Consider the following 72,089-nt stretch of genomic DNA (forward strand, 5'->3'; position numbering starts at 1 on the left):
ATTGGTAAAAATTCATAAAAATTACAGAAAATTTCTAAAAAAATACCAAAAAATTTCAAAAGGGGTTTAAATTATGTGTTTAAGGTTTTAAAATTGCTTTGACCCCCTTTGCATCCTAATTTGAGTGTAAGTGTCAACTAATATATAAAAATTGAGCTTTTTTTGACTCTTGATACCTAGTTTTATGTCATTTACTTATTTACAAGTGGTTTGATGATTGAATTGTGTTGAACTATAGTGGCATGATACTTTTTTGATGTTTTTGTAGAGATGGTTTAAATTACCTATGATTATTCGATATAATCTGATTATGTTTTGTTATAATGTGATCATGACTTCTTGTGAAAACCATGATTGAATCTTTGTTTGAATGTTGAACTTATTTAAAAAAAAAATCTGAAAACCCTAAATGCTTAAATGAATTCGATGATAGACTTCAAGGTAGTGTCTTGTGTATATCTTTGAGGATCTTGAGATGAGGGTAATCGCTGTCTTATGCGAGGTTAACCCAATATATTATGAAAGGTACATCAAAGCACATTCGCATATAAAATCCATCTTATGAAGAACCTCAAGAGGATCTCGAGGTGAGAATAATTGTTGTCTTGTGTGAGTTAATCCAATACATTAAAGGTCGGTAACTATAAAATGAAAGGATAATGGTCTTGATGGGTTGAATTCAAAGATAAGCATAAGTTAATTATGTATCATTCATAAAATGGGTGTGTAGGAGTGTTACTACATTCCCTGTACATAACCGCATTTCCAGACTTAGCTTTGGAATGCTAATTAGAAATTATTGATTGCTTAAATCTTAGGATTAGGTAGAGACCAATCAATTGGTAGTAAGTAGGTGGACTTAACCGCACCTAAGTAAAAAAAGGTTGATGGCAACTCTATGAACATTGAACATATTTCTTTAAATACTCATCCTCGTCGAGATATCAGATCCTCATCCGTGCGTATTGACATTATATAAAAATTTACAAACCTTTTTAGTATTATTTAAATATTTTTATATGCAAAATAATTTATATTATTCATATTATTATACCCAACTACTTCACTTCGAAAAATCTTAACAAATTTAATTTACTTACTCTTAAATAATTTATACATAAAATAAAAACTTCTTTAATTACATGGAAAACTTGAACTAATTGCTAAAAGTAAGATATTAGCACACTGTTCAAACCCTAGACTTATTTATTTTATGATCAAAGTTTCATCTATTTTGAAGATTTTTAGGTTTTGGATTTAATTGCTAAAATTAGATATTTTATAGATGAGCTTTTAAAATAGAAATAGATTCTATTTTGAACTTTCAACTATTTATTTTATATTTTCTAACAATTTTAATAGTGAAATTAATTTTAAAAAAATTAATTATTCAATTATTGACTCTGGATTTTGCACCCACAAAAATTATTAGTATAATTAATTAAAAATAAAAATAGAAGTAGATGTTCGGGTTCCATTCTAAAAGGGCGACGCGAAGAGATCAGTGAAGAAATTTCCCTTGTTCTCCAACCACTCGCAGTTGTCCCAGACTGTGTCATGAGGCCAATAAGGCTTCCCGAACCCCCCAGTACTTCTCCCGGAGTGCCGGAGATCTTCGAAGGCGCCATCTATGGCGTTATCCGCCGGGCCGTCGTCATCGGTAATGGCTTTCCGGGCTCCGAGAACCAAAGCATCGGATTGGTTCGAGCTCTTGGCTTCTCCGACAAGCAACCTCTCTATGTGAGCTTTCCCGATTGTCCTTTAATTCTTCAATTTTTATTTTTTATGATTAAACCCTAGAGGCTATTAGGCTAGGACTTATCTTTTCTTTTTCCCTTTTCCCTTGTTAAATTTTTTCTGCTCTGTTACATGCGGTCTCTGTTTCTATTCAAACTGTGTTTGGTTAGACTAATGAGAAACCATGCGAAAGGGGAAGGGAAAAGAAGTTTTCGAGTGCTGTGATTTTGTTCTTTTTGTTTTTAACGAACAGAAAGCTGAACTCGACAATGTTTTTTTCATAGAATATCATTGGGGTCATCGGTTTTTACTAATTTAGGGCAGTTGTTTTTGGCTCACTTGATGGATTTCCCCTCCCTCCTCTACGGTCCCGTGTGATTTTCTTCTTGTTTTGGCTGCTCTTTGTTGAAATATTTTTAAGATTCAAAATTTGGTCACCTTTCTTATGTTTTTCATTCTATCGGCGACCAAACAAAACTTTTGTGGAAAAAATTTGAAAATCATACGAATGCCACATGCTTTTAGCGTCAATGAGAAATCTAGTATTGTGAAACACGATTTTGTTTTGATTAAAGTATCACAAAACGGAGAGAACAGCTCTATGTATAACTTTCTAATGTTATGAGAACTTCTAATTTATTTTTTTGTGTAGTTCTACCTTTACACACTAGTTAGTCAAATAAGACCATGTCATAGATCAAATGACCTTGTCATCAGAAGTGAACAACATATAATGAATGTTGTTTTGTTGTTTGTTGAATGCTTGGCATGATAACACCTGACACACGTAGCCTAATTTCTTTAAAAACATTTCCCTTTTTGCTATATTTGTCATTAGCCCCTAGTTTCTTGACCAAACAAGAGAGTAACACAGGTTCTAAGTTGCATGAACAAAACTTGAGTTCATGACCGATCTCTATTCATCCTTGACTCTCTTCTTTTTGCTTGTGTGATTATCTCCATGCCTTTCTTTACTAGGCAGCACTTAAGCCCTGTTTGGATCAAAGAATTTGCAAGAGGAAAGGGAAAGAATTTAAGAAGGAATATGTTCTTCCATTGTATTTTGTGTCTACATCAAAATCTATTTAGAATAGATTTCATTGACCTGCTGTGTTTATTTTTTTCCCCTTCATCCTTGATATTTTAATGAGAAAAACTGGATTCTTTCATTGTTTTCCTTTCCTTTCCCTTCCTTTCCTTCATGTTTTCCAACTTCCAAAGTAGGGCTTTATGGTTCCAAGGGCTATCCTGTGTGGGAAAAACTCAATACAACAACAACAACAAAACCAAGCCTTAGTCGCACTAGGTGAGGTTGGCTATATGAATCCTTTTCCGTCAATATATGCGATCATGGACCATTTCTTTTGATAGATTCAGGGATATTAAATCCTTACTCACTATCTTCTCCCAAGTTATTTTTGTTCTACCCCTACCTCTTCTACTGCCCCTCACAATAACTAACTCACTCTTCCTCACTGGTGCACTATGTGGCCTATTTTGCAAGTGTTTATACCATCTGAGTCGTCTCTCCCTTATTTTATCTTCTATAGGAGTTATATCTAGCTTATCGTTCATTCCTTATTTTATCTTTCAATGTTATACCACTTATCCATTTAAGCATTCTTATCTCGACAACTTTTACTTTTTTGATATTATGTTTCTTCGTCACCCAACATTCCGAACCATATAACATAGCTGACCTTATAGCTATCTTATAAAACTTCCCTTTCAATTTTAAGGGTATTCTACGATCACAGAGCACACTTGAAGCACTTCTCCATTTTACTCAACCTGCTTTAACTTTATGCCTAACATCATCTTCAATTTCTCTTTCAGCTTGCAGTATCGATCTAAGGTATCGAAATCTACAAGTGCTATTTATTTCTTCATCATCAAATTTAACTTTGTCTCCAATAGTTCTCCTATCATTACTAAAATTACATTTTATATATTCTGTCCTATTTCTCCTTTGTTTTGCAACATTAGTAACTTGAATATCTGCGGCCTTTGAGAAGTTATGACCTTTGCAAGAAAAGTCCCGTTAGAATATGAAAATTTTCATTATCACTTTTTGAGCAATATGCGATTATTGAACGATATGCCAAATGAGTGGAGGATGGAAAAGTACATTTCAATACATTTCAATTCAATCATTTCAGTTTAGATGCTTTTTTGTATTTTTGAATACATGTTTTTCTGTATGCACCTTGGTGTTCTTGAATACAATCAAGCAATGGTGCATTCAGTTTCTCCATCTTTCTCTAGTGCACATCACTAAATGAAACACAATCTTATAATTTTCTATTCTTGTGTTGGGTTTATATAAATAAATATAATATATGTATATATATATATATATATATATATGAATAGAGTTTAGCTGTCAGTGTGTTTCATAACGGTTCCTATATTTCTTGTGTTTTGATTTAGAAATCATATCTTCCAATGTGCATGGGGAAAATTATCTAACATCCCCAATTTAATTCATGTCATCTTATTGCTCACTTGCTAAGTTGCTTTACTTTTTTATCCTGACAAAATATGCAGCGAGTTACAAGGCCGAGAGGAGGAATTAATGAGTGGCTTCACTGGCTCCCTGTTTCTCTTCACAAAAAGTTATATTATGTTATAAGGCAGATCTGTGGTTATTCCCAGACTTTGCTAGCAGTTAGAGGGAAGAAACTTGTGCCTGTAGCTATGGAAAATGGTTGCAGCAAAGGTTTATCTTCTGTTTTAGAAGCTGATGTAAATCATATTGTTTCCATGGCTCGTGAAACTTTTGAAAAGTATGTTCACTTCTCACTCAATTATTTAGTGCATTTAAAAGTTTTCTTTATTCTATATTAATAGTTTGTTTAGAACACTTTTTACTGAATCTTAATAGTTTGTTTAGAACACTTTTTTACCAAGAACAACCTTACTCTATGCCCATTCCCAGCCATCCAAAATAGTGAAAGCAATACAATTTTTGATATAGGGGTAACTTCTTTATTAATTTCTGCATTATAATTATTTTTTTCTGTAAGAGAATCAAAATTTAGCTTGATCGTTATAGGATTTTTCCTTATAGAAGTCCGAAGAACAGAAGTGTTGGTGAAACATAAGGGCGTAAAAAAACTTGGAAACATATAAAATCATTTAGAAAGAAAAATTCAAAGGGTTTTGATGCAAAGATAAGTTTAATAAATGATTAATTAGCGATGTTGAGGCCTTGGAGATGGTGGAGATGAGTCATATCTTCATTTTGGAATTAACTGTTGTGAAATCATATTGAATATGATACAACAGTGAGGATACTTATCTAAGTAATGTATCGACATTCTTCAAGAACTGGAAAATTTTATATCAATGATGAGTTCAAAGTATTCAAGCGTCTCGTATCATGTAGAATTTCTGCTAGTAATGCTTGTATGCACTATACATTCTGAAGTATGTAAACAATTGGCAAAATAAATTTTGAGATGTCAGTTTCTTAGGACTCAGTATAAAAAATTTATCAGTATATATTTTTTTTGTGGGGGGCGGGGTGGGGGGAGATATTATGGTTCTTAAATGCCGAAAAGACAAGGGACCTAACTACAAGTTTATAAAGTGTGTGGGGTCCAAATGCCTCTCCCACCACCTGTCTTTGCCATTGCTTTTAGGTTTGTAGTGTTTTTCAGAAAAAAAAAAAAAAGGGGAATTTTAATATTTTTTTAAAAAAAAATGGACCTGCAGGTGGCATTTGGTTCGTGGCATCTAATATGCCCTCTGGTGTTATGAATCTCGGGAATCTTGGGATAATGGGATTCCCATATTTGGTTTCAAAATATATTATTGATAAATTTTTGGGCATGTGTTATTCGCATGTTTTGGCTTTGGGAATGATGATAAAATAACTTTTAGGTTTGACTAGTGATAATTCACAAAAAAAAGAAGAAGCTTGAACATAGTAATTTACTATTAATTCAACAGATAAAAAAAATTCTAAAAAATTATGCAACTTTTTGAAATTAAGTTTATAAATTGCTACATAGTTCCAATGCTAATTTAATGATGCAACTATTTTTTAAACAAGAACAACAATAAATAAATAAATTTGCAATTCATACATATGTGTCAAGTTATGTTGTTTAATCATGTGCAAGTCACTTCATAACCAGAGCATTTTTGGATTTCAAATATAATTAGGATATTTTTTGACACTTCATAATTTTTTAATGATTTCCCCAGGTTGGGAATCTAGATTCCCTCCTTTTATATGGGAAAAAAGATGCTAGTTTTTGAGAGCTTTGTGGGAATATGTGCTATTTTTGGGAATGAGATGCCCTATTATAAATGCAAATTAAATGTGGGAATACCTTAGAATCAATGGAGGATTCTTGGGAATCGCTGGTTGAATCCACAAACCAATTGCCACAGGACTACTTTCAAAAACATGCTTGCATACTTATATGGCTTGATCTTCTATAATTACATTATGTTATGCCTCTGAGAAACATATAATGATCCTTTAGAGTTACTCTACCTAGAATTCCTGAATTCTAAAGTCTAAACCATTCATCCTTTCTAGTAGTTGAGAGAATTCCGTATTCACCTATGTATTTGTGTGCAGATAGTCTTCATCCTATTAATGACTCAATGCGCATAGATTCTTTTTCGCCTTGATTTTCTGGAATTATGTCATGCCATGTCCTTCTAAGGATGTGTTGCGTATAATTTTTGTTTAAATAAAAGTAGAAATGTTATTAAAAGAAAGGAGTAACAAAAGCAACAAAAAAAAATAACAAAAATTACTAAAACAAGGCAAAGTATCCAATCATGTTGCACATCAACCAACCACGTCCCATTGAAAAAAATTATTGGAATTGGTGTGATCCCAAGAGGGGGGGTGAATTGGGTTTTAAAACAATTTTCGCTAATTTAAACAATTACGCCGATTCACCACGTATCATATTCCATTCAACATATACAAGTGTATGCAAAATGATTTTAACACTCAATTTAAACAATTACGCCGATTCACCACGTATCATATCCCATTCAACATATACACGTGTATGTAAAATGATTTTAACACTGAAAACAAACATACACGTGCATAGTATATCTTATTTAAATTAAATGCTTGTATGCAAATAATTAAGACATTAAGCAACCATTTGTATACATGCTGAAATTTAAGTGCAGAAATTTAAATAAGATAGAGAGAGACACAATATTTGTTATCAAGGTTTGGCCAAACCGGCCTACGTTTCCGCCTTGGGCATACCTCTCAAGGATTCCACTAAACCTGCTCACTTAACCGGGTAAAGTAAAAACCTTTTACATCTTTTCCTTATCGGGCGAGAAAAACCCCAGCTCAATTATTAGGTTGAGTCGAACTAGTCTCACTTACAGGGCTGAGACTCTCCAGTTCAATTTTTGGGTTAAACCAAATCGGTCTCATTTACGGGGCTGTGACTTCCCAATTCAATTAACGGGTTGAACCCAACCAGTACATTAAAACCATTTTTGTACATAAAATTGCTTCTGAAAATATAAGCTGAGATGTACACAATAAGCTCAATAAAAATACGCACTCCAATGATATGAAATAATGCTTAGGAGAGTAAGGGTGCTTAACTATATTTAAACCTTAATAAAAGGTTTTCTCCAAAAGAATATTTCAATAATAATATAGGAGAACCTAGGGTTTTGCTCTTTCAATGATTTTTGCACAAATAGAATGTGTATGAAAAATGAGTATTATGTTCTCCAACAAAGATTTATGCAAATGAGTAATACTTGGAGAATCTAGGAGTTAAGCTCAATAAAATATTTGTGCGATAAATAAATTCTCTCAAAAATATTTATCTTGAAAATAAGGAGGAGAAACCAAAGCTATATTCTCAAAAAGATTTTCAAGAATAAAATATAAGTGAAAGTAAGCATGTAAAAAATAAATGCCCAAAAATAAATATACTCTCTTCAAGAGTAATTTTGAAATGAAAGAGTGGAAGAGAGTTGGAGAGTTTTGTATAAAAATTTGGCCCCAAAAGCATGATTTAAACAATAAAAAATATTTTGGGGGAATTTTGATTAACAATGGATTAGAGAGAAAATTTGGGTTAATCAAAGTTGCTAATATGGAGTAATGAGGGGGTATTTATATAGTTTGTGAAAATTATAACTATTGGGGACGCGGAGGTCATTGTAGAAAAAGATTAATGATGTTTAATTAAAAATAACTTCGTTTTATTGCGGTAAAAAATTCACCAACCCAAGAGGCTCGGTCGATCGGATGTGAGGTTCGGTTGACCAAGTGACTAAGTTCGGTCGACCGGGCGAAGTTTGAACTGAAAGTTCCATCGACCGAACTAGGGTTCCCAAAGGCGATTTTTCACTTAAGCGCGGTTCGGTCGACCATATGATTTTGAACTATGAAGTTCGGTCGACCAGGGCGTTGGATTCTCCCACGTGTGGGTTCGATCGACCAGGGCGCTGCTCGTATAAATCTGGTCGGTCGACCGGGAGGTCAACTTGTTGACCAAAGGAGGTTCGGTCGACCAGGTCTGCCTATATAAATCTGGTCGGTCGACTGAGAGGTCAACTTGTTGACTTGGTGGGAGTTCGGTTGACTGAAGAACTCAGTATAATTGAGTTCAGTCGACCGAACATGCCATCTTTAGGCATTTCGGTCCTTTTTCTCTTATAAAATTTTCCCTATTCATATGATGATTAATGTTAAGAATATAGGGGATATTTTTATGCAATTTTTAGGGTCCTAAGGTCAGTCTAAGGCCTTTGAGAAATAACCCAAAAAATCCGGCGTTGGTCGACCGAAGGGTGCCCTAAGGTCATTCGGTCCCTATGGTCATTCTACGGTCATCTGAGTATTTAAAACATATCATGCAAGATGTACGCATTATTACAGACCAAATATAAAAGTAAATGCATATACAAGTAAACACCCAAATGTCTTCTTCTTTCTTCCTTGCTCTTTAATTCTATGTAATACGTCAGATATGAGCTTTGAGTCGTGTCATGGCTTTCATGTCCTCTTGATCTTATGTGTGACCTGAATTATACCTGTTCATGCACTTAAAAGCACACATAAGAATCGCTTGTGTTTGTCAACATCAAAACGGAGATCGGATTCAAAAAGCCAACAAAAATTACTAAAACAAAGCAAAGCATCCAATCATGTTGCACATCGACCAACCACATCCCATTGAAAAAACCAAACGTCAAGATCTAGAGGGATGCCAATTTTTTTTTTAAAGAATCCTATTCCACACCAGAGCTGAGCCATTTTCCTTCTGTTGGAAATGCTAGAATTGCATTCCAAACAGTTACACCACACCAAGAAAAGGTAGTGTACTTCCGAAATGTTTTCCTCTCCTTCTGACCTTCAGTGCTTTAAATCTCTAAACAAAAACTCCAAAGAAGGGGGGCGCACCAGTGTTCCCTAAAAACATCAAAAGGCCTGCTCCAAATTCCTGATGTAGATGGATGATGCTAAAATAAGTGCACTCATTTTATTGCTTTGGAAACATAGAATACCAGCGTTCAGATACAACGCTTTAATAATCTTCTAATCTGAAGCAACTCATTACTATTAATCATATATAAGAATCAAAGACCAAATAAATTATCCTCCAGGGTTAATCTACCAAGAATTCTTGAATACTAAACTGGTACTCATTTTTCAAATAGTTGAATAAAAAAAAAATGATGTATTCACCTTTATGTGTGTGTGTGTGTGTGTGAGAGAGAGAGAGAGAGAGAGAGAGAGAGTTTCAATTCATTAACAGGAAAGAGAGAAAATTACAAATAATGGAGGATAAGTTATCCTCCTAAAAAATTGGAAAAATGTTACATTAAGGCATCCCTCCAAACCCTCCAAAGATCAGACAACAAAATTCCGTAAAAGAAACCTAAAGAATAAGCCCAAAAGGAAGCAAGGAAACAATCACATCCCATAATAAATGTGAGGGAGTTGTTTAGCCATAAAAAAATCCTTGCATTCCTCTTGATTCGCAAAGTTCAAAGAAGAGCAAAAACAACACATATCCACAATACCATCCTTTACTCCTCCCAAAACCTCTGCACCATACCAACAAAAAGGCGTCAACAATCCATGGCAACACCATTTACTCATTAAAAACTGAGAACAGTTTGGCCCAAAGCTGCTTAGCTACCTGACAATGGAGAAGCAAATCATCACTCGTTTCACTCGATTTAAGGCTTGGTTTGTTGTTGTAATACAAATATCTAGACCAGTAGCCTTATGTGGCACATTCACCTGCAATAAATGACTAGCATCAAGCATATTAAGAGCCAGAGTAAACATGAAAGCCATGATCTTGGAAGGAACCTTGGCCTGCAAAATAAAATTATTCAAGGGGAGAAAAGAAGAGTTCAAAATTTTCAGAAACTGAAAGAAAAAAAGAGTTTGTGGTATAAGAACTAGAACAATCTGATCCTAATCCTCAAATCAGTTCTCACTTGAGGAACAAAGTAATCTGAACAGTCTCAACAAAATTTGAAGGTCATCAATCTCTCTTTTTATGAGATTTCTAAAAAAGAAAAAATCTTGAAGAGCCCCCTCCAAAGAATAAAAAGCCTTAATTGAGGCATTAGGAATGGAAGATAGCATGAAGAGACAAGGGGTCAGAGACTCCAAAGAAGCCCCACCTACCCAATTGTCCTCCCAAAAACAAATGAGATTTCCGTTACCAACTTGGAACTAGGTAACAGGGTAAAAAAATTATCAATGGGTAAGAAACTTTGTTGCAATGCATAAGAAGTATTGCCACTACTCTAGTATCCAACCATTCCAATGTAAACTAAACTTGCTTCTAGTAACCTTGTGTTATAAAGGAGTCAACCTCAAAGCGGAGTTGCTATAACCATTTCCCTGCCAAAGAAGTACTTTTAGACAGCACATTGCTGAGACTCAGACCCTGTACTTGACTACAAAAGTAGACCAATGTAAGTAGTAGGTGGTAGAACATGATCAATCCTATGTATCATGCCATATGTTGATTGTAAGGGCCACCATGTAGAAAGATTGTGCGTAATTCTGGTGCTTGAGCTTGCTCATGCAATGACCATGAAGCATGAAACTATCTTTTAAATACAAAATTGGCAGTAAATGCACCACCTTGGCAGTTAAATTGCACTTGGATACATGACCCTGACTTCTTGAGCATGCCCTTGTTCATCATAATTCAACTAGGTGCTAGGAGTTTGTGAGGATTTTCATATGTTATTTGGTTAGGTTAAGGGACATAGTCAACCTTGTCATTTTAAAGGCAGATCATTACAGTTATTTTTTGGGTGGGGGATAACAAGATATGGGTTTTAACTGATGCATTCGTTTGATTGTGTGAAATAGTTGTAGACCTTGTTCATCTAATAGTTGAACTTAAGAAGTCTTTGGTTTACTTGGCTGGTATATAAAATTATTCAGGATTGACATATTTGTTGAGAAACATGTGTAAATAAAAGATGATAATTTTCATTGCTAGCCTGCCATTATCTCCATTGACACATGTCTCAAGGCTCCTGTGCTCTCTCTCCCTCTCCTGATCAATTGTTTGTGCCCCCTTAGGGCGAGTGAAAATGTAGTTGGTTTCTTTGTAATAGCAAAGAGATGCTAACTTTTTATATTTATGTCATAAGCCACTAACCTTTAAATTTTAATATGTGCACTAAATCATTAAGTTTCTACAACAACAACAATAACAACAAAACCAAGCCTTAAGTCCCACTAGGTGGGGTCGGCTATATGAATCTTTTTCCGCCAATTTATGCGATCATCTACACTTGAATCTTTTGATAGATTCAAGAATATTAAATCCTTACTAACTATCTCTTCCCAAGTTATTTTAAGTCTACGCCTACCCCTTCTACTACCCCCCACAGTAACTAACTCACTCTTCCTCACTGGTGCACTATGTGGCTTACGTTGCAAATGTCCATACCATCTAAGCCTCCCTTATCTTATCTTCTATAGGAGTTACATATAACTTACCGCGAATATGTTCATTCCTTAATTTATCTTTCAATGTTATACCACTCATCCATCTAAGCATTCTCATTTCAGCAACTTTTACTTTTTGGATATTATGTTTCTTCATAGCCCAACATTCCAAACCATATAACATAGCAGGCCTTATAGCTGTCCTATAAAAATTCCCTTTCAATTTTAAGGGTATTCTACGATCACAGAGCATACTTGAAGCAATTCTCCATTTTACCTAACCTGCTTTAACTATATGTATTACATCATCTTCAATTTCTCCTTCAACTTGCATAATAGATTCAAGGTATCGAAATCTACAAGTGCTATTTATTTCTTCATCATGAAGTTTAACTTTGTCTCCAATACCTATCATTACTAAAATTACATTTCATCTATTCTGTCTTATTTCTACTTATCTTAAAGCCTCTAGATTCCAAAGCTTCTCTCTATAATTCTAACTCAGCCTCTACTCCGTCCCAAGTTTCATCAATTAATATAATATCATTTGCAAACAACATACACCATGGAACCTCCTTTTGAATACTCTTAGTCAATTGGTCCTTCACTAAAGCAAAAAGATAAGGATTCAAAGCAGATATTTGATGTACACCTATGGTGATTGGAAATTCTCTAATTTCTCCATCTATAGTTCTTACACTAGTCATTACTCCATCGTATATATTCTTAATGACATCAGTATACCTACTACATGTACCCTTTTTTTTCTAAAACCCACCATAGAACTTCCTAGGTATCCTATCATATGCTTTCTCAAGGTCAATAAATATCATATGCAAATCCCTCTTCTTTTTCCTAAACTTTTCCATTAATCTTTTTAAAAGATATATAGCTTCTGTGGTAGATCTCCCAGGCATAAAATCAAATTGATTTTCTGAGACCTTCGTTTCTAACCTTAATTTTTGTTCAACTACCCTTTCCCATAGTTTCATCGTATGACTCATAAATTTAATTCCACGATAATATCTCCTTTATTTTTGTATATAGGTATTATAGTGCTTTTCCTCCATTTATCTGACATTTTCTTAGTTTTTATAATTGTATTAAATAAATTAGTTAACCATATAATTCCGTTATTACCTAAGCATTTCCAAACTTCAATTGGGATGTTATCTGGTCCCATAGCTTTCCCAGTTTTCATCTTTTTTAGTGCAAACTTAACTTCGTTAACTCTAATGTTGCGAATAAATCTTATATTTTTAATCTTTTTCTCATTTGACAATTCTAAGTTTAAGCTTTTTATTTGGTTTTCATTAAACAACTTACTAGAGTAACTTCGCCATCTTTCTTTAATGTCTTCATCCTTAACCTAGACAATATCATCCTCATTTTTTATACATTTTACATTTCTTAAGTCCTTAACATTCCTTTCTCTAACTTTAGGAAGTTTAAATATATCTCTTTTCCGTTCTTTTGTATCTAATCTATCATATAAACTATTAAATGATCTGTATTTAGCTTCACTAACGGCTTTTTTTGCAACTTTTCTTGTCTCCTACTTTTCAAAGTTATCCCTGTTTTTACATTTTTGCCACTTTTTATACCAAATTCTTTTTGTCTTTATGGCTTTTTGTACCTCTTTATCCCACCACCAACTTTCTTTACTATTTGAGAATCTTCCCCTTGATTCACCTAAAATATCTTTTGCTACCTTTTTAATAGAGCTAGTTAATCTACTTCAAAGAGTATTTGTATCTATCCCATCCTCTATAATCCAATCCCCATCTTTGATCATTTTATCTTTAAATTTTATTATATTTTCTCTTTTTAGGTTCAATCACCTAGTTCTCTTACACTGGTTTATTTTATCCTTTTTCTTCCATTTTTTAATACATATATCTAACACGAAGACTTTATGTTGTCTGGTTAGACTTTCACCTGGAATAACTTTACAATCCTTGCATGATAAACAATCTACCCTTCTAGTTAAAAAAAAATCTATTTGACTTATATTTTGTCCACTTTTAAAGGTTATTTAGTGTATTCATTATACTAAAATCATATGACATAGGGAAGTCTAAAATCATCTCCCTAGGATCATTTTTGTCTCCATATCCATATCCTCTATGTATCCTCTCATAATTTTTATTATCCCTTCCAACGTGTCCATTCAGATCTCCTCCAATAAATATTTTCTCAATCCCTGGTATGCCTTGTATAATACTATCCATATCTTCCCAAAATTGTCTCTTAAGGTTTTTTGCTAAGCTGACTTGGGGAGCATGAGCACTAATGATATTTATTATCTCTTGTCCTAATACCATCTTGATTTTTACAATTCTAAATCATTAAGTTTCTCTTTGAATGAATTACTAATTGTTACTACACCCTTCATTCTGCTTTAATTTTACCTCTAGACTTTTAATTAATTAATTAATTTTTTAAATTTTCTCATCTGATTTTGATATAAGGCTATGATTTCGTGAAGTAAACTTTATACTTTTAGTCGACAGATTATCCACATACCTCTATCTAAAACTTAAGACATTTCTAGCTGTGTCTGCATATCGTAATATTTGGAATGCTGATCCAACCCTTACAAATACAACATGCTTGCATAGGTGATAGGTCGCACTTGATATTGACGTATGCATGTAATATAGTTCCTGCCTATTTTTTTGAGGCATAATTTGCGAACATTTAACGAGATTTGAATTATGTGTGTTTGGAATCTGACTCATTTCCAATGTTTGTAAATGCTTAGTTCTTTTAGCTGAGGTTATCCATCCAGCTCCTCATTAAAGTGCTATTTAATTTCTTCCAGGGATGGCCCATTATTGGTGGTTGCTTCTGGCAGGGATACTGTTTCTATTGCAAGCTCCATAAAACGATTGGCATCTGAAAAAGTTTTTGTTGTTCAGGTTTGTTAGTTGGACCTTGCTTTTGCCTGATGTGAGTAACTAATTCATTTTTTGAAGATAATTGAAGATGAAACAAGATTATTCTTTGGTTATAAAAGAGAAAATATATCATTCGGAAGCGTTACTGCAACTGCAAAATGATTACATGAACTTTCCTCTCCCTCTGTGTGTGCATGCATGCGTATCACTTTTTTTTGGGTGGGGGTGGGGGGTGAAGGGATAGCCATGTGGGCACTTCATCTAAGTAAGCAAAGGATCAGCTAAAAACTGCATAAAGCTTGGCATATCTCTTTTGCTTCTGTTATCTTTTGGACTCTTAGAAACTAAATTAAGTAGGGTGACATGTCTATAATCCTACTGTAACACATTCCTGGCCCTATGTGAGGTAGATTGCTTGAAAATGTGCAATTCCCCATTTTTATTGCAACATTGCTGATACATATGCATAAACTGTAAATGTTTCTACCTTCCTGTATTGTCAGGCATTGAGATATATCCCAATTATGAGTAATAGGTTGCTGCACCACTGTCTTTGAAAACATTCTTCCTAGTTCTGCTGCTCAATTTAGAATATTTAATTATTTTTGTGGGAAAACCGTGTATAATTAGTTAGCTATATATTCTTTTAATAACATATTGTATCCTTAGAATTAGGCCTATACAACTAAGTTTCCTATTCTATTAGGATGTCCCATAAATCAGCGGATTTCCTATTCTGTTAGGGTGTCCCATAAATCATGGGATTTGATTTATTAATTTACTTTTTAGGAATGCTAGGATTGTTGTATATATTCACATGTAACGTTTAGATCAATAGATAACTCTTTTCAATTTTCGACATGGTATCAGAGCCAAATTAGGCTCCTTAGGGTTTCCGTTTTTTTTTTCAGCCTTCATCGCTGATATTTCCAGCCTTCATTGCTGGTTTCTTCCCATCTTTGCATACTCGTGCACCTCTATTTCTGCCAAACAGGGCTTGTTTCATCAAAGCCTTAAAAACTTTTGTTTGCCTTCATTGCCAATTTTTCTCTTCTGTGGGTTTCACTTTTGCTTAGTCGTCATCATCATTTCCACTTCTGGCTGACATCATCATTGATTAGCTGATTGTTCAAGCCTTCAAGATGTTAGAAATCCTGGAGACTACTACTACAACCCAATCAGAAGAGGTAATCTGACCACAACAAGCAGGAGAATTGCAGAATATTCATGCCTCCTACAGGTTAGATGGAAAGAACTACCATAAGTGGTCTCAACTCATTCGCACAGTGTTGAAAGGCAAGGGAAAGATTAGCCATCTCATGGGTACAGGTCCTAAACCCGGGGATCCTAAGTTTGAAGCATGGGATGAAGACGACTCTTTGATCATGGTGTGGTTGTGGAATTCCATGATTCCAGAAATAAGTGACACATGCATGTTTTTGGCTATTGCAAAGGACATTTGGGATGCGATTCAGCAAACCTATTCCAAAGCTAATGATGTGGCACAAGTGTACGAGGTCAAGGTAAAAACTATGGCTGCAAAGTAAGGGAATAAAATAGTCACTGAATATGCAAATCAACTGAAATCCTTGTGGCAGGAATTGGATTACTACCGAGTGATAAAAACAAAATGCTCCAATGATGCAGCGGTTCTAAAGGCCTTTATTGAACAAGATAGGGTGTATGATTTTCTGGTTGGACTTAATCCAGAATTTGATCAAGTGAGGATACAAATTCTTGGGAAGCTGGGGGTTCCAAGCTTTAACGAAGTAGTGGCTATAATTCGAAGTGAAGAAAGTAGAAGTGGGTTGATGCTTGAACCACAAATCACTGATAGTTCGGCTATGGTGGCTAGTGGTAACAATAAATCAGCCACAAACATGGAGGAGAGGAGCAACACTTGAAGGAGAAAAAGGTGGCCAGCCGAAAACCCAAAATCGTGATGGATTATGGTGCACTTACTACAGGAAGTCTCGTCACACCCGTGAAAAATGTTGGAAACTTCATGAAAAGCCTCCAAGCCGAGAATGGGGCCAAAAAGGAGGACAACCACGGAACAATGGACAAGTCCACATTGCTACAGGACCACAAGGTGAATCGACATCGCAGGAGCTGAGTAGTTTTAACCAAGAAGAGATTGAGGCTGAGATCACTTATCAATAGTCTTGGAAAACCTGAAGGATCTCTAGGTACTTGTTCTTTGACATATTCAAGAGCTTCCATCTTCTAGTGGATTAAATGTCTCAGATATAACCTTTACCAACTCTTGGGTCATGGACTCAGGAGCAACCGATTATATGACCCATTTATCCAATATTTTTTCAACCTATACTCCATGCCCAAGCAGTAGGAAAATAGTCACAACAGATGGATTCTTGACCACTGTAGCTGGTTTTGGGGATGTGAAAATAAGACCATCAGTAACTTTGAAAAATGTCTTTCATGTTCCTAAATTGTCCACAAATCTAGTCTCTATACATAAACTCACTCAAGATTTATGTTGTAATGTGATTTTTTATAGTAGTAATTGTATATTTCAGGACAAGGATTCGGGGAAGATGATTGGACGTGCTAGGGAAAGGAATAGTCTCTATTATCTTGAAACACCGAGCCAGTTGCACATGACCAAGGACAAATTATCTTCTTCTTTTATGTCAGAGTTTGTCTTATCCAATAAAGAAAAAATTTTACTTCATCATTGCTGACTTGGACATCCATCGTTTAGGATTATTAAAGACATGTTTCCTTCCATGTTTAAGGATTTAGATGTTGAAAACTTTCAGTGTGAGGTATGTGAACTTGCTAAACACAAGCGTGTACCTTTTCCAATTAGTTACAAAAGAAGCTCAATTCCTTTCTATCTTATTCACAGTGATATTTGGGGTCCATCTACTGTTTCTAGTGTTTCTGGGGCAAGATGGTTTGTTTCTTTAATTGATGATTGCACTCGTGTTACCTAGATTTTCCTGCTTAAACATAAGTCTGATGTTAGTATTGTGTTCCTAAATTTCTATTTGATGATCAAAAACCAATTTGGGGTCAATATCAAAAGGTTTAGGTCAGATAATGCTAGGGACTATTTCAATCAATTTTTACCCCATCTTTTCAGATAGATGGAATAGTACAGGAGTCATCTTGTGTCAATACCCCACAGCAAAACGGGGTTGCAAAGAGGAAAAATGGCCATCTCTTTGAAAAAACCAGAGCTTTGTTGTTTCAAAAAAATGTGTCTTAAGGTTTTTTGGGGGGAAGCAGTTCTGACAGCCACTCATCTGATAAATCGTTTGCCTTCAAGAGTCTTGGGTTTCAAGAGTCCTATGGACATATTTTCCACATTCTACCCAGACCTAACCACTACAAACAACCTTGTTCCTAGGATTTTTGGGTGTGTCATTTGTCCATGTTCATAGTCAAAACAGGGGGAAATTAGATCCGAGGGCTCTAAAATGTGTCTTTGTGGGCTATTCTTCGACTCAAAAAGGATATAAGTGTTACCACCCTCCGTCAAAGAAATTCTATGTCTCGGTGGATGTTACGTTCAATGAACAAGAGTCTTATTTCACTAATCCTTATCTTCATGGGTGAGAATTCAACTAGGGAAGATAAGGAAGATTCTTTGCTTGATTTTCCATCAATTCCTGTCTAAAACCTTGAACCCTATGCATGTACCTCCTTGTTCATCTTGTTCCAACCATGTACTTGAGAGTTCTTCTGAACCTGTGCTTGAAACACCAATGAACCCAAAGAAAAGACCGATTCTGCTCCTAGAAATACCATATTTGGCAAGGTGTTCTCAATAAAGAAGATGGCTGTTCTTGAACCAATGCAGGTCCAAGAGTCCAACTCAGATCGTTTGAATGAGCTAACAATTGTTAACCATCCATTGCAAGATGAAACTTAATCTCATGTTGATAATGATGACTAGGACCTTCCAATTGTCATTAGGCAAGGAACTCGAAAATGCACAAAGCAACCATTGTACCCTCTTGCACATTTTTTGTCGTTTAAGAATATTTCACCATCCCATAGAGCCTTTTTTGTAAGCCCAAATACCATCACCATTCCTACCACATTATTTGAGGCTTTGTCCAATGGAAAATGAAGACAAGCTATGAATGTGGAGATGGAGGCGTTGGAAAAAAACACGACTTGGGAGTTGGTGAAGTTACTAGCAGGAAAGAAACCAGTGCGTTGTAAGTGGGTATATACGGTGAAGTATAGGGCATATGGGTCGATTGAGAGATACAAAGCACGATTGGTAGCCAAGGGGTATACTCAAACCTATGGGATTGATTATTTAGAGACCTTTGCTCCTGTTGCAAAGATGAACATGGTTAGAGTATTGTTATCACTAGCAGCTAGTTATGGTTGGGAGTTGCAACAATTTGATGTCAAGAATGCTTTCTTACATGGGAAACTAGAGGAAGAGATTATATGCAGGTTCCATCGGGATATAGGAAGAATTTGGCTTCTCACACTGTATGTAAATTGAAAAAGGCACTATATGACCTTAAGCAATCACCACGAGCGTGGTTTGGGAGATTTGCAAGAGTTATGTTGGCTATGGGATACAAACAAAGTCAAGGGGATCACACATTGTTCATTAAACACTCTCCTTCAGGAGGAGTTACAATCCTTCTAGTGTATGTTGATGACATAATAGTGATAGGAGATGATGCTAAGGAGAAACAGGTCTTGAGTCAATATTTTGCTAAAGAATTTGAGATTAAAGCGTTAGGGAGACTGAAGTATTTTCTCAGGATTGAGGTTGCTCACTCTAGGCACAAATTTTTTATCTCTCAACGGAAGTATGTCATAGATCTTCTCAAGGAAATTGGAAAGACAACATGCAAACCTTCAAGTACTCCCATGGATTCTAGTCTTAAACTTGGAAAAGCCAAGGAGGATGTCGCAGTAGATAGAGAAATGTATCAACGCCTGGTTGGAAGACTCATTTATTTGTCTCACACATGACCAGATATAGCATATGCAATGAGTGTGATTAGTCAATTTATGCATAGCCCGAAGGAAGTTCATTTACAAGCAGCCCATAGAGTACTACAGTATCTCAAGGGAACACCAGGGAAAGGTATCATGTTCAGAAGAAATGGAGGATTGGTACTTGAGGCATACACTGATGTTGATTATGCTGGATCAATTGTTGATAGAAAATCAATCTCAGGATATTGCACCTTTCTCGGTGGGAATCTTATGACATGGAGAAGTAAAAAACAAAATGTGGTAGTTCGGTCGAGTGCAGTGGCTGAATTCCGGGCAATGGCTTAAGGTGTGTGTGAACTACTTTGGCTGAAGATCATCCTTGAAGATTTGAAGATTAAGTGGGATGGCCCTATGAGACTTTATTGTGACAACAAATTTTGCAATCAACATAGCTCATAACCCAGTACAACATGACCGAACAAAGCACATTGAAGTTGATAGACACTTTATCAAAGAAAAGTTGGAGAGTGGATTGATTTGTACACCTTACGTGTCTGCACATGGTCAACTTGCTGATGTCCTTACTAAAGGGTTGAGTGGCTCTGTTTTCCAAACTATTGTTTCCAAGCTGGGAATGGAGAATACCTATTCACCAGCTTGAGGGGGAGTGTGGGAAAACTGTGTATAATTAGTTAGCTATTTTAAGATATTCTTTTAATAACAGATTGTATCCTTAGAATTAGGCCTATATAGCTAAGTTTCCTATTCTGTTAGGGTGTCCCATAAATCATGCGATTTGATTTATTAATTTACTTTTTAGGAATGCTAGGATTGTTGTATATATTCACATGTAATGTTCAGATCAATAGATAACTCTTTTCAATTTTCGACAATTTTCAAATCCTAAACCAATTAAAAAAATTCTGTTACAATTTATGAGCAGGTTTTAAAAATCTTTAGAGTAGCTCTTTGTAATGATATTATGAATTACATGCTTGTGTCTCTGATGTTCATTGGAGGGAACTTAGATTCCTTTCTTTAGAGATTGCGCTTATATGTTCTAATAATCTCTAATTCAGTTAAACTTGTGCTTTTTATCTGCTTACTGGTATGATATGGTTTTTGTTGTTGACTACTGGAATATTTGTTCTGTTCATTGCCAAGATTATATTATTTTATGGTTTTTTTTTTTTTCCTGCTGGTTTCAGATACAACATCCAAGGTCACATTTGAATAGGTTTGACATGGTGATAACCCCACGTCACGATTATTACCCTCTGACTCCTCATGCACAGGAGCAGGTTCCTCGTCTTCTCCGCAGATGGATAACTCCACGCGAACCTCCTGATAGGCATGTGGTATGCATTATAACAATTAAAAAAAGGGCATCCATGGGCCACAATACTTGAATGCTTATTTAGATTTGTTCAATCTGAAAAGCTTGAACTTGGTTAACTGTAGTTTCTGCCTATTCTTTATATTGTACATCATACAAAGAATGTTTTGGTCCAGATACTCACAGTAGGAGCTCTACACCCACTTGATTCTGCCGCCTTGAGGGGTGCAGCTGTTGCCTGGCATGATGAGTTTGCATCACTGCCAAAGCCCTTGCTGGTGGTTAACATTGGAGGACCTACAAGTAATTTTCTATTGCAGACTTAAGTTTGTTGTTTTCTTGGATTTGCCTCTTGATAATTGATATTAATTTTGCTTGCATTTTTTCCCTTCTCTTTACTTATTCCATCTCTAGATAAGACTTAATTCGTGGGCTAATCCATTAAGATCTGTTAGATTACCACTTTGCCTAAAAGCTTAAGCTATTAGGTTGTGGGACAACAATGTATATCAAGCCTTAACACTCCCCACATGTACAACCCAATTGCACATGGAGAGATAAACAAAAGATAAATGACCATTACAGGGAATAAGATAGCTTTCAACAACAAAGCAATAAATGCAGGCAACAAGAGTAGAACCCAGGACCTCCTGGCAGCCATGGCTCTAATACCCTATTAGATTACCCCTATACCTAAAGCTTAACCGTTTAGGTTGTGGACCAACAATGTATATCCAGCCTCAACAGTATGCATATTTTTTGGGCTGTAAAATAAGGTCGAAAATCACTTTATCTCAGAGCAGAGTAAGACTCTGCTTAATCAGTAGAGTTGCTTTGTCCCACTAAACAAGGACAGCATATTCCTTTTTAAAAATTTTTGAAAATCCTCACTGGATCTTGAATTGGAAAGGTTAAAATCGAATAGGGCTAGTCATTTACCATCCAGAAGGGAGTGCTGTGCTTAACTGCTTATTTCCTGTCCATTCCCCATTTTTTTTTCTTAGTGTCCATTTTTGGATATTCTTCTTCCTGTTTTCTGTGTTTCGAGGGAGAGAAATGATGAGGTTGTTTTACATGAAAACACGCTGGTACTTTGTTGCATTAAATCAAGTCCTTGAACTTATTGTGGCGCAATTGAATGCAGTAATTAACAGTAGAAGTCAAACGCAAACAGATGGTTGTTTGCAGTCAAAGGTTCATGGCATGTAAAATACAAATTTTGTTCATTAATTATATATTTTTATATATATATATATATATGTGTGTGTGTGTGTGTGTATTTTTTCTTTCTCATTTTCTTTGATTTCCGAGCAAGATTAAGTAGATTACTTCATATTTTTATTTCCTTCATGTTTTCCATGCTCCAAACAAACCCTTGAATTTTCTTCAGCTCTAAACTAGATGACTGTAACCACTTAATAATCTTGATTTGAAGATTTTCTCATTCTCATTCTATTTAAGATCTATATTATATGTAAAATTATGATTAAGTGTAAAATATTATGTTCAACAAAATTACCTTTACTTTTTCCACACACATTGGCAAGCAAAGGAGGAAGGTTGCAGTAGTTAGTTGATAGACAGAGTTAGCACAAAACTTGTCAAATCTCTATGAAATGAATCCTTACTGATCATTTTATGGGGTGTCCCCTACAAGCAACTGCACTTGTACAACTTGAGTTTAGGGAGAAGTGGGCAAGGTTGGGCTAGGTCATTGCCTTGAAGAAACGGGCCGTCTTGGTGCTCAGTTACAGCGTCAGATATATGAAGTTTTCTCCATTATTATGGATGTAGGTCGGTGAAGAAGCTAGTTTGCAGACTAAGGTTAGATTGGCAACTTGGAACAATGGGAGCACTGGTAAAAGGATGGAAATAATAGTTGACATGGTGATGAAAAGAAAAACAGTCTACCTTAAGGAAACTTAGTGGATGGGGGAAAAATTATAGAGATTGAGAAATCATTATTTAAACTATGGTGCACTGCGAAAGAACATAAGAATTGGGTAGGAATTGTTGTAGGCAGATACCTAGAAGATAGTGCTATAGATGTTAAGAATCAAGATGGTCCTAGGCTCTTAGCAAGAGAGATGATAAATGTCATTAGTGCTGATGTTCCTTAAATAGGCTTAGCTGAAAACTTTAAATGGGAAATTTTGGGAAGATATGGATAATTTTATAAAATGGGAGTCCTTATCTTTTTTCTTTAGTGATGGACCAATTGACTAAGAGTATTCAAAAGGAGGTCCCATGGTGTATGTTATTTGCAGATGATATTGTATTAATTGATGAAACTAGGGACGAAGTAGAGGCTGAGTTAGAATTATGGAGAGAAGATTTGGAATGTAGAGACTTTAGAATAAGTAGAAACAAGACATAATATATGAAATGTAATTTTAGTAACTAGAGGCGGAATATTGGAGACAAAGTTAAACTTGATGAAGAAATAAATAGCATTTGTAGATTTCAATACTTTGGATCTATTATGCAAGCTGAAGGAGAAATCGAAGATGATCTAATGCATAGAGTTAAAGCAGGTTGGGTAAAATGGAGAAGTGCTTCAAGTGTGCTTTGTGATCGTAGAATACCCTTAAAATTGAAAGGGAAGTTTTATAGGACATCTATAAGACCAGCTATGTTATATGGATCGAAATGTTGGGCAATGAAGAAACATAATATCCAAAAAGTATAAGTTGCCGGGATGAGAATGCTTAGATGGATGAGTGGTATAACATTGAAAGATAAATTAAGGAATGAACATATTCGTGGTAAGTTAGGTGTAGCTGCTATAGAAGATAAGATAAGGGAGGGACGACTAAGATGGTATGGACACTTGCAATGTAGGTCATATAGTGCACCTGTGAGGAAGAGTGACTTAGTTACTGTGGGGGGTAGTTAGAAGGGATAGGGATAGATCTAAAATAATTTGGGAAGAGATAGTGAGTAAGGGTTTAATGTCCTTGAATCTATCAAAAGAAATGGTCCATGATTGCATAAATTGGAGGGAAAAGATTCATATAGCCGACCCCACCTAGTGGGACTAAGGCTTGGCTTTGTTATTGTTGTTGTTGTTCGTATTAGGGAATGAGAAAATATTCATGGATGCAGATTTGAATGGTTAAATTGGAAAGGAGAATAAAGGTTATGAAGGATGTGGAGACATGGATGTGAGATTAAAAAAAAAAAAAAAAGGTCCGGTGATATGTTCTTAGATTGTTTCATCGTATCAATGAGTGCGCGCCTTAAGAACAGAGAGCACTTAATAACCTTGAAACAAGATATGATTATGATAAATTTTTTTTTATTAAGAGATTAGATCATTTATCATGTCTGGATTGTAAAGTTATTTACTTGAAAGTTTAACTGCACAACATAGATTATTCATTTTAGTTATATGCATTAAAAAATGGAAGAGAAAGGGTAGGATCGATGGTGATTGGACAATAGGAGATGATATAGACACTCATTGAAGTCGGATAGCTAGTTCCATTAAAGAGATAGCAGAAAAGGCATGGGTGAATCTAAAATAGTAAAGAGAGTTGGTGGTTGGATCAGGACACGGCAAAAATGTAGAACATGGAAAATTTTGAAAAGCATAAAAGGGGAAGATAAGATGCAAAACGGTTGTTAGTGAAGCTAAATATAAAAATTATAATAATTTATATTCTAGACTAGATGCAAAGAAGGGCAAGGAGACATTTAAACTTACGAGCTAGAGAAAGAAAGAGAAGAAAGACACGTAATATCAAATTTATAAAAAATGAAGTGATAATATTTTTGTTAAAGAAGAAAGATATAAAAGAAAAAGTGAATTTATTATAATTAACTATTTAATGAAAGCAAAATAAAAGCTTAGAATTGTCAAATGAGGAAAAGACTAAACATTTGAAATTTATCTACAAAATTAGAGTCAACGAAGTTAAAGTTTGTGAAAAATGGAAAAGCTATAAGACCAGATATTATTTCAATTGAAGTTTGGAAATGTCTAACAGATAATGGAATTATATGGGTTATTAATTATTTAAAACAATGATTTTTTTTGTGATTGTAGAATGCATTTAAAATAAATTAAAAAGGAAATTTCTATAGAACATCTGTAAGACCAACTATGTTAGATGGATTAAAATGTTTGGCAACTTAGAAACATTGGTGGAAGGTGGGACTGAGGTGCACCTAGGTGGGAGGTGCAAGGGGCATTGAAGCAATGAGGCTTGCACCTTATAGGGATCAAGGCAAGGGCGTGTGAGGTGCGCCTTGTGCATGTTTACCTTATATTTTGGTTTTTGATCCTCTTTTATCGTCAGCTATCTGATTGTATGTATGATTAGTTGATTATTGAAAAAGGGATGGTGAATGGCACAAGATAATTTGTTATTTTTTCTTGCGTTGTCTTTCAACTCTCAGCAAGTCAGCATTCTGCTGCTCTGTTGCCCTCATAGAGATCTCGTGATGCTGTTTTCATTTTTTACTTATCTTTTATGCGTTTATGAAATTTCTGCTATTTTTTCCTACAATTCTGCTCGGCTGCTCACCGACTCTTTCTTCTTAATTTCTTGACTTCTTATTTTGGTTGTCTGCTTGTACCATTTTTTCCCCAGCTGCTTATTCTGCTACTATTTGTGGCATTGATGGCATAAAAAAATTGCTTATTATTGGAAAATTGTGTTATAGTATTCATTTATGTTCTGGTATTGAATATTTTAATATTTTAAAATTCAAATAGTTAATGTGTTTTCAATCAAGAATCCATTATACACAAAACAATTTTAATAAATGTGCGCCTCACCTTCATAAAATGCGCTCCTTTGCCTTCATGAGGTGTGTGCCTTTGTCTCATGCCTTGTGCTAGGCTCCAAGTACCCTTTGTGCCTTATTTTGCCTTGCACCTTTGACTACTATGCTTAGAAACAAGTTTTCGAAAAAAAAATATTTAAAGTTGCCAAAATGAAAATGCTAAGATGGATGCGTGGTCTGACTTTAAGAAAGTGATTAAGAAATGAATATGTTCATGTTGAATTAGGCATAACACTTGTAGAAGATAAGAAAGAGAAAGTTAAGATAGTTTGGGTAACTTCAACGTGGATTAAATAACATTCTGGGAGTGAGCTAATTAATGTTAGTTGCAGTTCCCACTCACGGGGATTGGGGGTAAGGGGCGCTAGAAAGAAGGTGGTGGCAGCAGCCATAGAAGGAAGAGGGACCTAGAATTTTTCAAATCAATTTGGTATATGTTTTTTTTTTTTTTATATTATTAAATCCATGTGAGCATTCTTTGAGTTAAGCCCGCTGGCTTAGCCCTTAATAAACAACTAAAATACAGGCTAAAATATTCTATATTCCATTATCAATTTTATTCAATATCATTGAAAGGGAAATTCAAGGGTCTTGCTGAAAACAATAGAAGTACAAAGGTCTAATAGCCCTTTTATCTTATTAGAATTTTTTGACCTTTGTCCTTTAAGGAGTTATCGTCCAATTGTTCTGCACTTCTTTAGATCTCAAGATATTTGCAGATGCTACTTCCATACAAGGTGTTTGCATTGCAAAGGAAATTTCAAGGCTTTTGGTGTCTTTGAAATTTGTATGAACATTTTTTGGAGGTACTACTCAGTAGCACTTAACTGAACAAAGTACAATCTTGAGCATTTCTGTTGGCTGCGTAATCCTGTTTTTTGCTATTCTATTTTGGTCTGGACCTTATATTCTCTTAACAATGGATTGTATTTCCTAGCTGTACTCAATATGAAGGTGGCTTTAACGCTCATTCTTCTTCTTCTTCTTCTTTTTTATAATGTGGGGTTACATAACAGGTGTGGTGCTTTTAGACATTTGGATGCAATGTCTGATTTTTTTTTTTTCCAGAACAAAATATAAGTCTAATTAAAATGTGCATTTATGTCTCTTTTCCCTAAAAGATCTGTTCCCAACAAAGTTTCCTTTTGAGTTCAAGCAAAATTTCATTCAACCAACTGAGCATTAAAAGCCCAATTCAGGCTATCATTTTTGTTCTGTCAAAATTCAAAGTTGTATCCTGAATGAGATTAAATGTTGTAACTCGTCGTTCCCTAAATTTTAATTTTAAAGCCACACTTGTATGACCTGTTTCCTTTTTCTTCTCTTTTTAAAATGTTGTTCTGAGATTTTAGATTTTTTTATGCGTAAATTACTTGATTTGCTTTTCATACTTGTAATATTTCATGCAATTTTTTTTTCTTTTATTATAGAATATTTGAGTTCACCCTCTCTCTCTCTCTCTCTCTCTCTCTCTCTGGCCATCTTGGTGCACATTTTCTTGTAGAGCACTGCCGATATGGTGTGGACCTAGGAAAGCAGTTAACAGACGCTTTGTACAACGTTCTCCCAAGCTGTGGGAGCATAAGAATATCTTTCTCAAGGAGGACCCCTGAAAAGGTACTGCTGCTTATACAAACTTCCTTACAAATCTTAGAATTTAGTGCTCATTCTTTCTCTCTACTGTTATGGGCAGATATCAAACATTATAGTGAAAGAACTTGGGAGTCATCCAAAAGTGTACATATGGGACGGGAAGGGTAATTTCATTTGATTTGATTTTAGAGTGATGAAAATACAATTAAATTAGTAAATTCTTTTAATGGATATTTTGTATCTCATAATATTTAGAGCCAAATCCACACATGGGCCATCTTGCTTGGGCTGATGCCTTTGTCATCACAGCGGACTCTGTCAGCATGTTAAGTGAGGCCTGCAGCACTGGGTATGCTTAAAGAAGAATCACCTCTGTGGTTGTTGGTTAAAGCTAAAGTGTATTTTCTAGTTTATTCAATTTTGTTGCTACAGGAAGCCTGTCTATGTTGTTGGAGCTGAGCGATGTACTTGGAAGTTTCTGGACTTCCACAAGTCCTTGAGGGAAAGAGGGGTGGTTCGGCCATTTATGGGCCGGGAGGATGTAAGTTAAAGATTATCTAATGTTTACTTGATTATATGTGATGTATTTATTTATTTAAAATATTTTATTTACTTCCTTCCAACTATATTTTCATTATTTTTTTTTAAAAAAAATGTGTATTATCCGTTTTAAAATTTTAAAAATTTTCTTATCCTTTACATCAAAGCATGTTAAACTTAACTGTTTCTTAATTTGCTCTCTTACACTACTGCCCTTCGCCGTTATAATTTATAATTGAATTTTCCTTAAAATGTTCATGTACACTACACTCTTTGACCTCAAGCGCCCTTTAGCAGCATCCAGTTCTTGATCATGGGGAATATCATATTCAACAATTAATAATTTTTTTATTTTTTTTATTCCTAAAAGAATTTATTAACTATCAGAGATTATTAATTTGTCGAGTCTTCAAAAGTCTTTTTAAGTTGATCTGGATATTTTAGATGTATATTTGATTTTGAAATATATTGCCTATGTAAAATTTTCAGATCTCACAAAATTGGAGCTATCCCCCACTTAATGATGCTGGAGAAGCAGCCGCTAGGGTGCGCGAAGCAATTGCAGAGCGAGGATGGGTGTTGCGGCCAAGGGGAACCTTCTAGCTATTTTTGTCGTTTCATTTTTTTGAGTAAATTTTGTTTGAAGGTGTGATTTTATCATGTGTCCAGGAGCAGCGATTGACTGTGGATAGGTTGAGTTTTCACGGCTCAATTCTTTTTCCCCGCATGGGGGTGGGGTGGTCTTCGGCAGCATGACAGGGTATGTAATTAGAATGAAAGTCAGCTGTATTATTCTGCTTTGTAGAATATAATGGGGGCCTGGGTGTGTTACAGTTCCACTTGATCCCCCTTGGAGAGGTGAGGGTTTTGGCGACAACAATTTTGTTGTGCTGAATAAATATAATTACAGGAAAAAAAGTATTGAATATAGTTTCTGAAGTTGAATGTTTTTTTTTTTTTTTCTGTACATTATTTGATTATATTTTCAGCTGGCCCCATTGTGAGGAAGTCCGTTGCAACTATTTTACAAGTTAACTTCTCTGCAAAAAAGTTCAGTTGTAGCCTCCCCCAACTTCCCATTTATAATTTTAAAATGCTGAATGTTAATTATTAGCCACTGAAGCTGTTAATCTGCAATGAGTCAAAAAGGGTCAGTCTTCCCATCACATATGAGAGAGAGAGAGAGGGTTTACAAACAGTAAATAGGTTTACTAGGCGTTTTCATGATCATCTGGAAGTGTCTGCTTTTCTGGTCAGTTTTAGCTAAAAAAAGAGGTTGTAAGTGTATAAAATAATATAGGGATAAATAAACATGGATAACCAGGAAGTAATGAAGACAAATAAAATAAATAATAAATAATAAATAAAAGACCGGATTTACATGGTTCGATTTATGCTTGCTCTACGAGCAGCTATGATTTGAAATTCATTATTTCAAAAGGAATTAATTACAAAATATATCTGATTTTTGTACAAATATCTCAGCTTATTGTACAAAATATTTCACTTCCTTTTTTCTCTTGTACTTCTTTCTTCTTTATTTTCTGCATGTTCAATATTCTGTACTCTGTATTTTGCACTCGACACTTTTCGTTTTTTCTCTTCTTATCTCAATCAGGTGATTTCCTTTATATAATCGTGGAAGGAGCAAGTGGAGATTTACACGCATGGAAAACATGAGAGAGATGGGGCACGTATGTTGAAGACATGGATTGTGACATCCACCATTTATTTCACCACACTCTTTCTTGGATGTCACACATATATTAACTTAACTAGTTAAGATCTTTAAGATATCTCATTCCGATAAAATAAATCAGTCTCTTGAATGTTGTAGTTGACAAAGTTTTGGTGAATAAATCTAGTAGACTATCACTTGATTGGATCTGTTGAGCATCTATATCACAATTCTTCTGGAGTTCATGCATATAGAAAAATTATGGAGAGATGCTTTGTCTTGTCATCCTTTACATATCATCCTTTCAGTTGAGCTATACATGCGGCGTTGTCTTCATACAAAACTGTTGGAATATCCTTGATTAACTGAAAGCTACAATTTTCTTGGATATGAGAAATCATTTATTTAAACTCTTTACTAGTTTCATGAAGATTGGTAATATATATATATATATATATATATATATATATATATATATATATATATATATATATATATATGGATAGTATAGAAATAAAATCAACCATTGAGCCGGTATTAATAAACAAAAATAAAACCGTCCATTAAGGCGGTATATATATAAATATATCAGCTGGGTAGAGCATCGTGCTGATAACATGTTATAAAATAATATAGGAATAAATAAACGTGGATAATTAGAAAGTAATGAAGACAATTAAAATAAAAAAATAAAAGTAAATAAATAATGAATAAAAGTGAGACCGGATTTACGTGGTTTGGTTTATACCTACTTCACGGGCGGATAGGATATGAAATTCACTATTTTAAGAGAAATTACAAAATATACCTGACTTTTGTACAAAATATCTCACTTTCTTTTTTCTCTCCTACTTCTTTCTTTTCTATTTTCTGCATGCTCAATATTCTGTACTTTGTATTTTGCACTTTGCACTCTTCATTTTTTCTCTACTTATCTCAATCAGATGATTCCCTTTATATAGTCATGGGAGGAGCAAATAGGTTTGTCTAATAATAATAATGGATTCACATGCATGAGAAACATGAGGGAGATGGGGCAGCAGGTATGTTGAAGATATGGATGGTGACATCCACCGTTCATTTCACAACTGTAAGAACATAATTGATGGTCATATTGGATGAAATTTAACATTAAAATTTTAAGACAACTATAGAACCTAAGTCGGGTGCAAATTTTTTTGAAAAAATTAAAATTTAGGCGTAACAACAATAAATCTCATGGTCCAAGAGATCAACCTTATCAATCCAACTAGGCTGCTGAACCTGGCCAAATTTTCATGACCAACTCAAATTGAGATTTTCACCTTATTCGAACTAGAAACACCAATCTTGCCTGACCAAAGTGGGCAACCACAACCCATCAATTCTTGTCTGCCTCGTGTCGAGCAGAAGATAGTTGAAGCCAGAAAAATTATTGTGTCAGAGAATCTAACAACATCGCCTATCATACTTTTAGATAGAGTAGAAGAGCTCTTTAATTATAATTTTTTTTAAATTACTCTAAATCTTAGAATATAATTAATTATTTAAAATGCAACGTGATCATAAATTCATATTTAAATATGAGATTCCTGGATCAAGATTTTGATAGGACGCTTTTCATTCAGCACTTTAAATCCATTTCTCAATCTTAATGGCAACCAAATTCTTCCAACCTTATCCACCATTGATCCACAGTTTCTATGTTGAACACAATTGTGAGTCACCTCAAATAAGGACACAGGGTCCTCTCTTCATTCACGGTTGTTATTCACGTACAAATTTTAAGTGGAGTAAGTCAGCCAACTCCCCCACCATCTATGTCGAAGCACCACCAAGTTAAACTTCTATGAAGATACCATACAAAACCAATCCATTAACTCCATTCTCCCTCTATATAACTCTCTCAACCTTGCGTTTCATAGCACGCTCCATCATCTCAATTCCCCCCAATATCAATTTACAAGCTAGCTAGAACAAAAGATGCAGAAACACGAAGCGGCGTCAATTGAGGTTGGAGAGACGCCAAAGGTGGAAAATACAGGGAAGGCCACCACAGCCAGAACTGCCCCTGCGCCAGTTATCGCTTCGAAAGCTAGCCAAGTTCCCCAAGCTGGACGATGGAAGAGAGGGGTTGCCATTTTTGACTTTGTTCTGAGACTCTGTGCCATTGGAGCTGCCTTAGCTGCTGCTATTGCCATGGGGACTACTCAGGAGACCCTTCCATTCTTCACCCAGTTCTTCCAATTCCAGGCCAGCTACGACGACCTCCCAGCTTTTAGGTACTTACGATTGCAATGTCACTATGCTTTTCTTTACAGCTAAACCTATAATTGGTCAGTGTATGCATGGAAAAATGAGTCAAGATTTGGTACGTATCCAACAAAATCTTGGTGTCCTATGTAGCTTTATCTATGCTAAATTTTTGGAAACTATTGGAAGTTCAAGAGAGATTGGTCTTTAAATTTGTTCTTGGGTCATGTGCGTGTGTGTGTGTGAGTACACATAAATTCTTTCATTTGATGAATGCAGGTTTTTCATGATAGCGAATGCCGTTGTAAGCGGATACCTTTTCCTCACCCTTCCTTTCTCTATAGTCTGCATTGTGCGGCCACATGCAGTAGGTGCAAGGCTCCTTCTCCTCATATTGGACACAGTAAGCTCCAAAGTCTATGCTACACCCTATGCAACGCAGCAACCCCCTTTTAGCATTTCATAATTTTCTTTGTTTTTAAATTTTTTTTCTTAAGGGCAGGATTGGCTGTTTTAAAATCAAATAATGTAAAGCTTCTTTTCTTTTAGATTTTCAAGTTCATGCCAGAGCTTTTCCTAGAAGCATTCGATAACCAAACAAATAAGTGAGTGAAAAGCAACAACAAAACTCTCGAGACCAAATGTGCTTTAGCATTCTGTTTTACAGAAAAATTGAAACAAAGACCAAAATATATGTTTCCAAATGAATGAATAAATGCATATATATATATATATGTATGTATGTATGTATGTATGTATGGTGAATTTGCAGGACTAACCAGATTTAAAATCTGCAGGTCATGCTCACCCTCACTACTGCAGCTTCTGCAGCAGCAGCAGCCATTGTGTACCTAGCTCATAATGGGAATTCAAATGCAAATTGGGTGGCCATTTGCCAACAATTTGGTAACTTTTGCCAGAGGGTTAGTGGGGCTGTAATCGGTTCATTCGTTGCAGCAGTGATCTTCAAATTTCTGATTCTGTTTTCTGCATTGGCACTTCGAAAATAATGAGTTGTTATTTTTTTCTTAAATACATGATGTGTGTTGTGTGTATGATCCATCAATGTCATAATGTGTTAATTTTCTCACTTTAAAATTGCTGTGGCGGGCTGTGGAAATTGCTTTTGGGTTGGAGCATTTGTAGCTATGTCAATCGTGTGTAATGGTTTGGTCTTTCTGGTGAATCAATGCATATATGGGAGCTTTTATATGTTTAACATTTGCGCGTGACCACATAAAATTTTTAAGCTCCAAAATATCAAGTGACTTTTACTTTCCATTTAACTACATTCATGCAATTTCTTTTTACTCGACACATGTGCTTGCTCACTAGCTTAAATATCATTCCTGAAATTAAGAAATTAAGAAACTAACTGCATGAGGAGGAAGGAAGGTGCAAACCATACTATAGTCCTTTTCTGTTTTTCCCAGAAAATTTGTGAGCATTTTGATGTTGGAGAGAGAGATGAAGAGGGGCATCCACATAGGCCTCCAATGTTAATTCTCTATAGGCCAAGAGCATATTTGTAGATTGGAAACCGAAACCTCAGTCCAGTAACCCAATCCTATTTCCTTACATTTTCCATGCGCTTGTCTACAGTGGATTATGATTCCAAAAATTCTCTACCATCGTTGGATATCTTTTATTGGGAATTAAGAACAAATTCCGAAACCTGTGAAAAACAAAATAGAGAAAGAATACACGCCAAAGAAAAATGAATCACACGCATAAGACAGTATTTACGTGATTCGGTAATTTTGCCTACGTCCACGGAGTTGCAGGGATTTCACTATTATCAGGGATAAATATTACAGAGAGTGCGGCGATACAATACTCTCCCTCTCGCTCTTTTGCGAAGTTTGATCACGAACCCTAATCACCCAAAAGCAATCCTTTTATATGTTGCGCATAGGGTTCCGTTCCGAATGGGCCCAAAAAATTTTCCCGGGGGTAGACCCCCATGAGTACGGCTTGTGCCCAAGCCTTCGCTCCATGGACTAAGCCTTAGGATAGAAATTTCTTATTAAAAAAAGGTCGGGTCATCATCCAAATTTAATGTAACTAGGCTCCACAAAAGCCCAACAAATCTCCCACTTGGAGACTAGTTCAATCACCAATGTCAACTGCAATCCTCCAAATGAACAATCCCTCATCCCTGCAACTCATCCTCCTGTCCTCAAGCTAGAAGACCAACTGAAGCTGCACACAGCTTCAGTTTCTCAATAGTAACACCCTTAGTCAACATGTCTGTCGGGTTCTTAGATCCACAAATCTTTTCAAGTATTACCAGCTTATCTTCAACAAGGTAACGGATAAAGTGGTGTTTTGTCTGTATATGTTTCGACTTTGAATGAAAAGCTGAATTTTTGGCAAGAAAAATTGCACACTGATTGTCATTGTGTAGAATACCCATCTTCTGCTTCTTACCCAATTCGTTTAAGAAACCATGTAGCCAAATCATCTCCTTTCCAGCTTCAGTTGCTGCAACATACTCAACTTCTGTAGTAGACAAAGTAACAATCTTTTGTAAGTTTGAAGCCCAAGATATAGCTGTACCACCCAGAGTGAATAAAATCCCAGTAGTACTCTTTCTGCTATCATTATCACCAACAAAATTAGCGTCTACATAACCCTACAGTTTCAAACTTGCACCTGTGAAGTAAAGACATGTATCTGATGAACCCCTCAGATATCTCAGAAGCCACTTGACTGCCTCCCAATGCTGCTTTCCTAGCATGCTCATGAATCTGCTCACAACTCCTACTACATGTGCAATGTCTGGCCTTGTACACACCATAACATACATCAAGCTGCCAATTGCTGAGGCATAGGGCACCTTGCTCATATGGTCCCTTTCTTCTTCTGTCTTCGGTGACTATTCCTTGCTCAGTTTGAAATGACTACCCAAGGGTGTGCTCACTGGTTTAGCTTTATTCATGTTGAATCTGCTGAGAATTTTCTTCACATACTCTGACTGTGAAAGCTTCAATGTACCATTAGCCTTGCCTCTAATGATTCTCATTCCAAGGATTTGCTTTGCAGCTCCCAAATCCTTCATTGCAAATTGTTCTGACAATTGCTTCTTCATATTATTAATCTCCTCAATGCTAGACCCTGCAATGAGCATATCATCTACATATAACAGTAAAATGATATAAGAATTGTCAAAGAACTTAACATAACAACAGTGATCAGCTTCATATCTCTTGAACCCAATTTTATGCATAAAACTATCAAACTTCTTATACTACTGTCTTGGAGCTTGTTTTAGACCATACAAGCTCTTTCTCAGTTTGCAGACTAAATTCTCTTGTCCCTGGACAATGAACCCTTCTGGCTGAATCATGTAGATGTCTTCCTCCAAGTCACCATGAAGGAATGTCGTTTCACATCTAACTGCTCAAGATGTAGATTTTTTGTAGCCACCATTCCCAATACCAATCTAATTGTCGACATCTTCACAATTGGAGAAAATATTTCAGTGAAGTCAATGCCCTTCTTTTGCTGAAACCCTTTGACAACTAATCTGGCTTTGTAGCGCTTGCTACCATCATGTTCGTTCTTTATTCTGTATACCCACTTGTTGTGCAAAGCCTTCTTCCCTACTGGCAATTCAGTTAGTTCCCATGTCTGATTCCCTAACTAGGAGTCCATCTCATCCTTCATGGCTAACTCCCACTTGTTTGAACTTTCATCCTGCAAGGCTTCATCATAACACTCTGGCTCACCACCATCAGTTAGCAGAAGATAATTTGAAGCAGGTGAATAACGCTGTGGAGGTCTAATGGTCCAGGAGGATCTACGAACCGCAGCTACAGGTGTATTCTGATTTGCCTGTGATTCTATATTCTCCTTATCATCTTCACCCCTTTCTTGTACAGTACCTTCAGTCAACTCATCTAAGTTAACAAACTCAGATCTCTTCTGATCTATCGCTGTGATATCTGACACTACAGTTGACCTGTCCTTGTACATAACCTTTTCATTAAATATCACATTTCTACTTCTGATGATTTTCCTGTTTTGTTCATCCCAAAATCAATAGCCAAATTTTTCATCACCATAGACAATGAAATAGCATATTTTGGACTTTGCATCAAGTTTACTACGAGCATCAGAATCAATATGAACATAAGAAACACAGCCAAAAACTTTTAAGTGAGAGAGCTTTACCTCTTTATCGCTCCAAACCTCTTCAGGAAGTCTGAACTCCATGGGAACTGAAGGTCTTCGGTTTATTAGATAAGCTGTAGTACTAACAGCATCAGCCCAGAAAGTTTTTGGTAGTCCAGCATGCAACCTCATACTCCTAGCACGCTCATTGAGAGTTATGTTCATACGCTCAGCCACACCATTCTGATGTGGTGTCCTAGGAATGGTCTTTTCCATTCTAATTCCATGTGCAACACAACACTCTCTAAACCCTCCATCTATGTACTCTCCTCCATTGTCCGACCTCAAACACTTTACCTTCAAACCTGTCTTTTTCTTTGTCTCAACCATAGCCTTCCACTTCTTAAAAATTTCAAATACATCATATTTATTTTTCAGAAAATAAACCCATACCTTTCTGGTTGAGTCATCAATGAAAGTAACGTAGTACCTTGAGCCTCCAAGGGATGCAACGGGAGAAGGCCCCTATAAATCTGTGTGCACTAACTCCAGTTTTTCAGCCTTCAGTGTTCTGCCACTTTTCAAGAAACTCACCCTTTTCTGCTTTCCTATGCAGCTTTCATACAAGTCAAAATCAACGGACTTCAATTTCGGTAGTTTCCCTTTTGACAACAGCATCTTCATCCCCTTCTCACTCATGTGACCAAGTCTGCGGTGCCATAAGCTTGTATTAGTACTTACTTCAGCAACTGCAATTGTATCTCTTGGACTTGAGGTCATGTATAGAGTACCAGATTTCTTTCCACGAGCCAATACTCTAGCTCCCTTTGTAACCTTTTAAGTGCCACCAGCAAACAACATCGCATGCCCTTCATCATTAAGCTGTCCGACAGAAATCAAATTCCTTCTCAGGTCAGGAATATGTCGTACCTTCTCCAGTAACCAAACAGGCCATTGGGTAGCGACATCCGGACGTTTTCCATACCCACAACATCCAAGGTTGTACCATCAGCCAAATACACCTTACCACAATCTCCTGCTACATAGTTCTGTATGATTTCATGGTGTGAAGTGGTATGAAACGAAGCTCCTGAGTCCAAAACCCAATCATCAAGTGGACTGTCTACTACAAGAAGTAGTGCATCCTGTACCTCTTTTGTTACAGCATTAGCAGAATCATCCTCATTCTTCTTCTTAAGACTTTTGCATTGTCTCTTAAAATGACCCGTTTTCCCGCAGTTCCAGCATTGTCCCTTTTGGCCAGATCTAGATTTACTTCTGTTTCAATTATAGTTTCTAGATTTTGATCTACCCCGATCTGAGTTTCGGTCATTACCTCTGCCCCTGGTCTCAAGGTTTAGGGTAGAGCCAGATCCTGAGGTTTCACCCGCATCTCTTCTACGAATCTCCTCAGCCAGAATTAAATCACGTATATCATTATACTTCAATTTTTCTTTTCATAGAGTTGCTTACTGCCATCCTCATTGCCTCCCAACTGTTTGGCAACGAAGCCAAAACAATCAGTGCACAAATCTCATCATCAAAATCAATTTCTACAGATGATAATTGATTTGTGATAGTATTAAACTCATTCAGATGTTGTGTTACTGATGCATTCTCTACCATCTTCAAATTAAATAATTTCTTCATGAGATGTACCTTGTTATTTACTGATGGTTTTTCATACATACCAGACAAAGCCTTCATCAGATCTACTGTAGTCTTCTCCTTCACAATGTTGTGTGCAACAGACCTAGATAGAGTTAATCTTATAACTCCCAGTACCTATCTGTCAAGGAGAGTCCATTCCTCGTTCTTCATAGTAGTATGTTTTTCTCCTAGAAGCGGTAGATGTAACTTCTTCCCATAGAGATAATCCTCGATTTACATCCTCCAGAATCCAAAATTTGTGCCATCAAACTTTTCTATTCCAGACGCCTTTCCTGCTTCCTCTGTCATTGCTCCCACCCAAACCTAACCCTAGGCTTTGATACCAGTTGTTGGGAATTAAGAACAAATTCCGAAACCTGTGAGACAAAATAGAGAAAGAATACACGCCAAAGAAAAATGAATCACACACACAAGACAGTATTTACGTGGTTCGACAATTTTGCCTACATCCATGGAGTTGCAGGGATTTCACTATTATCAGGGAGAAATATTACAAAGAGTGCAACGGTACAATACTCTCCCTCTCGCTCTCTCGCGAAGTTTGATCACAAACCCTAATCACCCAAAAGCAATCCTTTTATATGTTGCGCATAGGGTTCCGTTCCGAATGGGCCCAAAAAATTTTCCCGGGGGTGTTGCCCCCGGACCCCCACGAGTACGACTTGTGCCCAAACCTTCACTCCATGGACTAAGCCTTAAGATAGAAATCTCTCATTAAAAAAAGGTCAGGTCATCATCCAAATTTAATGTAACTAGGCTCCACAAAAGCCCAACATCTTCATACATGATGTGGGAGGGAAGAGCTAGCTAAAAAATTTCAAGGGCATCACAAAGAGAAGGAGAAGAGGATCAGAGCACTGCTAAAAAACTCATTCATTAGGAAAAGATTATTACTAAAATCCTTCTACTAACTACACATTCTCTTATATAGGCTTCCAATACATAATTACTACTACAACTACTTAGTTACAACAAAATATAAGATAGTCATTGATATAACTTACAAGTGTTGGGAAATAATAGGTACTCTATAGAGACAAGAACTAAATTAAATTTCCAAATAAATTGAATTAACTTTTGCAGCCTGTTTGGAACTTGGAAAATATCGAAGAAAGGAAATAAAAATTCAGAGGATTCTACTTTTTCATGTTTGGTTATCAAGAAAAGTGAGAAAGTAAAAAAAAAAAAAATTACCAAGTCAATGAACAAAAATTTGATTTTATACATCATTAACATTTAATTTTGCTTAATTTTTAATCATATTAGAACAACTTTTCATTGTTAATAGTATTTGATATTGAGAGAAAATATAATGGAAAATGAATTTCCTTAATATTTTCTTTTCCTTTCTCCAAACAAAATCCTCGATCCAAAATTAGGGGCCATCAAAAAGGTTTATGAATCTTTTCTTTCTAACCCATTGAATAATGTATGATTTGGAACTCTATATAGAAAATTATGCTCATTGATATTGTAAGTAAGATGCATGTGAATGATGGAAGGAAGAGATCAACCTTGTGGGCACTGCCATTGATCTTCTTGAGAATTTGATATGTTCTAATAATCTTTTCTTTGAGTTGGCCATAGGAACCACCTGAAAGTCATTCTTTCTTCAAACCCACACAAGTTCACTTCTGTTGAATGCCTCCTCTAAACCTAGAAATGTTAGCATTGCTTTACACTTCTTATTCATTCTTCAAATTTCTTTCCAACTTCTTGAATTCTTGTTATTATGGAGGAAAAATTATAATTTCTTGACATATAAAGTTGACACTATTAAATATTGATAGTACCTCAAAGTACGTCCACGTCCATGAATTGATTCAATCGAACTTTCTAAATAAAATTTACCATGAAAGTGTATGCAAACTTTGCTTGAGAAAAAAGGAATCTCACTATTTAGGCCTCTTTGCAGCAAAGCTCTTGAGCAAACTACCTAATATATGATCCATCATGTTGATTTTCTCATCTATTGAGGGTTATAGGTAGCACTTTAATGATATCATCAGAATGTACATCAAATTTTCCAATAAAACGACAAGGGCCAAACTCATTAGCCTCATAAAAGTGGTTAAGAAATTATTGACAATGAATGGCATAACAAGCTATTAAGATAAGTCTTCCCTTGTTTAGAATGAATGCTTCCATTTGTCGCTCAACTTGACTCGAATTTGATAATAATCCCTTCTAAGATCAAGCATGGAAAATACTCTAGATCCAAAGAGATAGCAAACATATCATCGACATTTGAATGGGAAATTGGTATGTGATGATACTATGATTTATATCATGATTGTCTACATACATCCTTCCTGTTCCATCCTTCTTATAAGCCCAATAAAGTCGTAACTAAACAAAGATTCATGCTCCCTCTAATGTTTGCTGTCTTTTTAAAAAGGTAGTCCAGTAGGTAAATATTCAAGCATAACATCTTGAAATTATTCCAAGAGGTCTTCCAAGTTTCTAGAAACTACAAAAGCCTCATCATTTTCCTTTCTCACCAAGTACACAAAACTACTTTCTTTACATTCTTTTGTTGAACTTAGATGAAGGGAAAATTTTAGTACCCTCCTCTTTGGTAGATTTGGGAGTGATCTTATCCTTACTTGACGTAAGTATAACTTCTACTTTGTCTACGTCAAAGGCATCATTTTTCACATCCTTCATTAACAATTTTCATATCATACTACCAAGTCTTCCTAGGAAAGACATCCATAGGAATTGTTATGCCAAACTACATATTTTTATAGTTTTTATCCATATCTTCTAGAAATCTTTACTTCATTACCTTTCTTGAACCAGATAATTTGGTAAGACTTAGGATAGGGCTCAATCTTATATTGAAGATAGCTCACCAATTGATTTGTTAAAAAACTTGCAATGAGATTTGAATATGTTAAAGCAAAGCCAATTTCCTTTGGACTTGACATTTAGGGTAATAAAAGCTCTTTGATGACCAAATTCTCGCCTTCATTGAGTTCAATCTCTTGATATCCTAAATATTCTTCCTCATAAATAAGGCTAATTGGAGTAATCAAAGGAATACTCTTTCTAACTTCTTCAACTAAGTTCAACCAATCATTTTCAACATTTTTTTAGCAAAGTATGGAATCTTACCACATATGAAGCAATTGGCTAAATGATTATTGTGGCCTCCTTTGGCCTAGGAGATGACTTATTTTCCTGCCCCCTTTGCAGAGCCTTTGTGCTAATCTTTAGCTTTAAAAATACCTACACCACTGCAATCCCAATATAGACCCTAGATTTTGACATACTTCTTTGTGCCAAGTCTATACAACTTTGCTTCTATATTCAAGCCTAAATGGCATAAGGATCATTCAACATCCATAATTGATACCCTTCAGTATGATATCAAATAAAAAATTTCAATATGTTGATATATCTTGCCACAAAATGGGTCTTCAATCTTTTGAAGATCATTCAGTACTAGCAACTTGTAGAACTCAGTCCTTAATTATGTTCATTGCACTTTTCTTTTCTTCACTAAAGTTAATATAAGACACTTTGAAAGAGATCTAAAGGAATATAATTTTCTTTGAGAAAAAGATTTAATCTTCTTCTAATATTTCTTCTGCGAAGATGCATCTGTTGTATCTTGTCAAGGCAAAGCCACTCAACATTGTGGCAACAAGTTTCAATTACTAATTCTCCAAAAAAAATAGTAATAAAATAATTTTTAGTGAAGTAGAGCCATACAAGAGACTACTTAGCTTGCCAACAACTGTGAAATTCTAGGTCTTCTACACATCCCATACCACAAGGAAGGAACCAATCACCTCAAATTAGGGGAAGGTGATCCAGATAAGGAAAATGATAGTAATAATGACAAAGGATATGATGACAATGAGAAATGGGGCCACTAGAAACCATGAAATCTTTATTAATGCCAAGGAAATTGATAGTCAGGGTCTATGTCACCAAATTGGGATTTAAGAGTATGATTATACTATGGGAAGGTACTAGTACTCCCAACACACCCGTCATATGAACTGTACCTAAATAGCCTAAGATTACCTTCGAATTTCATTAATCAATACTTTAGTTCTTTCTTTTCATTTACCACCCTTTTAATATTGGGTGGCATACACAAGATAAATACCACTCTCACGTCAAGATCCCAAGGGCATGCATAAACATTAGCCCCCAAGTTTTGTCATAGGATTTTGTTGTGAAATAACGCCTCTTCAAATAATGCACAGCGGAATAAAATATTATTGTAAAGGATCAAGCATACACTTTGTTAGTCATCTCAGCCAGGAGTATATAGTCTAGAGGGGGGTGAATAGACTCTTTTCACAGAATACGTATTTTTCTACAAAATAGAATGCTTGGCAAGACACATGTAATTATATCACAATATATGAAATATAAATCATGCACAAGACATAAATAAAAGAGTGAAGGGAGAGAAAGAACAACACCAGTATTTTTATGTGGTTTGGCACCAAGCCTACGTCCACGGCTTAGCACTAAGCCAAGGATTCCACAATCCACTAAGGATACTCCTTCACGGGCGGAGAAGCCTTATAACTCGAGAACAAATCCCTACCACACTCACCAAGAGCCTTTTCTTCGGTTAACAAAAAACCTTACAACAATGGTTCACAAAGAACCTTACAAGAGATTGCAAATACAAATTAATGTTTCTTAAATGAGCCAATATGAAATACAACCAAATCCTCACACTATTCTCTCAAGGAATGAATTTTACAAGATAAGTGAGCAAGGGAGGATTGAGCACTTGTGAAGAATAACTAAAATGCGAAGTACAAAGTGCTTAGGTTTTGGATAAAATGATATTTTTCACAAATATGATCAACAATGCTCAAAACCATGTTAAAACAAGTCTAATAGCTTGTATTTATAGCCCAAGAGCCAAAGGAGCTGTTAACTAGCCGTTGGGGGAAGAAAAGATATTTTATTCGTTAAACTAGCCGTTTTCCGCCCGTTAGCATCATTTTGCCTGTTGGACTCGTCGACTAGCCCTCTGCACTCATTGACTAGTCACACACTGCCACTCGTCGAAGAATCCCTTGTGTTCATCGACGAGTGCCCTGAATGAGAAAAATTCATCAACATGAAAGTTGTTGCATTTTGTCTTAAATTTTCGGGGACATCAAGTTCATCATTTTTGGACTTTTCTAGAAAAAGTTATGCCCCAAATACTGAAAGGTATTCAGGACTCAAGGCTGCACTACGTTAATGACGATTGCTTTGTTTTTCCTTATCAAAAAGCCTTTTAATGACTTAAAACATTCTTTGACAAAATTATATGAAATATATTAAGTCTAATGAAGATTAAAATTTGTCCAAGTGAGTTTTCCAAGAATATAAGATATCTTGTTTTATGAAAACATATTTGAAAACTCGTTTCGATATCTTATTTGCTTAGTATGTCCTTTATTGAAAATATACTTTAATTTCTTTACATCCTTAGGACATAAGACTTGTTTTGACACATTTGGGACCAAGTATGAAAATGTTTTTAAAACCAAGATGTTAAAAACTTGTCCCTTTGAAAACCATGTTTGAGCTTAGGATTCATTTAACAAACTCTTTAAGTTTAACTTTGATAACCATGAAAGGTGAGTTTGTGTTTATGACTTTAGTGCAATCCTATAAACTCATGTCTCCTAGTATGCATGTGCAATGCTCAAATCTTGCTCAGAAATCATGCAAAAATAAAATGCAAGAGTTACAAACTGAACCTACCACTCACACAACCCTTATTACAAATAATTCAATAATTATAACACATCTGATTGTGCTTGGGTCCTTCCGGGTATGTGTCCATTTGATCTTTCCTTCTTGACGCCTACTTGATTTGATATTTGCCTCTCACTCAGTAATTCAAACATTTTCCACTTGTACCTCTACTAACCAAAACTGCAAAGATAGGAAAAACACTAGGAACGCACAAATAGGTTAATATCATCAAAACACATTAAATATGATATTGTAGCCAACAAGACTAACACACTTGCAACAATCTAAATGATGAAAAACATAATACTTCCACAACCATAGCAATATAAAGAAAGTAAAGATAAGGGCAATGACACCAGGAATTATGTGGTTTAGCAAAGCCTACATTCACGGGAAAAATCGGCAAGAGTTTCACTATGAAAATCAAAGATACACACTACAATGGTATACAATGATCTTCTCTCCTTCTCTCACCCTTTCTATTTCTCTTACATGTCAAAATATGCCCAGAAGAACATAAATAACAACCCCTCAAAGCCTTCCCTCTGAATCCCCAACCGTCACAACGTTTCAATTCAAAATTTGAATTTTTCTCTCGCAGCCCAGATACACTATTTGACGAGCATAGGGCACTCGTCAAAGATCGAAAGAACTCCACTCGTCGACTAGTATGGCCACTCATCAACGAGTCCCTAAATTTTTGAGATTTTCTGACTCTCGGTATGTACTTGTCGATGAGCACAGGGCACTCGTCGACAAGTCACTGCTGCACAGCACAAAGTCTTCATCCATATGCTTTTCTTTCTTTGTTTATGAACCCCAAAAAATATAAAAGCCACACACAATGACAAAAATCTCCGCCTTGACGATTATACTCCCTTTAGGAGAACCTGAAAAACATATCTGATTTCTCCACCTTGTACTTAGAACGTTCGGTTGAGACCGTCTCCATTTCTAGCACTTGGAGACATGCAACAAGTCCAAGTAACACTACTTGAACTTGCCGATGGCAACTTCAACTTCTACCATCAACCCCGATACAGTTGTAGATGCAACACTCAAAGACTTCACCCTAGACTTCCAACAAGACCTTTCCACAACAGAAAACACAAACATTGCTGCAAGCCTTATATCCCCAAAGTCTCATGTATAGTCTTCAACAAATTTCAACACTGATGGTTCACTTTGTTGCCTGCTAAAACACTCCATTGCACAATCATGAGGAACCTTTGACATATCCCAGACATCACAACCCATCCTTGGGTACCGAGTCGTAGACATTCCATATTGATTCTCCACAGAACCCCCTTAAGACAGCAAACAAAGTCTCCCTACGGTTCCATCCATAAAGCCACCATGAGATAACACTAATCTCCTTATAGCTCTATCCACAAAACCACCCTGAGATAACACTAATCTCCCTACGGTTTTGTCCATGCAAATTAGAGCACCAAGACCCATCTTGGTCGTGCCCAGCACATTCATGTTAAAAACTTTCAACAGAGTTTCCAACTGATCAACCTCAGTTAAAGCCTTCCCATCCAATAACATGTCATTCACACACAACAGATACATCACTCCACTACATACTATGACCTTTTTCCACACTAGAAGTCTCACCAATTCACACACCTAGTACATATGCAATGCATCTATTTTCTTTACCAAAACATTTATCCTTTTATTTTTCCCTTTGCCATACATTGCAACTTGAAAAATAGTAGAAATCTTGCTTCTAGAAGTAATGAATACATGAAACACCAGAATGCCAAATTTATATATGAGTGGTGGTTTGATAGTGCACAAGGACCCATCGTGATTTTGTTGGTCTCCCAAGCTAAAACTCCTTGCAACATGACCACTATCATCTCTGCCTTGAATTTTTTGCTCCACCTGCATCACATGCCCATTCATACCGTGATACTATTGACCTAAGATAGAACTCCCCACATTTTTGCCCTAAGTCCCTAACCCCACCTGAATAACATAATTGTTGTTGCTGTAGTTTTCTGGCATTTGTTTCTCTTCCTTTACCTGAGTACGCTGCTCCATGGCTTCATCAACAAAAGTCATGTCCTTGATCACCTTTTTTTTGCCACAAGATCACCTAACTTGAACCCACCTTTCTTGAAAACTAAGGTGTAGTCCCAAGAGGGGGGTGAATTGGGTTTTTAAAAGTTTCTTTTAAATATTTTTACAAATTCACAACCTTTTGTAAACTTAGCAAACACACAAGAATGATTTGATTTTTAATGCTTAATTAAACCAACCACAATCCACACTTAATATCAACACAAACCAAATACTTTCAACAATGACAATCAATCAACCAATCAATCAAACACAAGATACTTAACCAATATATGATTTACAATAGCACTTCCACGATTCAGCGTTTGTATAACTCAAGATAGAGTTTGATAAAAGCCCTATATTTATGGATATTATGAACTTCCTTTTAACCAAGGTTTCAAACGATTAATCAACGTACTCCCTTTAAGGTTTCTACAAAAGATTAATCAACATACTTCCTTAAATTAAAAGTTTCTCAATCTCAATATTTCAGCTTCCTGCACTTAGATACACAACCATGCAATTTATAAATATAGAAAAATTAAAGAGTAAGGGTTGAGAGTGAGACTGAATTTTTACGAGGTTCGGCTTATACCAGCCTACGTCCTCGCCTTAGGCAAGACCACCTAAGGATTCTACTATAACACTTATTTACGAGCGAAGCAAACCATTACAATCCCTCCTTCAATTAGGGTGGAGCCCCCTCTCCAAACAATACCCCATGCTCGGTACAACAATTCAACCAACCTTGAACCATCAAAAACTACAAGAGAAACAAAAAACAATTTGGTGTACAATGACACTCTCAAAATAGTAGATTAACACAATTGAAATCTATATACTTCAATCAAAATCACAATATAGAAAGATGAAGCTCAAGAAGATATCCCCGGGGTTCTTTCTTAGGTTGTAAAACTCAGTTAAGAACACAAAAACCGTGGCCTTTAAATTAACAAAATCTCAGTAAGAGTATTCAATGAGGGAGCTTAGAAAATACGAGAATTGAGATTGATTTTCTTGTTGGGTGATTTTAATTCTTTAAATCAACATGTATTTATAGAGTTAAAAAGTATATTTTCATGTTGCCCAAGTTGCTTGGAGTGTTTTTATTGACTTTATTGGTCATATCCCATTTTGATTATGACAAATACTCTGGTATTTAATGATTGATGAGTCTGTGTGCAGGACCAATCGAAAGTATCATATGGTGCACACACATGGCACATGAAGTGAAGACCTGAAGACCTTGAAAATTATTTCATGTTGTATTATAATTTAATCCTTTATTTGGGTCTGTAATAGTAACATAGGAACATGGTTTGTAATAATTAATGTCTTACCTGCATGGTAGGATGGATAAGCTCAAATGACCATGCCTTGGGGTTAATTCTCAAATGCCTTAGACTGACCTTAGGACCCATAAATCTACATGAAAAAGTTCCCTATTACATTAAAAATAAACATCATATGAATAGGGTTAAGGTATAAGGGACTTAGAACTGAAATGCATTAAAAATGCATGTTCGGTCGACCGATCATTCATAGTGTAAATCATACGATCGACCAAACCGGTCAAGTGATCAACATTTTGACCATAGCTCAGTCGATCGTACTATACCAAGTTCATATGACTTGGTCGACCGAACTCCCATTGAGTCAATGTTTGACTTCTTAATCGACCGACCAAAATTAAATGGGCAATGCCCTAGTCTACCGAACTTCATAGTTCAAAGTGTCTCGGTCGACTGAACCGCGCTAAAATGAAAAATCACCTTGGGGAACCCTAGTCCGGTGGACCAAACTTTCAGTTCAAATTTCGCCCGGTCGACCGAACTCAGTCATTTGGTCAACCGAACCTCGCATCCGGTCGACCGATGCTCTCGAGTTAGACATTATTTTTTTACCGCAGTTAAATTTTTAAATAGGGTTAATCATGCTAAAATGGTTTTAAATAATCTTAATAATACCCTACATGTCCAGAACAGTTATATTTTTTAGGAACTCCATATATACCCCTTCATTTGCAAAAATTAGTAAGAGATTAGCAAAAACATTTAGCAAATGTTCTTTGATTATCAAAAGCTCTATTTCTCACATTCAAACTTCATTTCTTCATTCTTACTCATCCTCATTGCAAACCTTACTAAGTAAGAGTGTTATTGTGAGTTTTTGGTTAAGCTTACACTCTCGTTAGTTCTAGTTGATTGAGATACATTTTTATCCGACAGTATGCTTGAGTTTTTTCTAAGAGATTTTATTAATAAGTCTTCCGTAGAAAAACTTCTTAGAGCTTCTGAATTTTGCATTTTCATTGCAATACTCAAGAGTTCATATTATATTTTGATTGCTAAAATATTTTATACATCATTTTCAAAAATATCTCTTGTGCTTATCTTTGAGAAATTTATTTTTGGATATTTTCTTGAGTGCTAAAAGATCCTCGTTGCTATACCTTTTTGATATTATCATCTTGATACAAAGATCAAATAAATTTTTGCAAACCATTCTTGAGTATCTCTTGTGGTTTATATTGAGAAAAATTATTTGTTGAGATATTTGAAGTGTGCTTGTGATCTTTATTTGTGCATTGTGATTGAAATCATTATTTGACACAAAGATCATATCATTTACAATCTCACACACTGATTGCAATATTTGCATAAATATTTGAGAGTAGACACTTAGACTACATTGAGCTTAGCAAATCCTATCATTTGGTAGTGTATTAATTATACTGTGTGTATTGTAGTACATATTTGCTTAGGTAAGAAGCACATTTGTTGTACACAAATTTTATTGAGAAATCTGTTCTATTCCAGGCGTGGCCTGAGGAGGCGGTAATTCAACCCGAAAGGATTGTGTAGGTTGAGGTCAACCCTGTGTTAATTGACCTGGTTGTAAAGGTTGAGGTCAGCCCTGTGCTAATTGAATTGATTGTTTAGGTGACGCTCCACCCGTTAAGTGAGCCTATAGTGATAATTCTTGTGCTTGTTAGCCAAGGCGGGGACGTAGGCACTTTGCCCGAACCTCGATAACATATCGCGTGTATAGTTTACTTTTTCCGCACTTTACTACACGTGTATGTTTATTTATTGATTGTATAGACTGACCCTAGGTTGTGTAATACTATTGTTAAACCAACTGACCTAGGTGATAATTTTTTATTTCACCCCCTCTCTTAGGATTGCACCAAAGCTAACAGTTTCCCAAGTATTGAAAGAGTTTAGAGCCTAAGAAATCTATTTTGGAAACCATCCCTCGTTGTTTTAAATTTGAAAAATTGAAGGTCAGTCGCTTAAGGGGTTAGGTCAGTTGCCTGAGCCTTTAATTCAGCATATTTTTGTAACACAATATAGTTTCAGTCACCTGAGCCTGAGAGGTCAGTCGCATAACCAGGTTCTATCTGCTTGTTAGTCGCCTGAACAGACAAGGGTCAGCCGCCTGACAACTTCAACCACCCTTCAGTATTTTGGTCATAACTTATTCTATACAATTTAAAATTATACGTTCTTAATATCAACAGAAAGCTAAGAGAAAATCCCACAATTTTAAAGTTGAACACTTTTTAAGATAAGGAGTTTTTTATAGAGAAAAAGGTGCATCAATGAGCAGATATATAAAAAATAATAGAATTTGGAAAATCCTGTTTTGGTGCTTTTCATTCCAATAATAATTTTAACATTTTTGAAATAAATTTTGACCTTATAAAAATATTTTCCAAGTATTCTAAAAGGTATCTAGGTTCAAGTATTTAACTTAAGAGCTTCATATATCCATATTGAAATCGTTTGAAGTACTTACTTGAGACTCTTTCAAGACAATAACTTTCTAAACTCATCTCATGTATTTGCTTTGCCCTTCAATGCATTCATTTATTTGATTTGATTCTTTATATTTGACTTGACTTCAAGCATCAATAGACTTTAGCTTCATAAAATCTTGTAGCATTAAGTTTGAGCTTTTAACACTCTTGTCAAGCACTTGATATTGATCATAATCACTTTGAGTCACTTGATCTTGAATACTTGAGTCCTGAATCATCACTTAACCAAATATGTTAAGTTTCTCTGATTTGTTATCATCAAAACAAGATTTTAAGTCTTGTAAGGCCAACATTTCTTATACCCCGTAAAAGTATACTATCCGAACGTAACACCAAGCCTAGATCCTCCATCACTAGAATAGTGCACCAGTGGACATCCACTCACAACCAAATAGTCTACCGCAAAACTTACCCACAATTTACTTGCAACTTTCCCATTTAGCGATACCTTTTACGATCGGTCACACAAGAAACACGCCATACTCACTGACTTCACCAAGAAGTACCCTGCAAGCCCTGCATATGATTTGCCTTGCTCACAATACTCCTTGAACAAAACCAGTTCACCCAGCCCCAGTGTTTGACTTGAAAATCTCTCTCCCGGTCTGGTTCTCCCCCTCAGCCACTACATGAAGTACACCAAGACCCTTCGTGATAAACACAGGAAATACATATATCTATCCCCTGATACTATCATCATAGGTTCCCAAACATCTAAATACATGTAGCCACCCATATGCATTAATCGTATATGCCATAAGATTATCTTACCCGGATTCAACAGTTGCAACTCCACCTATAACCGTAACGTCCCGCAGTGCATAGATATTTTTCGCTATTTTTCTCCTTTCATCACTATCGAGTCACCTTCACACACTTTCATTTCTCCACTTTCATACCATTACAGTCTAAAGTACCCAATGAAATAACATTCTTCCTTAAGCCCGATTCATGCTTTACATCACATATGGTTCTTACAACACCATCATACATTCTGATTTTGACATTTCTAATAACAAATATTTTTCATGAAATATCATTTTCCATCAAAATACAACCAGTATAAACTGATCTATAGGTGTCAAACATTTTCTAGGATAAAAGCATCTGGTATCTAAGATCCAAGAATCACCCGTGAGGCACTCCGAACCCGATGAAACACATAGCATGTCTCCATCACTACATTCTGAATCTTCCTCCACTAAACTTGTAGATTTTGACGAACCCTTAGACATATTTCGACATTCCCATTTTCGCCAAACTAATGTTGGAATATTCTCATCCATTATATGATACAACACATCACTAGCCAAACAAAGACAAACGATTGCTCCCAATTGATTCCAAGTCGCTGCATCCATGTTATCCAATTAAATTCTATATAAAACTTTCACCAAACCTTGTTGCACCAAGATATCCTTCAATGTAGAGGCCATAATAACAACGCTCTGATACCATTTTGTTGTGAAATAACGCCTCTTCAAACAATGCACAGCGGAATAACAATATTGTTGTAAAGGATCAAACATACACTTGCAACAATCTAAATGATGAAAAACAAAATACTTTTACAACCATAGCAATATAAAGAAAGAAAAGATAAAAGCAATGACACCAAGAATTACGTGGTTCGGCAAAGCCTACATCCATAGGAGAAATCGACAAGAGTTTCACTATGAAAATCAAAGATACACACTACAATGATATACAATTATCTTTTCTCCTTCTCTCACCCTCTCTATTTCTCTTACATGTCAAAATATGCCCAAAAGAACATAAATAACAACCCCTTGGAGGCTTCCCCCCAAATCCCCAATCGTCACAACAATCCAATTCAAAATTTGAATTTTCTCTCATAGCCCAGATGCACTCGTTGACAAGCATAGGGCGCTCGTCGATGATCAAGTGTTGGAATTGGTGTGATCCCAAAATGGGGGTGAATTGAGTTTTAAAATTTTTTCGTTAAATTAAAACATTTACGCCAATTTACCATAGTTCATATCTCATTCAATATAATAGTGTGTATAAAGAATGATGAAGCTATAAGTGCAAACATACACGCGCAACATATCTCATTTAAAATAAATGTGTGCATGCAAATAATTGTGACAGTAAGTAAACCAGCATACATAAATGAAAATTTAAGTGCGGAAAGTAAATGAGATAAGGAGAGAGACACATGATATTTGTTATCGAGGTTCGGCCAAACCAGCTTACGTCTCTGCCTTGGGCATACCCCCCAAAGATTGCACTATCCCTGCTTACTTAAACGGGCGGAGTAGAAGTCGTTTACATCCTATCCTTACGGGTCGAGGAAAACCCCAGTTCAATTACAAGGCTGCGCCTCACTTGTCTCACTTACGGGGCTGAGACTCCCTAGTTCAATTTTCGAGTTAAACCCAACCGGTCTCATTTACGGGGCTGAGACTCCCCAGTTCAATTCCGGGTTGAACCCAACCAATACATTGAAAATCATTTTGTACATAAAATATGCTTCTGAAAATACAAACAAAGATGTACACGTTTAAGATCTAACAAATGCACGCTCTAATGATATGAAATATGCACAGCAGAGTAAGGGTGCTTAAATAGATTTAAACCCTAATAAGAATTTTTCTCCAAAAATACATTTCAATAAAAATCAGGAGAACCTAGGATTTGTTTTCAAAGAAATTTTTGCACAAAAGAATATGTATGATCTTCAGTTTGAGAAATAGTGTGCAAAAATATTGGCAAGTTAAAAATGAGTTCTCAAAAAAATATTCATGAAAATGAAACAAGTGGAGAAACACCAAGCAAACTCTCTCAAGAATGATTTTCAAGAATAAATAAAAATATGAGAGTGTGTGCTTATCAAAGCAAACAAAAGCCCAAATAAAATACTCTCTTGTAAAAATGATTTTGAAACAAACAAGTGAAAGAGAGTTTAAGAGAGATTTGTTTAAAACATTTTCCCCACAGAAATTATTTTATCAATAAAAATTGGTTTTGGGGGAACTTTGATTAACAAAAGTTTAGAGAGAATATGGAGTTAATCAAAGTTGTTAATTTGAGTTATGGAGGGAGAATTTATAGATTTTCAAGAAAATATGACCGCTGGGGATACGCTCGGTATTTTAGAAAAGTTTAATTAAAAGTTAATAACGTTTTAACCCTTTTAAAAATCTCCAATCCGAGACCATATTAGTAAGTTCGGTCGACCATGGCAATTTTGAATTGTGGATATGGTAGACCGTCTCAAGGCGATTTCGAACCCTTTGTAGGTTCAGTCGACTAAGGAAAAGGTTGGTTGACCATTTATAAGGTTCAGTCGACCAAAGCTATTTTGAACTGTGAGTTCAGTCAACCAAGTAGTTGGGGGTCAGACACATATCAATTCAGTTGACTATGGAAGACACGTTCATTCTAGAATGGTCGACTAAGAGAAGTCAATATGTTGAATTCTGGTTGGTTCGATCGATCGATGCATTTATACTGCCAAGAGTTCGGTCGACCATAGCTAAGTCTTTTCAACCAACAAAGGTTTGGTCGACCAAGCTGATTATTACCAAAAGGGTTCAATCGACCGAGAAAGTTAAACTTTTGACTTCTGGGCAAATAGTGGTTTGGTCGACCGAGCTGATTAAAGCTCAAACTAGTCGATCGACTGTCTACCGAAGACTTTGTTTTTTCCCCGATTTTGACCCTAAAGTTATTCCAAAAACTTTGTATGATTTTAGTCTTTTTAGAAAAAGGTTTTTGGTGAAATGTGCTGATCCTTAGGGTCTATCTATGGTCGATATGAGTATTCATCCATGTCATGCAAATGCATGCATTATTACAGACCAAAGATAAAAAAAAAAATTTAAATGCAATACAAATACAATAAATGTTTTTGTCTTTTGCTCTTACTTCATGGGATATGCCAAGCTGTGTGTACGCTTTAAGTCCCTTCTTGGCTCCCATTTTCCGGCATCTTATGTTCATGCTAAAATGAAAACATGTACACACAATAAATGTACACATAAGATACTGGTGGTTTGTCAACATTAAAACAACAATCGGACTCAAAAAAGTCAACATCAAGAGAACTCCATTCGTTGACTAGTACGGCCACTCGTCGACGAGTCCTTGAATTTCTAAGAGTTTTTGACTCTCGATATCTACTCATCGACGAGCACAGGGCACTCATCGATGAGTCACTTCTACACAACACAAAGTCTTCATTCATATGTTTTTCTTCCTTTATTTATGAACCCCAACAAGTATAAGAGCCACACACAAACACAACAGATTTATTTTAACATGTCTCTTTTCAATTCATTAGAACTATCTAGCTATTAAATATTGGGTGGACTTACATAAGACAAGACCACCCCACTTTGAGATCTCCAAAGGCATGCATAAACATAGTCTCCTAAGTCCATCATAAAATTATTTGCAAATATGGATGATGAATAGAATATAGAAAGCAAGTAACAAAAAAATAGCATCACAAGCAAAATCATAAAGTCAAATAAAATCATCTAGTAAACTTAAGGTGATTTTGCCAGAACAATTGCACCTCTAAGTGTAAAATGAACACATGCATAGGCAAGATAGAGAAAAACATGTAAACAATAAGTAAGACATGCAAGAAAACATGCAACAAAAGTGAACAAGGAAAATAGACTAAATAAAAGAATACACATACAAAATCAAAAAGTCCAACAAGATCATATTTTTAGTCCAACCACACCCCCCCCCCCCAAACAAAAAAAGTGTATGTTGGTGTAAATACCAACCTGCATACACATTTACAAGCAAGATAAAAAGGAACATGTAAAACAATATGCAAAACTAGCAAGGAATCAAGTAAGAGGAATAAGGAAAAGATCAAAGTACATTGAAAATAGGTCAAAAATGGTTAAGAAATTTTTTAAAATTATTTTATTTTATTTTATTTTTATTTTTACTAGTTTGTTATTTTTAAAGTATTTTTACAAAATTTATTTATTTTATATTTTTATTTTAATGATATTTTTAATTTTTATGAATTTTCTTAACTCGAAAAATTTTTATGATTTATTTATTTATGCTTTTATTTTTTTGGTATTTTAAATGTATGTTTCCTTATGGATTTTAAATTGAATTTTTAAGATAGAATTTTGAATTTTATCTAAAAAGGAATGGGGAAACATGGCAAGTCAAGTGAGTGATATGGAGCTTAAAATGATGTTTGCACTAAAGTTAGGTTGATGATAGGCAAATGCACGGGGATTTATTGCCTAGTGACACCTATTGCACTCCTATTAGCCTATGGTAAGAGACATGGACTGTTTTACATGGCAGTAATTTCACATTCCAAATTGAATGGCTAGGATTAACTCCGCGTTGTTGAGATCTAGTGGTTGGGGTTGAATAGTTAAAGTTTCACCATGTGGCACAAATCTATTGGAGGCTTCTACTTAATAGGATACACGTGTCAAAAGGGGATTGGGGGAACTAAGGATTCACTCTCCTTTTTGTTCTCAATGCTTTTTATTCCCTCACGCTCTATAGAAAATCCTTCATCCCACAACCACCAAGCAAGTGGCATGCCACCACTCTCTCCGCCAATGACAACCTATTGTTTAAGGATACCAAGCATCCTCTCTCTCTAGATCTCCCCCTTCTATGTGCATCACTCTCTCTAGATCTCTCCCTTCTATGTGCATCACTCTCTATCTCTACATCTACGTGTGTGTGTGTGTGCGCGCACGCGCGCGCGCATCACTTTTATTTTTCAAAATAGAATTGTCACTTTTTTTTTTAATTTTTGAAAAGGTGAAAATAAAGGAAAACCTTTTTTTTATATAGAATTTGAGTATGTAAGTATCTTGTGAATAGGGAAGGTAACTTGTTAATTCCTCAAGTAAAGAATTAATCAGTTAGCACACTATAGCACGTATTCTAAAAATGATTACCACACTTATAATGTATGTATGTCTCCTATAAAAAGATATGCTTTTTGAAGTTGATCGATCACTCCTAGGGACCAATCGACCATGCTTAGCTCTCAAGTTGGGCTAATCAACCACTAGTGGAAAATGCTCAATAGACCCCAAAACCCTTGAAAAGGTGTTTCATAAGGCCTATGCAAAGGACAATACCCCGTGGAGACTTTACTACTTTATACCTTTCAAAATTGCCAAATTTTTTTATTAAAAAAAACATTAAAAATACAAGAAAAAGAAAAGAAAAGAAAAGGATTTTCTTTTTATTTTTTTAGGTTATGGCTAGATCTACACATAGTAGACTACGTACCCTCAAAAAGGGACCAAGATTTTTGTAGCTGTCAAAAAAATTTTGAAATTCAAATTCAAAACATGTTTGGGTTTTATTTGATAAAACCCTTGAAATTTTAAAAAAATAAATCAACAAGTTTTAGAAATATCTGATTCTTTTTTATAAGATTGATTTAAAAAGGCAAAACCCTAAAAACACAATTTCTTGGAAAAATTAATGTCCCTTTTCTACTCTAAAACTGCATCATGGGTAATCATCTTAAAAAGGCATTTTTTTTTCTTTTAAGAAAAATAATTTGATTTTTGTAAGGAAACCATGAAACCTTCCTTGAAAATATAGGATTTTCAAAAAGGTTTCTTTTTTAAAAAAAAAAAAAATTTATCCAAAATCTGGTTCATGAATAATCATCTTTTTAAATACCTTTTTGAAAAACCAAATGACTACCACAACTCAAAACAACAACAAACCAAACCTTAAGCCCAACTAGGTGGGGTCAACTACATGAATCCTTTTCCACCAATTTATGCGGCCATGGGCAATTTCCTTTCAATAGATTCAGGGCTATTAAATTCTTACTCACTATCTCATTTCAAGTTATTTTACGTCAACCCCTACCCCTATTACTACCCTCACAGTGACTAATTCATTCTTCCTCACTAGCACACTATTTGGCCTACGTAGCAAGGGCCCAAACCACCCAAGTCATCCCTTCCCAAGCATGGGTAAAAGAGGGGGGTTGCATTAGGCAATTAACAACCAACGTAAAACTTGCCAGATCACTATGGTATGAAAAAACCTTATCAATCATTCGCTAGGGCATCCTATACGAGCAATGTGTTGCATTTATACTACTTGAGTGTAGAGAAAAGTAGGTGAGGGTGGGTTAGGTTGTCACCTCGAAGTGACACATCATGTTGGCACTTGGGTACGATGTCAAATATTTGAGAGTTCCTGCATCTTTTTAGACATGGGCGGGTAAAGAAGTTAGTTTGGAAGACTAGGATTAAATTAGCAACTTGGAATATAGAGACACTTATGGGTAAAAGCATAAAGATTGTGGATACAATGATTTTAAAAAAATTAATTTAATCTACCTTCAAGAAACTAAGCGTAGAGACCTGAAAAATAGTAATAATAAAAATAATAAATAAAAGAGGAAATTTGGTTTCGCACGAGCCAAACCATCAACGGTTTTGGATGAGCTCAGAAAACCGTTGACAGTTTTGAGTTACCGTGACCTGGTTAAGGTAAAATGGTAAATAATTGACTGTGTTAAAAGGCAAACCGTCTACGGTTTTAGGAAAACCGTCAATGATTTTGTCTAGGATAGGGGCTTATAAATAGGGTAGCAGCTCATTTGTTTAGAAAAATGATAAACTCTCTCTCTCTCTCTCTCTCTCTCTCTCTCTCTCTATATATATATATATATATATAGGATTGTGGCTCTCCTTCTCTCTCTCTCTCTTCAATTTCTACCCCGAATTCAGTCCGAATCGACTAACAAACCTCATTTCGAGATCTCGATGTCAATTTTCTATAGTTTAACCAGAGCAGATTGGGTGTTTGGGGATCCTAGGCACCACTCCAAAGTTAAGGGTTTTGTGCGAACACCGCAGGCATCGTTTCAAGGTCCCTATAGGCATTTCTTCAGTAAATAGGTAAGGGGAATAAATTAGGTTAGCTTATTTTTTGAGATTAAACTATTTAAAACTGAGATTTTAAGTACAAAAATGTTATACGTGATTTTTTGAATAGTTAGGCATATGGGAATTTTGGATTATTGTTGTTACAGGTATATTTTTGGGAAACAGGTATTCTGAAGTTGAGTAAAACCCTAGAGTTTGTTATATCATTATTTTTAATAGAAAAATATGGTTATCCCAGGCAAATTTTTATATTATGAAGTAATACTCAAATTGTGTGGCATGAGATTAATACAAAATAATACCGATATGATGGTGCATAAGTTGTAATATGAATTATCATCTAAATTGTGGGCATGAGAAATAACTGTGTTATAGTATAAGTAAGCTTGATAGTACATTTTATGATGATATAGAGCAGCACATGTTTTATACCGAACTCAAGGAACGTTGGGAGTATGGTAGATTTGGTAGCTTGTTATGATATGACATTGTTTAATACAAAGTAATTATATGACCATGTTTGTATATAGAAAGGAGCAAAACATCTTCCACTATCCCCTTTGGCCGTCGCATAGAACGATCATCCAGTTGCAATACCACAGAAGTGGGCTTAATCTCTCTAAGTCCTAGGTGTAGGTACACTGAGTAAGGCATTAAATTGACGCTTGCACCTAGATCTAGTAGAGCTTGGCTAAACTCGTTTGTCCCTATGTGGCAAGTGATTGTGGGACATCCTGGATCTTTGTATTTTGGTGGAGTTTTTTGCTCAATCACCGCGCTTACCTGCTCGGTCAAGAATGCCATCTTCTTGACATTGTGCTTTTTCTTCATGGTGCACAAATCCTTGATTACCTTTGCATAAGCTGGTACCTGTTTGATCACATGTAACAAAGGCAGGTTTACTTTAACTTGTGTGAGGTGTTCAAGAATCTCACCTTGATTTTTCGGTAATTTTTCCGTTCGAAGAGCTTGGGGAAATGGCACCTGTACCAAAAACTTCTTCTCAGGCTCTAGTGGAGAGGCTTCTTCAAGAGTAGTGCTTTTGTTGTTTGGCAGAGTTGATCCGTCTAAAGTTTTGCCACTTTGAGTCATAATGGCATTGACCCCTTTAATATTCTGCTCTTCTCTAGTTGAAGTTTCGGCCATATGTTGCCCTCTTGGATTTGAATGAGGTTGCGAAGGAAATTTACCTCACTCTTGGATTGTAAGAGAACTAGTTAATCTAGTGATTTGAATTTTTATCTCCTTGTTTTCTTCCACCACCTGTGTTAGGACAGATTCAAATTTTTTGTTCGTTTTATTCTGCGCCTCCATAAATGCATGTAAAGTGTCTTCCACAAGAAGATCTTGTAGGTGGAGCATTATATTGAGGTGGAGGATAAGATCGTTGTGATGGTGCCTCAGGTTTCCAATTGTTGTGGTTGGATAGTCAGACTGATTGGATTCAGACTTCCAACTAAAATTGGGATGGTTTCTCCAGCCAGGGTTGTAAGTGTTGGAATATGGAGAGTATGGCTTTTGAAACATTCCAAGTGCATTACATTGTTCTTCATACATACCTCACATCTCTCCATAGGTGGGACATTCCTGAGCTGGGCGGTCCACTTCTGCACGGACAAAGCAAGTGACTTGAGATTCCACTCTAGCGACTGTTTGGATGGGCCGACTATCTCTACTTTCCAAGGCTTCAAGTTTCTTTGTGACAAGATTCAATTGGGCCTTGAGGTAATCTTCTTCTCATAGATGGTAGACACCACTAGGTTTTGACCTATTGGTGTTATCAGTAGCACTGGGTCCAATCCAGGTGTGAGCTTTCTCAGCTAGGTCATTCAAGAATTCAATTGCTTCATCAAGATCTTTTTGGAGAAACTCTCCATTGCACATCATCTCCACGAATTGGCGCTCCCTAATTGTGAGTCCTTCATAAAAACAGCTAACTAGGCGCCAATTCTCATACCCATGGTGTGGGCACAAATTTAACAATTCTTTAAACCTTTCACATGCTTGGTATAAGGTTTTACTATCTTTTTGGGCAAAGGTTGAGATCTGTCTTTTCAAATTATTGGTTTTATGGTGCGGGAAATATTTATTAAAGAAAGCTTCAGTCATTTCCGCCCATGTACCTATGGATCTCGATCTGAGAGAGTATAACCAACTCTTTGCTCTATCTTTTAGAGAGAATGGGAAAAATTTTAGTCTAACAGAATCTATGGCATTGGGTTGGCTATAAAAAGTGGCCACTACCTCCTCAAATTCCCTAACATGTACATATGGATTTTCACTTTCTAATCCATGAAAGGTGGGTAGGAGTTGGATCATGCCCGGTTTGAAATCTAGTTGTGGAGTGTTTGCGGGAAACATAATACATAATGGAGTGGCTGTACGGGTTGGGTGCAAGTAGTCCTTCAAGGACCGTGCAGGATTAGGCTCAAGTTGATTCATAGTAGCAGGTGTGTTAGACAATGTTATGCTTGACCAATAATCAAATGAGGTCTCACTAGCAGTGGCCAGTGGGGCTTGGTTGCTGCTCAATTTCAACTCTCCTCACAAGTCTTCCACGCTCGGTTCTCTGCCAAAACATACACACAAAACAAAGGGAAATTCCTTCTTCTTCTTCTTTTTTTTTTTTAGAACATAAACTATAAAAAAATAAAAATAAAAATCTATTAGAAAGAACTTTAACAAGAGATTAAAATGAAACTAGGAGGCATAGCCATCCATAAAAGAGAAAATAAAAATAATAAAAGGCAGCTCAACCGACCACACAATAATAATAATAATAATAATAATAATAATAATAATAATAATAATAATAATAATAATAATAATAATAATAAGAAATAGGTGGCTTAGCCGTCCATAAGATTAATATTAACACTGGAAAAATAAGAGACGCGATAACTTACAAGTAAAAGTAGGAGGCCCTGCCTTCCATTAAAAGAAAATAAAAAAGGAAAAAAATAACTTTACCTTTGAAGTACAAACCTTTCTTGTTGATATGGCTTTCCCGGCAACAGCGCCAAATTTTGGTTACGCTCAAAATATACTAGCGGTTATTGAAGTATAGATTGAGGTGTCGATCCCACGAGGAAGCGTTTACAACAAAATAAGTTGAAGAGAATCAAGTATTAAGGATAACAACGTGTTGAGAATCCCTTCTATGCTTCGTAAATCTATTTCCTACTTTGATTCAATTTTATAACTCAACTGAAAGTTTCACATCCCAAACCTTCAATCGGAAAGTATTTCTTTGAAGAACAAATGATAAGCAAATGTATTTAATATGCATAAAACTCTTTTTCCTTAAGAACAAGAAGATGTTATCTTATAGGTTATCCAAAATCGACAATATATCTACTGACAATATTGCAGTAAAAGATCAACCTATAAAATAAAACTATGATTAAAAAGAAATCGCATAAAGAAAGCATGACTGAATTAATACGAACTTGAAAACCATAATCTTTGGTTTAATTGAAACTAAAAATGATAAAGAGTTTCATAGATAATAAAAAAAATATTACATTTATTAAACTCCAATTTGAATCAAAACAGAGAAGTAGAAATACTACACATAGAGGTTCATCTTTAGCCTCGTTAAGAACTCTAGCCTAACTTACAATTCATCTCACAAACTTGAGAGAGAAGTTCTACAACAATTTTGGGAGAATAATGGTCAGAATTTTTGTGTCCCTAAAGCTCTCCCAAGGTTTCCTTTTATAGGCATCACAAGCACCTTATGCAAGTGTGAACACAAGTTTGAACACAAGTTGAAATTTTATCGACTTCCACGAGATTGCTCCATTTTTACCCCTTTACACATGGAATTGGGAGCTTGTCAAAACATGAAAGTTGTAACCCAATGCCTTGGGTATTCAGATATCAAATTTCATCTTCATTCATCCAGATTGATTGCTATATTTCACCTACATGCACACCGAATTTGAATTTATTAAAAAGATAAAAGTTGTAGATATATGTCTTGTATTTCTATATATAAAATATAAGCTCATTTGGAGATCTACAACTTCATATATGTTCAAAATATTGACTGCTGTGCAGTAGGTAAGCAAGCTGAAATTATTGGCTTTTCTTTCACACATTTTTTTCCATTTGCACGCAACAAATACACTACATAAATACTATACTTTATGAATAATACTCAAGACAACCTAAACATGTATGCATAGTCCTATTTTTACAATTAAAGTCAATACAAATTAAAGTTGTGATATGAGTTTCTATTTTGACCAAAAGTATGAGTATTAATATAATGGAAGTGTAATAAAGTCTTATGAAGTGTATAAAAATACTGAATTTTTAGACTATTATCGTATTCTAATATGTATAGTTGTGGATAGGTTTATTTTGCTTTCGTTGGCAGTGAATGGGCAGGTGTAATATTTATATTACCATAAATATATGTGTTATGATTGAAATGGAAAATAAATAAATAAATAAATAAAGATATGGGAATGTAAAAGTATGGTATCAGAGACGTCATGATGATGTATTACTACGAATATTATTATTATATCAGCAGATATTTTCTGAGGCGTTACAATTGTGGTATCAAAGCCTAGGTTGCTAGGTTATGTAGACTTTAATGGTTAATACTACCAGAGTATAGGAATGAGTGGTGATGGGAGTGGAAATGGGATAGGTTGTGTGTTGTATGGTGGATTTGGCAAAGGATGTATAGTGAAATGGAGTATTCGAAGTAAGTTGAAATTTTAGGTTTTGTCTCGTAGTTAGGAGGCAGAAATTCATTGACTGTCTTCTGTGATTTTCCTGAGACGACGATTTCAGGAAAATTATGGCAAACCATTGATAGTTTTTGTTTTTGAGCAGAGGGACTGGAACTTGAGATGTTAGTTGGTTGGGTAGGTCATAATTTCTATGGATTCAGGTTTTGGTCCTTAAAATGGCAAAAGGCATATAAGAAGGAGGATAGTTAAGGTTTTTAAGCCAAACCGTCGATGGTTTTATGTGACAGGTACAAACCCTCGACGGTTTTATGATTGGGTTGTGTGTTAAGGCTTACTTTGAGAACGTGGATGTTAAATTGTTTTCTTAGTTGGATAATTGTGTTAGTTATGGTAAGGTATTGGAATTCTAAGATTGTTTTCTGTTCAATTTTCAGGATGGACCCTAGGAATAATGATGGAAATGTTGGGAGTAATGGCAAGGTGGGGGCTTCCAGGGGGGTGGCAGTGATTCAGATCTAGTGTTGTGTAGTATTGTGAAGTAGGTCACGGTAGAAATTTTACAGAACCTTAGGGGACAGGGTTTCCCACTTGCTGATCAGGGCTGCACCATAGAATAGTTTACTTGGATGAATCCCCCAGCTTTTTCAGGAAGTGCCAACCCAATTATTGCAGAGAATTGGGTACATAAGATTGAGAAGATACTGACTGTGTTACGCTACACTGATGAATACAAAAGTTCTTTATGCTACATTCAAATTGACGAAAGAGGCCGAGTGATGGTTGTTAGTGGTAAAACTCTTGGAAGAACAGAGGCCAGTACTCGTAGCATTGACTTGGGGCCGTTTTAAAGAGATTTTCTTTGACCAATACTTTCCCACCTCCGTTAGGAATACTAAAATGGAGGAGTTTCTGAATCTGACTCAAGGTCATCTGACAGTGCCATAGTATGCCTCCAAGTTCGTGAAGCTATCTTGTTTTGCTCCATATATGATTCGTGATGAATTTGGAAAGGCATAGAGGTTTGAGAGGGGGTTGAGACAAGAAATATACGAGCAGGTGGTAGTTTTGCAGGTGCGGGATTTCTCGGAGCTGGTGGATAAAGCCACCATAGCAAAGGCAAGTCGGCAGAGAGGCACAGGAGTACAAAGACAGAGGAAGAGGCCCACGCCTCTTGAATTTGAGGCAATTACCAGTTAGTGGCAGTGGAGAAGATACAATATGGGCCAAAGATCTGAGATGTAGAATTGAGCAGGGCTAGGTAATCTGTTACACCCTTTTTGTCCTAGGTGTAAAAGAAGACATCTGGGGGAATGTCGAGATGGGATGAATGTATGTTATCTTTGCTGTCGACCTAGCCACATAGCACGAGACTTTCGTACGCAGCCGATCAACGCAATCCCCATTAGACAATTCCGAGGAGATAGTTAGGCATCTAAGATGGCTATCAGAGGAACATTGCCCCGGTTTGGCCTATTATCTTACATTGGGAGAAGCAGAAAATAAAAGTGACGTGGTGACAAGTAATGTTTTATTATTTTCCAATAAAGCTGTTGTATTATAAGATCCAGGGGTAACACACTTGTTTATATCTCGGAAATATATATCGAACTGCGTGTGATAGAAGCTCGGCTGTTAAAAACAGATCTATTTGTGGTCACACCGACGGGGACCATGGTAGTTTGTAGAAGGGTTCTTAGGGATTAATCAATTAGTATTTATGGGGGGAAATGCTACCTGCTAATCTAGTAATTTTTTATATGCATGAATATGACATGATTCTGGGGATGGACTAGCTAGCTTCCAGTCATGCCAATACTGACTGTTATAAGAAGGAAGTGGTGTTAAGACCACCACGAGAGCAGGAGTACGATTTTGTTAGGTCTGATGGGATATTATTTTAGAACCATGGAAAGGTTTTCTAATTTATCAGGTCCTCTCATAAGTTAACAAGGAAAAGCGTGAAGTATGAATGGACTGATAATTGCGAGCAGGGTTTTCAAGAATTGAAACAACGGCTCGTCACTACTCCGGTGTTGACTATTCCATCAAAAAATGATGGATTTGTGATTTACAGTGATGTGGTTTGGAAAGGGGCTTGGATGTGTTTTGATGCAAGAGGAGAAGGTTTGTGGTATAAGCTTCTCGACTACTCAAGGAGTACGAGAAGAGTTATTCCATACATGTTTTTAAATTGGTGGCAGTGGTATATGCATTGAAATTTAGAGGCACTAATTGTATGATGGTAAGTGCGAGATTTTATGGACTACAAAAGTCTTAAGTGATTTTTCACACAGTAGGAGTAGAATATGAGATAGTGGAAATAGCTTGAATTAATAAAAGACTGTGATTGTACCATCAGTTACCACACAGGGAAAGTTAATGTGGTAGCCGATGCGTTGAGTCGGAAGTCAGGGAATGCATCAGTATTAGTAGTAGTAGATGATCTGTGATGGATGGATTGTGATAGATAGATGTTGGATAAGTTGTTGGTCTCACACCAACTGATCTCTGAGGAGAACATCGTAGCCTCTCGCCACTCAATCGCAAGTATCAGAACAAAAGCTCAAAGCTTTCTCAAAGGAAGAACCATTCTTTTCATTTAATAATCAAACTTGGCTGCCTCTTTCAGTGTTTACAATAGAATATATATAGGGAAAACAAAGACCTAATAATAAAATGACCTAAACGTCCCCACACAAGCATGGGAGACAATTAATTCATTGTTCACAAATTAAAAACTTAATAACTCGCACAATTCATTCATAATTAAAAACCTAACATAACTCATAATGCAATTAATTAAGTAAAATAAAATCAAAAGGGAGGTCCAAGCTATGTGGGGCCTAGATGAGCCGTGTAGGGCCCAATAGGTCCGTGTGGGGCCCACTAGAGTCTTGATCTCGAAATTGCAAAATCACAACTCGGGCTTCTTTGTGCTAAAAAATCTTCAAGTATTTTCATAAAGTCTTCAAGTATATGTGGACATCTGGGAGCTAGCCGTCCACGTGTCACCATGTCGACAAGCAAAAGGTGGTCATCATGTCGGTGAAGAATGTAGACATCTAGAGATCGTCCATGGTTGTCACCATGTCAGTGAAGAACGTAGAAATCTGGAGGTCATCCACATGTCAGAACATCTGCAAAAGGAAGGGGTAATGCATGCTGACCCCCATCATCTCTCCCAAGCCCAAAAGAGATCTTCTCCGAAGAATTAAAGACGAAGTGCTGGGAGTAACATTCCAGGTTGAGACGAATTAAATCTTCCTTCAAAATCCAGTTGTGCTCTAAAATTGGCTTATCTCTTAACTTGACCCAGAATTTATGGTACGATCCAACTCGTGTGATCATGGTTTTGTCATCTAGGATTACCTTAATGTCATCACGGTTCTTGGATATTGGCGGTGATGGTGGTAAAGGCATTTTCTGCTGTTCGGGTGCATGATGAAAGGAGAACGGAGTGGGACAACTTGCAGGGTTAGAAATAGAAGGTTCTATGAAAGTAGATGCTGCAAGAAATGGGCTTAAGTTCTCAAAATTAAACACATTACAAATGTCAGATTCAATGAGAATATCAATCATATAAGCATTAGAACTGATTTCCTTTAAATTCTTAAAAGAACCCATTTTCTAAACATATAACTTTCTTACCTTTCCTACCGAAATCCGTTCAGGATGAATACGGATCATGACCATATCACCCTCTGAAAATTCTTGTAACCTGCAATGAATATTAGCAATAGATTTATAATGTTCATTGTTTAGATTGATCTTTATTCTAATTTCATAGTGTAGCTCATGTATATGTTTTGCAAAGGCATTAGTCGGCTCACTCACTCTAGACTAAGTGGTAGAGGAATAAGATCTATAGGCTTTCTATTCACTACTTCAACTTGCCTATTGGTTTTCAGGTAATAAGCACTAGGAAATTTAAGTTTGGTGCCTAACATGGTCCTCCAGGCTTTCAAGAAGTAACTTATGTGCTTCATATCTCTATCACAAACAATGATTTTGGGAAACCTATTCTTGAAGTCAATTTTGTTGGTTACTCCACGATTGATGCATGTGCTCAAAGTTTTAGCTTTCTTAGGATTAGGGAAAGTAGGGCAGGCAAGTGGAACTAAATTCTTATGAACAAAGACATATTCCTTCAATTCATTCACTTGTTCCAACTCCTCATGTTCTATCAGGTTCACTCTAGGATGTGGTAAATGAGATAGAAATGAATAAGGAACAAGGTCAGTGACATGTTGATTGTCTCTCATGAGAGATGACTAACTAAGTGGCTCAGAAATAGCCTCCTTAATCTCAGAAAGTAGGGTTAATACTTCTAGGGGTGTTCCCTGCTGAGAAAGGGGTATTTCAAATTCCTTAGGGACATCCACATTCACTTCCTGTGTATCTTGACTTTCATGCTCACACAGCTTTTTACTTATGGTGTTCAAAGATTCTCCACTAATTTCTCTTTTTTCCTTCTTTTTCTTCTCACTTTCTCCCCTATCAAGCGACAACTTCATGGGTGCTTTTCCTTTATCCATAAGTTGTGGGACTAGGGAATTTATCATAACTCTGAATCTTGTGAAAGTATGATTTATTGGAAGAGGTATCAAACTGTTTTCCCATGGACCCTTTAGTCATTTGCTCAAATTCATAAGCTAAACTATAGGCCTCGTCAAAGGATTCAATGTGATATAGGAACAGTTTTCTCCTCAGTTCAGGCTTTAATCCTAGGCAAAATTCAGAGGTCTATTGACTATTAGTCTCATAGATACCACATCTTACAGTCAGCTTATCGGATTGATTCATATATTCTGGAACAGTCATGCTACCTTGACGCAAGTTGTAAAGTTGATCTGTAAGGTGCTCTCTATATCTAAGGGGTGCATACTTCTCCCTTAATCTATCCTTCATTATATCCCAATGCTCAATGGGTCTATAATTTAACCTCACTTCATGCCTCTCGACATTTATCCAATGGAGTTTAGCTAGCCCAGTTAGTCTCATTTTTGCAAACCTCACTCAGTGTGAGTCATACATCTTACACCAATCAAAATAGGCATCCATCCTAGTCAACCAATCTTGGAAAACTTAGGATCCTTTTGTCCATCAAAGGTGGGGGCTTCGATCCTCATTTCGTCATTGTAAGGATCGTGACGGTCCCTATGGCAAGGTCTCCTAATATGAAGGTCATCAATGTCATAGTCCTCATTATCCCAATGTTGGACAAAGGGCTCATGACGCGGTGGTCTCCTAGCAAGTTCATCTTGACGATTCACTCGCCTTTGTGGAATAAGGGGAGGTCTTTCTCTAGGAGGCATGGGTGGTTCTCTTTCTTCATAAATCCTACGACCTAGGTAACGGTTACCAGCTCTAGTTGCCATCAAAACATAACCACAAGGGTGGCCGTTGACCTTATAGGTCACACCTAGTTTTGATAATGACAAATACTCAAGTATTTGATGATTGTCAAGTGCTTGTGCAGGCTTAAATGAATATCCTAAGGAAGGACACTTAAAGCAGCTAGAAAACCCCGAAAACCTTTTAAATTTGTAATTGTAAATTCAATATGTGTAATATGGGTTTCTAATAGTAACTTAGGATGTGGTCTGTATCTACCTTACCTGCACATCATGCATATAGGATATATGGTAAGCTCAATAAGACCATAGCACGACTCTAGGTACCAACACTCACACATATCATATAACATATGGGAGTGTTAAATTTTGTGCCATTAATTTGAACAAATATCAGGATTTTAAGAGAGCTCAGGCGACTGAACCCCTGGAGTTCAAAACTCCTCGGGTGCCCGAAATGTTGTCAAGTCAACAGTTGACCAGGGCCCTCGGGAGACTGACCTATTATGTGCTTATCTTCCACAGACACCCGAACCCCTTGAAAGAAACAGTAAACCAACTCAGGTGACCGATTGTTTTAGTTCAAAAAGGACCCTAGGCAACCGAACACATGGATTCGGGCTACCGAATATAGGACCAGGCACTCGAAGTCACGAAGCAATGCTACTGACTTTGATTTGGGTCTCCGAACGATAAATCGGGCGACCAAACTTAGTTAAATGAAATTTATTACTGAGTCTTGTCGGGCAACCGAACCTCGGTTTAGCCACCCGAACCCCGACCGGTTAAAATTAATTTAACCGCGGTAAAATATGGTTAATTTGGGCTAATTGTATTTTAACTATTTGGGACTTTTTTAATTATTCCCAACATGTCCCAACCGGTTATATTTTTACCCTTGACTATAAATATGAGTTCATTTACAAGATTAGCACAAGATTAGCAAATAGATTAGCCAAAATATCTTCTCTTTTGAAAATACATCTTTTGGTCAAATACTCAAATCTCCGTTCATTTGATATCTTCTGAGATTGTGTGAATATTGCTAGAGTGCTTAAGATTGCTATAGTTTGCCAGAAACTCCCGTTTGAGTGATTGATTGCTATATTTCTTTTGGGGAGTTTTAGCTTAGGTTTATCCCATAGATTTGCATATTATAAATCTTGTGTGGGGATAAACCAAGTAAGATTAGGATATTTGCATCTTTGTTGCAAGTGTCCAATAACTTGATTTTTGTTATGCAAAGATTTCTCAAACAAACAAGTATTTTCAAATTAGTGTTGTGCATATTTCATTGAGGAAAACTCTTTTGAACTAGTTTGATTATCTGATTCGCATCTTTGGAATACTGATTTGCTATTGAACTACTTTGTTTAGATTTCAAGATATAGTTTGTGTTGAATACTCTTGAGCATCATATTGATTATATTATGTTGAGTGTTGATTGCACAAAACTTGCATCACTGAGCTTACACTATATCCATGTTATTGATGTGTATGTAAATTTGCGTATTTGAGTACATATCTGCTTTACGTGAAAGCATAATCACTGTACCATCTATTTGAGTGAATACTGTTGTATTTCCAGGCGTGGCTTGAGGGGGCGATAATCCATCCCGGTAAGGATTGGTTGTAAAGGTTGAGGTCAGCCCTGTGCTAATTGACCTGGTTTGTTTAGGTGCCGCTCCACCCGTTTAAGTGAGCAATTATAGTGGTAATCCTTATGCTTGTTAGCCAAGGCGGGGACGTAGGCAATTGGCCGAATCTCGATTACATTTCTACATATCACTCTTATTTTACTGCTTTTTGGTGCATGTGTTGTTAATTAAATTGTTTTATTTAATTTCTAGTACATATTTACATTACTTGCACTAGATTGACCATAGGGTTGTGAATATACTATAGTTAGGAGATTTACCTAGGGCATAAATTTTAAAAGTACCAATGCACCCCCCCCCGGCCATCTTGGGATCACGGTAAAGCTATCAGCGGCTTCTCACAATAGAAATTTGGGAAGGTTAATTCAGCCAAAGGAGGATGAGATTTGAGAGTTCAGCCTGACTAAACCTAGGCTCTAACCTAGGCTTTGATACCAAGATGGTGCAAGACAAGATGGTACACTCTAGTTGTTTATGCTCAGATGATGTAGGGCGGGGAAGGGTGACCTAGTCCTACTTGTGTTCAACCCTCAATCAACACAATGATAAACACTTTAAAATCAGAATTTAATTAGCAAACATAAACAAAATAAATCATGCTTTCTCATGTGGTCCAAGGATTTTAAAAGGGTATATAATTATATTCAAATTCAATCACAGGTGGTTCTTTCACAAGATAATCAAGTTATATGCCATGAACATGCTCTTCAATCATTCAAGAAAATAATTATAAGCTACCACAATCATATTCCCTTGGTTGACATTCAAATATATGTTTAAACTGAGAAATTTGGGGAAATCCCGAGAGCAGCTAATGGATTTTTTAGTCACAAACATTGTTTAGTATTTGAGTTATAACTTTTGCTACAAAACTCCAAATAAGGTGATCTTGGTGTCAAAAGAAATCTAAGAAAATTTTTCACAACTTTTGTGTTTAAGTTTGTTGAATATGGATAGGTTTTGAGAGTGAAAATTGCACATCAAGTCGGAATACAGGCATTATCTGGCGACTGTGCAACGAATGGTCGGCTTAAAAACGGGATTTTTATGGGGTTTTGCAAAATAGTGTAAAGGTTGTTGCTTGTTGTTCATTATGTGCGGATGACGTGAGATGATCTAAGATGGTGTAGATGTGATGGATGGATTACGATAAATAAATGTTGGATAGGTTGTTGGTCTCACATGAACTGATCTCCGAGGAGAATGTTGTAGCCTCTCACCACTCAATCGCAAGGATTGGAACAAAAGCTTAAAGCTTTCTCAAAGGAAGAACCATTCTTTTCATTCAATAATCAAACTTGGCTACCTCTTTCAGCGTTTACAATAGAATGTATATAGGGAAAATAAAGATCTAATAATAAAATGACCTAAACGTCCCCATACAGGCATGGGAGACAATTAACTCATTGTTCACAAATTAAAAACTTAATAACTCGCACAATTCATTCATTATTAAAAACCTAATATAACTAATAATGCAATTAATTAAGTAAAATAAAATCAAAAGGGAGGTCCAAGCTATGTGGGGCCTAGATGAGTTGTGTAGGGCCCAATAGGTCCATGTGGGGTCCACAAGGGTCTTGATCTCGAAATTGCAAAATCACAACTCGGGCTTCTTTGTGCTGAAAAATCTTCAAGTATTTTCATAAAGTCTTCAAGTATATGTGGACATCTGGGAGCTAGCCGTCCACGTGTCACCATGTCGACGAATGAAAGGTGGTCATCATGTCAGTGAAGAATGTAGACATCTGGAGATCATCCATGGTAGTCACCATGTCGGTGAAGAATGTAGACATCTGGAGGTCATCCACATGTCAGAACATCTGCAAAAGGAAGGGGTAAAGCTTGCCAATCCCCATCACAACTGTTGTCCATCTCACTAGTCTGTAGTTTAGGGGATCCATCTTACACTATATATCATCTAATCCTAAACTCACTAGTTAGTATTAAAAGCCTAGACCAAAGCTTAGTCATCACACTAAGTATAAGCACTAATGATAATAAATTTCATATCTATCTTGTGCTAATAATAAGACATCCCTCTCACAATCAAAATTAGAGGCATCCACTGGGGGATTCATATTTTATTTCTAAATCAAATTATTCCCTTTGAGTTTAATATTTAAATCCTCTAATTTTGGTTCATCTCATCGATAGGACTCTTTACCAAACCATGGTCATATCTAGTAAATATTACACCTATCCATCGATTTGTATCCTTACTACAAATCATGATCATATCTATAGGATACTTTCCATTCTCCGAAGAGCATTGTTCAAGAAAATTCATATACTTATAAATGCTCTTTGCTTAAGCGGTTGGACATATTCTATTCCATGCAAATATCTTGAATCATGTCCACTCATAATGAATACTCTTCGAACTTAACATAAATTTTAATTCTTAAGAGTATTTGATCAAATTCCTTTTACAAGCTGTCAAACTATAAGTCATATCCTTTAGAGCTTCATATCCTTAGAGATGAGTTGAATGACTAAGTTGGTTGCGCTAGGTCTTAATTTAGATGAATGCATAAAATTCAAGTAGACGTATGCATGTGCATTTTTAAATTGGAAACCATTCAAACTTGTGCCTATCGCATGTATTAAATTCATAAGAAAAGAGGCAAACATAGGCTTATTACCTAAATGAATACTCATTGAGACTTTTTGGTCCGATAAGCCTAATGCATCCATCGCCAAGTTTAAACCACTGAAAATCTTAAGCACCTAGGCTAAAATATTTAGAAATGAAAAAGGCATAAAATGAGTCGAGTGCATAACTCAGGGGGAGCATCATTTTCATAATTCTTTAAATTAAATGCTCTCATTATCTCATAACATTCATATCCATATGTCTTAATGAATAACAACACTGTACTGAACTCAAATCTGTCCTCTGTTCTGTTCTATTTATATTCTTTGATGGATAGATTATATTTTAGGAATTGTTGATTACTACTGGATTGCATGCTTGTATTGAAAGTCTCATGCATGGCGGATGCAGTGGATGTGATTCGCATGCTGGTAGTGGTTTTTAGGTTGTTGCATGCTTAATACGATTTATCTGCCGAAAACAACCACATTTCGAGTATAGGTTTTATAGGAAAATGTTGACTCTATGAGTCCGATCCCATTTTGATTATGACAAAATCAATGTTTCTTACCTGTGCACTGAACTTCTTGAATAGGTTCATTCTTAGCATGCACTAATGGTAGAACTCAAGGAGGTCATACGGACTGCAAAAAACATGCTTCATATATATTATGGCCTTTGAAGAAGCGAAAGAATGAAGAACTATTTGATATTGCATTTGCATTCATTTTTTACTTGGTCTCTAATATAATATGGTCTGTAATAACTACATC

The 72,089-nt window shown here is 35.9% G+C and overlaps 2 protein-coding genes and 1 non-coding gene across 4 annotated transcripts; all 3 read left to right on the forward strand.

Annotated features, from left to right (window-relative positions):
- Positions 1-1,430: 1,430 nt before the first annotated feature.
- Positions 1,431-29,674, forward strand: LOC131149812 (mitochondrial fission protein ELM1). Of its 2 annotated transcripts, XR_009135306.1 has the most exons (11): positions 1,431-1,740; positions 4,285-4,523; positions 14,511-14,607; positions 20,736-20,885; positions 21,040-21,166; positions 27,159-27,271; positions 27,348-27,411; positions 27,503-27,596; positions 27,680-27,788; positions 28,277-28,547; positions 29,406-29,674. XR_009135306.1 is itself a non-coding variant. In XM_058100573.1 (10 exons), exons 1-10 carry the CDS (start codon positions 1,558-1,560, stop codon positions 28,388-28,390), a joined length of 1,290 nt encoding a protein of 429 aa, XP_057956556.1. In that variant the 5' UTR covers positions 1,463-1,557; the 3' UTR covers positions 28,391-28,726. The 2 variants fall into 2 exon arrangements, 1 of the variants encoding a protein (XP_057956556.1); XM_058100573.1 differs by lacking the exon at positions 29,406-29,674 and having other exon boundaries at positions 1,463-1,740; positions 28,277-28,726.
- Positions 29,675-31,203: 1,529 nt separating this feature from the next.
- On the forward strand, positions 31,204-32,916 carry LOC131149814 (casparian strip membrane protein 2-like). The gene is made up of 3 exons (XM_058100574.1): positions 31,204-31,726; positions 31,977-32,100; positions 32,495-32,916. Exons 1-3 carry the CDS (start codon positions 31,428-31,430, stop codon positions 32,705-32,707), a joined length of 636 nt encoding a protein of 211 aa, XP_057956557.1. The 5' UTR covers positions 31,204-31,427; the 3' UTR covers positions 32,708-32,916.
- Positions 32,917-58,953: 26,037 nt separating this feature from the next.
- LOC131149942 (small nucleolar RNA R71) lies at positions 58,954-59,060 on the forward strand. Its single transcript, XR_009135333.1, has one exon. It is a non-coding gene; the product is annotated as a small nucleolar RNA R71 (small nucleolar RNA).
- Positions 59,061-72,089: the final 13,029 nt, after the last annotated feature.

This window comes from Malania oleifera, chromosome 2 (genome assembly GCF_029873635.1).
Source record: "Malania oleifera isolate guangnan ecotype guangnan chromosome 2, ASM2987363v1, whole genome shotgun sequence".
Taxonomy (NCBI): Eukaryota; Viridiplantae; Streptophyta; class Magnoliopsida; order Santalales; family Ximeniaceae; genus Malania; species Malania oleifera.

Bases quoted from the DNA above. Each gene is read 5' to 3' on its own strand.
- LOC131149814 (XM_058100574.1), top strand. From the start codon at position 31,428: ATGCAGAAACACGAAGCGGCGTCAATTGAGGTTGGAGAGACGCCAAAG. The intron at 31,727-31,976 runs GTACTTACGATT...TGATGAATGCAG, and splicing joins GACGACCTCCCAGCTTTTAG to GTTTTTCATGATAGCGAATG. The intron at 32,101-32,494 runs GTAAGCTCCAAA...TAAAATCTGCAG, and splicing joins TTCTCCTCATATTGGACACA to GTCATGCTCACCCTCACTAC.
- LOC131149812 (XM_058100573.1), top strand. From the start codon at position 1,558: ATGAGGCCAATAAGGCTTCCCGAACCCCCCAGTACTTCTCCCGGAGTG. The intron at 21,167-27,158 runs GTAATTTTCTAT...ATTTTCTTGTAG, and splicing joins TAACATTGGAGGACCTACAA to AGCACTGCCGATATGGTGTG. The intron at 27,412-27,502 runs GTAATTTCATTT...CATAATATTTAG, and splicing joins GTACATATGGGACGGGAAGG to AGCCAAATCCACACATGGGC.